Raw genomic sequence first — 66,202 nt, forward strand, 5'->3', positions numbered from 1 at the left:
CTTTCCCCTAACGTCCATTTGCTGTCCCGGGATCTCCCCCAGGATACCACGTTACATTTAGTAGTCAGGTCTAGACTTCTCTTGGCTGTAACAGTTTCTCCGGGTTTTCATGTGTTTGATGACTTTGACAGTTGTGAGGATTGCTGTTCAGGTAGTTTGTAGAATGTCCCTTAGTTGGGATTCCTCTGATGTTTCCCTTCATGATTAGATCCGGGTTATGGGTTTTAGGGAGGAAGACCTCAGACATGAAGTACCGTTGTCATCACTTTGTACCAAGGTTACCTACTATCACTATGACTTATCACTGCTGATACAACCTTGATCACTTGGTTGAGGGGTTGCAAGGTTTCTCCACTGGAAAATTACTCTTTTCTTCTCTCCCTTGCCATATTATCCTCCGTGGTGGAAAGTTGACTGAGCCAGTGTTTTAATGTCATCAACATTTCATCTTTACATTCTCCTGGTGGCCTGACTTCCCTTGATCATAACAACACCCATGTCTGTGTGTGCACGTGCACACACACATACACACACAGACACACACACACACACACTTTGTACGTTAGCTGCCACAGACACCTTTTCCAGATGGCTCTTTCCCTTCCTTGTGCATAGCTCGTTTTTGAGTCTTGCCAGTGAGTCTGAACTGTACTTTGTAGGGTTTTGTTTTGTTTTTATTTTTTTTTTAATTTAAACCTAAGTTAGTTAACATACGGTGTAACAATGAGTTCAGGAATAGAATTCAGTGATTCATCACTTACATATAACACCCAGTCCTCATCCCCAAAAGTGCCCTCCTTTATGCCCATCACCCAACACTCCTCTGGCAACTCTCAGTTGGTTGTCTGTACTTAAGAGTCTCTTATGGTTTGTCTCCCTCTCTTTTTATCTTATTTTTCCTTCCCTTCCCTTACATTAATCTGTTTTGTGTCTCAAATTCCACATAGGAGTGAAATCGTGTCTTTGTCTTTCCCTGACTTATTTTGCTTAGCAGAACACATTCTAGTCCCATCCGTGTTGTTGCAAATGGCGAGATTTCATTCTTTTTGATCATTAATATTCCATTGTATATATATACCACATCTTCTCTATCCATTCATCAATCACTGGACATTTCGGCTCTTTCCGTACTTCGGTGATTGTTGATAGCGCTGCTATAAACATTGGGGTTCATGTGCCCTTTTGAATCAGCATTTTTATATCCTTTGCATAAATGCCTAGTAGTGCAATTGCTGGGTCATAGGGTAGTTCTATCTTTAGTTCTTTGAGGAACCTCCATCCTGTTTTCCAGAGCGGCTGCACCAGTTTGCATTCCCACCAGCAGTGCAGAAGGGTTCCTCTTTCTCCGCATCCTCGCCAACATCTGTTGTTGCCTGAGTTGATTTTAGCTATTCTGACAGGTGTGAGGTGGTATTCCATTGTGGTTTTGATTTGAATTTTCCTGATAATGAGTGATATTGAGCATTTTTTCATGTGTCTGTTAGCCATCTGGATGTTTTCTTTGGAAAAGTGTCTGTTCATGTCATTGCCTTTTTCTTCACTGGATTATTTGACTTTTGGGTATCGAGCTTGATAAGTTCTTCATAGATTTTGGATACTAACCTTTTTCTGATATGTCATTTGCAAATAACTTTCCTCATTGCGTCAGTTTCCTTTTAGTTTTGCTGATTGCTTCCTTTGCTGTGCAGAAGATTTTCATCTTGAGGTCCCAATAGTTCATTTTCGCTTTTCTTTCCCTTGCCTCTGGAGACATGTCAGGTAAGAGGTTGCTGCGACCAAGGTCAAAGACGTCGTTGCCTGTTTTCTCCCCTAGGATTTTGATGGCTTCCTGTCTTACGTTTAGGTCTTTTAATCCATTTTAAGTTTATGTGTGTGTCTGGTGTGAGAAAGTGGTCCAGGTTCATTCTTCTGCATGTCGCTGTCCAGTTTTCCCAGCACCACTTGCTGAAGAGACTGTCTTTTTTCCATTGGATACTCCTTCCTGCTTTGTCAAAGATTAGTTGGCCATACATTTGTGGGTCCATTTCTGGGTTCTCTGTTCTGTTCCATTGATCTATGTGTTTGTTTTTGTGCCGGTACCATACTCTCTTGATGATTACAGCTTTGTAATACAGCTCAAGGTCCAGAATTGTGATACCTCCAGCTTTGGTTTTCTTTTTCAAGATTGCTCTATTTGGGGTCTTTTCTGGTTCCATACAAATTTTAGGGTTGTTTGCTCAAGCTCTGCGAAGAATGCTGGTGTTATTTTGATAGGGATTGCATTGATTATGTAGATTGCTTTGGGTAGTATTGGCATTTTAACAATATTTGTTCTTCCTATCCATGAGCATGGAATGTTTTTCCATTTTCTGGTGCCTTGTCCAATTTCCTTCACAAGCTTTCTATAGTTTTCAGTGTATAGATTTTTCACCTCTTTGGTTAGGTTTATTCCTAGGTATTTAATGGCTTTTGGTGCAGTTATAAAGACCAATTCCTTGATTTCTCTTTCTGCTGCTTCATTATTGCTGTATAGAAATGCAACCGATTTCTGTACATTGAGTTTATATCCTGTGACTTTGCTGAATTCGTGTATCAGTTCTAGCAGTTTTTTGGTGGAGTCTTTTGGGTTTTCCACATAGTATCGTGTCATCTGCAAAAAGCAGAAGTTTGAGTTCCTCCTTGCCAATTTGGATGCCTTTTGTTTCTTTGTGTTGTCTGATTGCTGAGGCTAGGACTTCCAACACTATGTTGAATAACAGTGGCGAGAGTGGACATCCCTGTCGTGTTCCTGACTTTAGGAGGAAAGCTTTCAGTTTTTCCCCATTGAGGATGATATTAGCAGTGGGTCTTTCATATGTGGTCTTTATGATATTGAGGTATGATCCTTCTATCCTTACTTTCTTGAGGGTTTTCATCAAGAAAGGATGCTGTATTTTGTCAATGTTTTTTCTGCATCTGTTGAGAGGATCATATGGGTCTTATCCTTTCTACTATTAATGTGATATTTCATGTTGATTGATTTGCAGATATTGAACCAACCCTGCATCCCAGGTATAAATCCCACTTGAACATGGTGAATAATTCTTTCAGTGTATTGTTGGATCCTGTTGGCTAGTATCTTATTGAGAATTTTTGCATCCATGTTCATCAGGGAAATTGGTCTGTAATTCTCCTTTTTAGTGGGATCTTTGTCTGGTTTTGGAATCAAGGTAATGCTAGGCTCATAGAATGAGTTTGAAAATTTTCCTTCCATTTCTATTTTTTGGAACAGCCTCAAGAGAATAGGTGTTAACTCTTCCTTAAATGTTTGGTAGAATTCCCCTGGAAAGCCATCAGGCCCTGGACTCTTGTTTGTTGGGAGATTTTTGATTACTGGTTCAATTTCTTTACTGGTATGGCTCTGTTCAAACTTTCTATTTCTTCCTGTTTCAGTCTTGGTAGTTTATATGTTTCTAGGAATTTGCCCATTTATTCCAGATGGCCTCATTTGTTGGCATAGAATTGTTCCTAATATTCTCTTATTATTGTTCGCATTTCTGCAGTGTTGGTTGTGATCTCTCCTCTTTCACTCTTGATTTGATTTATTTGGGTCCTTTCCTTCTTCCTTCTGATCAATCTAGCTAGGGGGTTATCAATTTTGTTCATTCTTTCAAAGAACCAGCTCCTGGTTTCATTGATCTATCCTACTGGGTTTCTCTTTTTTATTTCAATATCATTGACTTCGGCTCTGATCTTTATTACTTCCCTTCTTCTGCTGGTTTTGGGCTGAACTGTACTTTGAATATTCTCACGAAGCAAGAGCTTGGCAAGCGGGTGTCGTTAGAGCAAGGAGACAGTTTCTGTGACCTGCAGTGATGAGGCTGTTGGTTGTGGAGAAGCCTTGTTTGTTTGTTTAATGCTGTCAGCTGTGACACGTGTGACAGCTAATCACCACATCACTCATCTGCCATGTAATTAGCATCTCCGTTAAAACATCAGCGCCCGCTAGCAAGTATCATTAAGTTTAAATTGGATCCCTGGGCAATGTTCTAATTACAATATTGGAATTTTTAGAATGAACTCATAGCAAGATTAATTTCCTACTGTAATTAGTGATTTTCTCCAATTGGACAGAAATATGCACCGTGCATTTTTTTACAGTGGATTTTTAAAAATTTTTTTAATGTTTATTTATTTTTGAGAGACAGATAGACAGACAGACAGAGTGCAAGTACGGGAGGGGCAGAGAGGGAGACACAGAATTGGAAGCAGCCTCCAGGCTCTGAGGGGTCAGCACAGAACCGGATGTGGGGCTTGAACTCAAGAACTGTGAGATCATGACCTGAGCTGAAGTCGGATGGTTAACCGACTGAGCCACCCAGGCGCCCCTACAATGTATTTTTTGAAGTAAATGTTGATTTCATCCTTGTAACACTAAGGTGGGCTTATGTGTCTGATTCATTCAAGTAATTACATTTCACTTCTTATTAAAATACATTATGTATATAATATATATTATATATGTAACCTATACTATGTCCTATGTAAATATTATATGTTTATATATGTAGAAGTATGTTTGAATGTTTATATATGTATAGATAGATATACTATAGAGAATATGGAATGTAATAGTCTGTGTCACATCATATATATTCTATATTCTATTGTATGTTATATTGTATACAATCTATTGTTATATTCTATATTCTGTATTCTGTTGTTATTGTTGTTGTTTTTAGTGAGCTCTTTGCCCAACGTGGGGCTCAAACTCGTGACCCCATGATCAAGAGTCACATGCTCTACTGACTGAGCCAGCCAGGCACCCTCTATATTCTTATGAGAATATATATGCATGTTTATAAAATATCGTGGTTGAAAATGGGGAATGTCGTGAAAGTAGGGAATGGCAAGATACCATTTCAGAGCGAGGTTAATTACACCATGCAAAGTAACAAAGGCACATAGAGGACAAAAGCAGTTGGGATACAGGGACGTTGTGTTTTAACTAAATAGAAAATAGGGGCGCCTGGGTGGTTCAGTCAGTTAAACGACCGACCCTTGACTTTGGCTCGGAGCACGATCTCACAGCTTGTAAGGTCGAGCCCCACATCCGGCTTCGCGCTGACAGCATGGAGCCTGCTTGGGATTCTCTGTCTCCCTCCCCCTCTCTCTTCCTCTCTCTCAAAAATAAACAAACATTAAAAAGAAAAAGAAAGAAAATATCCTCCTCGGTATTGACCCTATGATTTTTCCGGCTCCTGCCGAGCAGCCACAGGACACACTAGCCCTGGCAAACAGGGACGGCCAAGTGACAATGTGAACTTTCAGCCCCTACCCCAAGGCACCTTGCCCACTGCCACTGTGTTTCCCCAGGCTGCACACTGCACAACTCCAGAGAGCACCATTCATTCAGGGGCTGTAGCATGGCCATCCTGAGAGGCTCCTGGAGTTCTACCACGTGACTCTGGGTCTCCCATAAATTATGTATGTGGCAGAGAGGTTTCCTGAACACTTGCCCTACTTTTCTCTTTCTTTTTTTAAAATCCATAGTGCTCCTCGGATGCTAGTCTTTAATGATTCACTCATCTTGTATCTAATCCATTTGGATCTACCCTCAACACCTGGGAAGGGCAGTCTGGCCCTTTTTCATGTTTCGATTCTTTCGCACCATGTCTTTGTTTTCAGTCGCTCGACAGATAGGTATCAGTATTTCAGTCTGTGCCTCCCGGCGGGCTTTCCTTCTCTTATTTTGAAGAGCAGGCATGGAGAATCTTTTATTTCTTGCAATCCCACGCCCCACAGTGGTAAAAAGCGTATCAAAACCGGCTGAAATAGAGAACCACTTAAACTCGTATTGGAAACTTGTATGTAGATGTTCATGGCAGACTTAGTCATAATATTCCAACTCACATATCCATCAGCTGCTGGGTGCACAAACAAAATGGGGTATATCCATACAGAAAAACCTTATCCTGCCATAAAAAGAATGGATTACTGCTACACCATGGCAGAACCTTGAACACATCATGCTAAGTGTAAGAAGGCAGACACAAAAGGCCACATGTTGTATGATTCCATGCGTACAAATGTTCAGAACAGGCAAGTCTATAGGGACGGGAGGTCAGTGGTTGCCAGTGGTTGCCTCCTACCCCCAGGTAGGAGGTTGGGAGTGACTGTCAGTGGATATGGGGTTTCTTTTCGGGGTAAAGAAAATGTTCTAAAATTAGATAGGAGTGATGCTTGTGAGTATACTAAAAACCACCGAAGTATACACTTTAAAAGGATGGGTTTTACGGTGTATATGTCAACAAAGCTATAAAAAGTTTTTTTAAATCGTATCAGAATCACAGAACTTTAGAGATGCATTTTAGCGGTCTTCAGACACATTCCTCCTTTTACATAGGAGGAAAAGAAGGCTCAAAGCAGTTGCTTGCTTGTCCGCAGTCACAACAGTCTGTTAATGGCACCACTATGATTCAATTGTGAGGGGGAAGGTGTTTTTGTGGGGGTACACATCCCATGTATGGAGTTGTTGATGTACCCGGGGGATGGTTCTTATACCTGGCTCCTTTCTGATCTTGTCTCCAGTGAGGAGCCCATCTCCCTGGTTAGGGATGAATGTAATGCCTTCAGCTCACGCATTTTATAAAGAATAAACAATGGGGCGCCTGGGTGGCTCAGTCGGTTCAGCCTCCGACTTCGGCTCAGGTCATGATCAAGCGGTTCGTGAGTTCGAGCCCCGCGTCGGGCTCTGTGCTGACAGCTCAGAGCCTGCAGCCTGTTTCAGATTCTGTGTCTCCCTCTCTCTGACCCTCCTCTGCTCACGCTCTGACTCTCTCTGTCTTTCAATAATAAATAAACGTTAAAAAAATTATAAACAATCAGAAGCACAAAACTGCATTGAATTAATCAATACAATGAACATTATAAGGATACTTTCAGGGGCACCTGAGTGACTGGCTCAGTCAGTTAAGCGTCCAATTTCATCTCAGGTCGTGATCTCATGGTTCATGAGTTCAAGCCCCATGGCTCAGAGCCTTCTTGGGACTCTTTCTCTCCCTCCCTCTGCCTCTCCCCTGCTCACTCTCTCTCTTTCTCTCAAAATAAATAAACGTTAAAAAAAATTTTTTTTTAATGAAGAATACTTTTAGCCCATTCCTAGGCCAGTGAGGACAAAATTACAGAAAAAGGAGAGACTGAAGAAGAGAAATGAGGACACAAGAAAGAACCCCAGAGACAAGGGCCGAGACCCGGGTCTCCTCCTCTCTACGCCACCCTCCCCTTCTGCTGGCACTGAAGGAACAACAGCTCAGAATCCCCTACGCAGACCCTCCAGTCTCCCCACCACCCCGGGAGGCCTGGCCCGAGACCACCTTGACCAAACGCCACTCCCAGGCCCCAGCGCCAGGACCTATACCTTTGGTGATATCTCTCCTGCTGCTGGGAACAGACACTGCTCAGCTGGAACACCAGGGAAGTCACCGGGCCATTAACACTGGAGAGTGAGATTTATTGAGGGGATTCTCTTCCGGACAAAATGGCACTGACTTTGTTAACCTTGGAGGAGACATTCCCCAAGGCCTCCCCAGTCCTAAAATTCCTTTCATCCAGTACCTTAAGACTAGGAAGAAGGAGTAGATCAACACCTCAGGGCAGAGCAGTTGCTATGGGGTCAGATAAAACTTGGAGGCTCCCTCAGGGCTGCTGGAGCCACGCGGGAAGACAGAACAGCCTCGTTCATGCGCCACCGTTGGTCCCGCTCAGGAATGCAAACCACTGTCTCCTCAGAATTGCAACTTATGGGCAATCGGATGGCTCATTGCTTAAGCTGCTGACTCTCGGTCTCAGCTCTGGCCCTGATCTCGTGGTTTGTGAGTTCAAGCCCCCTGTGGGGCTTTGTGCTGGCAGCATGGGGTCTACTTGGGATTCTCTCCCTCTCTCTCTCTGTCCCTCCCTACTTACTCTCTCTCTCCAAAAAATAAATAAACTTTAAAAATTAATAAAAAGGATTGCAATTTACTATGACAAAGTTATTAGGCAACCATTGTGGAGCCTTTTGAGTGAGTGGATTTTATTTTTTTTATTGTTTTTTAATTTTTTTTAAAGTTTGTTTATTTTTGAGACAGAGAGAGACAGAGCATGAATGGGGGAGGGGCAGAGAGAGAGGGAGACACAGAATCGGAAGCAGGCTCCAGGCTCTGAGCCATCAGCCCAGAGCCCGACGCAGGGCTCGAACTCACGGGCCACGAGATCGTGACCTGAGCCGAAGTCGGACGCTTAACCGACTGAGCCACCCAGGCGCCCCTCAAGTGAGTGGATTTTAATAAAACTCCGCTCTGCAGACCCTCCTGGGACCTGGGATCGCTTCCACCTGTCACCTGCAGCCACTATCCTGATTTGCCATTTGACGGACCTGGTCTCACAGAGAATGTGGCCTTAACCCTGTGGACTTGGGCTTGCACTTTGTCAGTGTTGACTGCGCTGATTTATGAAACAGAGTTTTTAAAAAGACTAAGACCTCATTTTTCTACAGTGGAGAGTTGGCAGTTCTCTATTGCAAACACATCAGCAACCAGACTGGATAAATTCTCCTAAATGTTATCCCCTCAAGGGCATGAAATTTGGGTCAAATAATCAAGGAGTCTGTATTGCGCACCTGTCGGGGGTCAAGTGTGGATTCGATTACTTATACTGGCTTCAAATACGCAATAAGCGAAAGGCTGGTGGAAGCCTGGGGGAGCCGAAGGGAGCACGTTGCCTTCGGGATTTCAATGAGGTTAGAAGCAGCTGGTTCTCACCCCCCACCCGGGACAGGATCCCTCACCCTGCCTTAGGGATGGCCTTGTTGAGACCACCCCATTACGGAAATTCCAACTCCCTCTGCAGGAATCGGTTCAGGATCTCAGCCCATCGGTGCATGCATGGCCTTGACCTGGGTCTGGTATTGATTGTGAGCCGGGCACATGATCCCATCCCAGCGACAGAAAAGACATTTTTCCGTAGCAGATCTGGACCTGAGCCGAAGTCGGACGCTTGACGGACTGAGCCACCCAGGCGCCCCTTGTTGTATTTTTTGAAATCGTGTAAAATATGTATTACTTAAAATTGACCGTCTTAACCATTTTTAAGCGTACAGCTGGGTCGCCTCAAGTATTCTCATCCTGTCGTGCTAGCCACCTTTGGAACTCTTCATCTGGCGAAACTGTAGCTCTGCTCCCATTATACAGCGCCTTCCCGATTCCCTCTCTCAGCCCTTTGCAGTCAACATTCTACTGTCCTTCTATCTGTCTGACCAGTCTAGGTGCCTCACATCAGTGGGATCATACAGTATTTGCCCTTTTGTGACTGGCTCATTTCACTCAGCATAATGTCCTCGGAGTTCAACCACGTTGTAACAGGCGTCAGAACGCCCTTCCTTCTTAAGGCTGAAGAAGATTCCATTGTATAGAGATGTGCCCCATTTTGTTGACCCGTGCATCTGCTGATGGACACATGGGCGTTTCCACCCTGGCTGCTGGGATTAATATCTATGTTCAGAGCAGCGTTATTCACAACAGCCAAAAGTGGAAATCCCTGAGCACCATCAACGGATGAATGGATAAACAAGATGTGGTCTATGGGAACAACGGAGTAGTATTCAGCTTCAAAAAGAAGAGGCGCCTGGGTGTCTCAGTCGACTGGTTGAGCGACTGACTCTCGGTTTCAGCTCAGGTCATGATCTCGAGGTTCGTGAGTTCGAGCCCCGTGCTGACAGTGCAGAGCCTGCTTGGGATTCTCTCTCTCCCTCTCTCTCTGCCCCTCCCCTGTGTGCGCTCTCTCTCTCTCTCTCTCTCTCTCAAAGTAAATACATAAACTTAAAGAAAAATAAATATTAGGAAGAGAAGGGAAATTCTGACAAATGCAAGAACATGGATGGACCTGGAGGATGTTAAGTTAAGCCAGGCACAAAAAGGACAGAGAGCGAAGGATTCCACTTACGTGAGACCCTTACAAATAGTCAGATTCACAGAGACAGAGAGGAGAGAGTTGCTAGGGGCGGGTAAGTGGGGAGTTGTTCAACGGATACAGAGTTCCAGTTTTACCGGATGAAAAAAGTTCTGGAGATAAATGGTGGTGATGGTCACACAACACTGTGCATGTATTTAATGCTACTGAGCTGCACAAAGACGGTTAAATGGTGAATGTTATGTCGCGTATATTTTCCTGCAATAGAAAACAAGGTGAAGGTGGGGAGCAAATGGCGAGGTTGCGCGTGCCTGTGGGAACTGCCCCAAAAGACAAAGATCCACTCGTGCAACAGGTTACAATTGCTGGGCCCATGGGACCAGCAGCAATTAGAAAGACAAGGGACAGGGGCGCCTGGGTGGCTCAGTCGGTTGAGCGTCCGACTTTGGCCCAGGTCATGATCTCGTGGTCCTTGGGTTCGAGCCCCACATCGGGCTCTGTGCTAACAGCTTGGAGCCCGGAGCCTGTTTTGGATTCTGTGTCTCCCTCTCTCTCTGACCCTCCCCTGTTCATGCTCTGTCTCTCTCTGTCTCAAAAATAAATAAACATTAAAAATGAAGAAAGAAAGAAAGAAAGAAAGAAAGAAAGACAGACAAGGGACCTGGGTGGAGTAGACTATTCCTTGCAAGCCACACTATTCCTACCATAGGCTTGGCTTGGAGTTGTAACAGTGTGAGTTGTAAAACACCTGTGCCTATCAGAGAAAAGTTAAAACACTCCTTTGAAACAATATATTCATTTCAACACCCATTGAGAAGGTTACCTGTTTTCTAAGGAGAATAAAATATCCCACATTAGAATACCAATGTAAGTACCACTGTGGAAGTGTCGGCTTAGCCCTGGTCTCCAGACACAGATTAGTTATTTATGCATATTTCCCTCGTCTCACTAGAGGGGCAGGCCCTGTTGGAATGTGTGTGCGCATGTACAGTTGTTCAGGGTGTACCCTGAGCAAGGGTACCACATATACATGGATACCACTCCCACTGCATATATCTTCACTGTTTTGCAATATATTAATTTTTTTTAAGAGAGAGAGTGATCAGGGAAGAGGGGCAGAGAGAGAGAGGGAGACAGAGAAAGAGAGAATCTCAAGCAGGCTCAGTGCTCAGCACAGAGCCCGATGCAGGGCTCTGAGATCATGACCCAAGTCAAAATCAAGTGTCAGATGCTTAACCGACCGAGCAACCCAGGCACCCCAAAATATTAAAATTTTTATTATAATTGCATTGACTCCAATGATGGAAAGATGGAAGGAGTCTTGTTCTAACAGGATTGATATCGATCATTCCACTTGGAATTCCACAGGAAAAAGCTTGACGAGAGAAAACTCTTGTTGATGTCTCCCTGAAGTAGTCTACGCTTCCAAAAAAGGAGCTCTTTTTCTGCCCTGATTGGCGATTGCTTTCAAATTAAACAAATCCTCTCTTGGCCCTAGCTAGTACGTGCCTGATTTGACACTTTGCATTGTGGTTCTTCTCTTCAGCTCTTTCTTGCCCGTGTCAGACCTGTATTGCTGAATTCCCAAATGATACCTACGAGTGCTTCCATTGTGTGATAACATGTATATATTTACCTCCATTATCCAAAGTCAAATATCATCTAGGCAGAAATTAGAAATTACTTCGTACTGGTTTACTATTTTATATTATAAACATTGTTTATTTGTTGTTGAGGGATTTCATCAGTACAAAAACTCAGTGCTCAAACGTAACGCAAGTAGGCATAAAAACTGCCATTTCCTTTTTACAAAAGTAGGGCCTGTATATAAGACTCCTGTGTAGCAAATTATTGTATCCTGGTGATTTTCAGCTTTTATAGTGATTTCAAATTGATATTTCTATTAGTTTGTCTTTACTATTTTGACATTTTTTTAATGTTGATTTATTTTAGAGAGAGAGAGACAGAGCGTGAGTTGGGGAGGGGCATGGAGAGAGGGGGACACAGAATCCGAAGCAGGCTCCAGGCTCTGTCTGAGATGTCAGCACAGAGCCCGATGCAAGGCTCGAACTCACAAACTGTGAGATCATGACCTGGGCCGAAGTCGGACGTTTAACTGACTGTGCCACCCAGGTGCCCCAATATTTTGACATTTATACATGGTTTATACATTACATGGAATGATTTTTTAAATTAATTTCTTAATTTATTTATTTATTTTGAGAGAGAGAGAGAGTGCAAGTGGGGGAGGGGCAGAGAGCAAGGCTGAGAGAGAATCCCAAGCAGGCTCCGTGCCATCGGCACAGAGGCCAAGTTGGGGTTCAGTCCCAAGAACTCCGAGAACATGACCTGAGCTGAAATCAGGAGTCCAACATCCAATGGACCCAGCCACCCAGGTGCTCCCACATGGAATGATTTTATATTTTTGCTGGTGTTATTATTGGCATATACATGACATTGATTAAAATCCACCTTTTACCACTTATAACGCTAGCCTTGCTTATGGCAAATCCACCTTCACTCCTGGAAAAGGTGAGGAGGGCACATAAAACATAGGTTATTGACGATGAATGTGGAAAGAAATGGCCAACCTTCTCCCCCACCCCCCACACACGTAAACTCTGGCCGATTCAGGAGCCATCTCCATGCAGCCAGCCCAGAGGAGGGAAATAAGTCCCCCAACGTGAGGAACAAGGATGGGCGTCTCTCTGGGAGATTTGGAGGAAAGTCAGGGGAGCAGCAGCCTGGGAAGAGGTAGAGATGTGAAGAGCTTTGTGGCTTTAGGGAAATGCTGGGGCCTGACAGCAGAGAGGGAACAAGATAAAGTGTCCCACGAGCAGCCACCTACAGACGGGAGTCAGCCTGTCAGGGCCCGGGAGGCTGTGAACAGAATCCTTTAGACCCAATGCCCAGATTGAAAAGCAACAGAGGCAGCAGCTTGTCCTTGGGCCTGAGGATCTAAGGAGAGCACGCACCGGGAGGGGGATGCGCCGGGGTGGGGGGCACACTGCAGACAGGCACGGGCAGCCAGACACTGTCCAAGGGGACCGAGAAACTAGAAGGTGGCCTGCTTTTATTTATTTATTTATTTATTTATTTATTTATTTAGAGAGGGGTGGGGAGAGACAGAGATAGAGGGAGAGAGAGAATCCCAAGCAGGCTCACAGCTGTCAGCACAGAGCCAGATGTGGGGCTCGATTCCATGAACCCCGAGATCCTGACCTGGGTGGAAATCAAGAGTTGGATGCTTAACCGACTGAGTCACCCAGGTGCCCCCGGCCTGCTTTTTATTATCACCACATGCTGGTAATTTTAAACAAGGCCAGAGACAAAGTGCTCCTTGCCCCAAATCTATTGCTAATCCAAGTTCTAAAACATTGCTGCAGTTACTTTTGAATTTAGTATCTATAAGATTGGAATTAGCACATGTTTAAATGTTTTTATTTATTTTTGAGAGAAAGAGAGAGACTGAGCACAAGCAGGGGAGGGGCAGAGAGAGAGGGGGAGGCAGAATTTGAAGCAGGCTCCAGACTCTGAGCTGTCAGTACAGAGCCCCACGCAGAGTTCGAACTCACAAACTGGGAGATCATGACCTCAGCTGAAATCAGAAGCTTAGTTGATTGAGCCACCCAGGCACCCCTGGAATGAGAACATTTTTAAATGTTTCCTTTAATACACATCATATTCCAGGGCACCTGGGTGGCTCATTCGGTTAAGCATCTGACTTCGGCTCAGGTCATGATCTCACAGTTTGTAAGTTCGAACCCCACTTTGGGTGAGCTTGAGCCCTCTTCGGGTGAGCAGGAGCCCTGCTTCGAGTAAAAACACAAACACAAGCCCTGCTTTGGGTGAGCCCCACTTCTCTTTCTCTCTCTGCCACTCGCTCACCTGTGCCCTGTCAATCTCTAAAAACAAAACAAAAACAAAAAACCACACTATGTTCTACATGGGAGTTAATTTGGAGACGTCTCAGGCATAGAGGCAACCAACACACGTGGACTCAGCTCAAGCATTTGTTTGAGGAAGGAGTTCCTCTGGTTCCCCACATTATTTAAGGTAAATCACTAGCTCACAGCTATGAACCACTTCATTCAACTGCAGGATTCACATTCTTCTCAAGCTCACATGGGACATTCACCAAGATAGACCACATTCTGGGTCATAAAATACACCCTAACAAATTTAAAAGACTAGAAATCATAAACTGTTTGCTCCAGACCACAATAGAATTAAACTACAAACCAGAAACAGAAAGATAGCTGGGAAATCCTAAAATGCTTAGTAATTAGCACACTTATAAGTAACCCATGAGTCAAAGAAGAAAGCTCAAGAAAAATTTTTAAATATTTGAACTAAATGAGGATGAAAATACAATTTGTCAAAATTTTTGAGATGCAGTGAAAGTAGAGAGATATTTATAGCATTGAATGAATGTATATTGCAAAGAAGAAAGATATAAAATCAATTATCTAAGCTTCCACCTTAAGAAACTAAAAAAAAAAAAAAAAGAGCAAATTAAATCCAAAGTCAGCAGAAGAAAAGAAATAATAAAAATTAAAGCAGAAATCAATGAAATTGTACACAATAAATCAATAGAGAAAAAACAAAAACAAAAACAAAACCTGGTTCTTTGAAAAGATCATTAAAATCACTAAACTTTAGCCAGGCTAAGAAAAAAGAATATCTAAGTTACTAATATCAGAAATAAAATAGGGACACAACTACAGATCCTATAGACATTCAAAGGATGAGAAGCAAATATTGTGAACAACTCTATTCCCACAAATTTGATAACCTAGATGAAACAGACCAATTCCTTCAAAGCCACATACATCTGCTAAAACTCATACAAGAAGTGGACAGTCTCGGCAAGCCTATGAAAAGACATGGAGAAAACTTAAAGGCATATTACAAAGTGAAAAAAGTCGATCTGAAAAGCTACATATTATATGATTCCAACTGTATGACATTCTGGAAAAGGCAAAACTATGGAGACAGTAAAGGGATCAGTGGTTGCCAAGAGTTGGGGCAAGAGAAGGATGAGAAGGCAGAGCACAGAGGATTTTTGTAAACCTACTCTGTATGATACTGTGATGGTAGATACCCATGCACACTTAGTGCACAACACTAAGAGTGAATCCTATTGTAAACTGTACACTTTGGGTGATCAGGATATATCAGTTTGTCCATTGTAACAAACATACCAACCAGGCTGGTTCAGGATACAGATAATGTGGGAGGCAGTGGGTGTGTTGGGGCAGGGAGTACATGGGAAATCTCTGTATAGTCTACTGGATTTTGTTGTAATCCTAAAACTGCCCTAAAAATGAACCCTATTACCAACAACAACATCAAAAAAATTGTAGGACAACGATTGTTCGGACAAGAAACCGAACTTGAGTTACTTGATTTCTATCACTGTCTATCACACTTGGGATTTTTATTTGTTAAAGTTTAATTTAAAATTAAATTAATTTAGAGGAATTTTAAAATTTAATTTTAAAATACGTAGATTTAAGTTGGTTTTTAAATTAAAATTAATTTTTTTTAATTTAAAATTTAAAACACTGTTTTCAACAAGGAAGCTCAGAGGGAATTGCAAGGTGTGATTTTTTTTTTTTTTTTGGTAGTAAGAGCAAATTTTAATTCATACATGAAATAATTTACTCAATGTAAAGAAAATCTTTAAACTGTAAATTTCTTCCTTTTCAAATTGTTGGTGGCTTGTTTTAAAACGAACGAAGGAAACAGAGATTACTCCTAATGATTGCGGGGAGTATGACTGAAAATAACTGGGGTACAGACGAAAGTTCCAAATGGCCCCCTCCGGGGTCAGGCAGTGGTCCCAGCGGCTCCACCTGAGGACGAAAACTGCCGCCGAGCAGCGCGGTGCCCGTGTCCGGCTGCGCGCCCGGGTTGGGAGGAAGGTGCTGCGTCCCCGCAGGACCCGGGACGGGGGGACGCGCGCTTGGGCAGGACCGCGCAGCCGGGGCGGGGCAGGGCAGGACGCTGGGGCAGGTCCTCAGGGAAACCCGGGAAGGTGCCCCCTCCCCGACTTCGGCCTGCGGTTACCGTGAGCCTCGTTTCTGCATCGCAGCTTCCTAAAACTGACTTCTACTGACACGTTGTCTCAGCCTCCTTGGGTGTCCCCTTCTGTTTCCACAGGGGACCCCCAGAGGGCTGACAGCACCCAGTTCTCCTAGAAACAAAACCTCTCGAGAGCACTGCCACGGAGACCGGCGGGTAGAGAGCAAGCGAGGCCCCCAGGACCAATGGTGGAGATCAGGTCCCGGCGGTTGGGCTCCTGGCTGGGGGCACACGGCCGCCGAGCATCCATACACCTGTGTCCGTCCTGGCAGCGGCCGTCCCCAAAGGTGGAAGCGACCCGCGCTCAGGTGCTGTCTCAACATGCGTCCTGCCTAGGAAGACGCCCTGATGAGACAGATTCGGGTTTAAAGAAAATCGGGTGATTTCAGCGCAGTGAACAGAACCGCCACACAGAAACCAGACGCACCTTTTGGATTCTGGTGGATGTGGCTGCCGCTCGTTTGCATGCACATCACCCACAATGCTCTGAGCAGCGTTGCCTGGAACTCCTTTAATTCCATCGAAAAGGGAAAGGCTTTTTTCATGACAAAGTTGCTTAATGTTTTGTCTTTAAAATATATGGTTTATATTCGAAGTGCATAGTTATGCGTTTAAAAGCAAACCTTACTACAATCACCATAACTGTAGAGAAGATGGAACTCTGGAGACTTATATAAGGGGCAGTGCAATACCATCTCCTGGCTGGTCCGAGTGCAGTGGTGTTTACAATTAATTGATCACAGCCAGTTACAGATTTCTTTGTTCCTTCTCCACTCCCACTGCTTCACTTGACTAGCCTTTTGCTGCAGGGGCGGGGAGAAAAGGAAAGATAAAAGTTTTTTCCCCTATAGGCCAGCCGGGTACTAGGTCCTGCTTGATGGTTTCTTAAACACACCAGAAAACGCATCGTGCATGCCAAGGACCTGCCAGCAGAGATGACTACTGGACAGCAGCATATTGAGCGATTATCGGTTTGCCTGGATCATGCTGAAAAGGAAGGTCCTCTTGTCTCCTGATTGTTTCTTGAGAACAGGGAGAACCAAAGGTTTAGGTGACCTGGGGAATAAACCGTGCCTCATGCACCTCCTTATCCCCAGTGTCAGGTGTGCAGGAGAGAGGGCAGGAAAGCAAGGGGCAGCATCGTGCCTTGGAAAGAACACAAGCAAGTTGCAAAGTAATGTGCATAGAATGCTTCTATGTCACTCTATAAAGCAAAACAATGAACATATCTGTGAGTGAGTTTGTCTGCGTTCACAGAAAACACGGAGAAAGAAGACAAAGGAAATCCCAAGGCTGTTATGCCATGGCAGAAATGAGGTTTTACTCTGTGCTGAATCCTGGATAAACTGTTTATGCACCCTTATGCATTCCTCAGTCTCTGTGGTTCACGGTATTAGCTCTAAGCGTTGGGTCCACCAAGCTTTGCTTTTCTAGTAAAGCAGAGAGGTTTTGGTATTGAAAAAAAAATCCCCTTTCTCTTTTCAAATGCCAGGTTTTTGCAAATCAAGATGATTTTGGCTTCAAACTACAGTGTATGCAATAATAGCAGGATATACCTTGCAATATTTGGGATATACTTACACTAAAAAATGATTTGTTATCTAAGTATCTTGTATTTTATCTGACAACCCTATCTTAGTCACATGAGTCTTAGGAAAGAAGTAACCCCAAACTCTTTTCTTTCTAGGGTTATTATATTACTCTGGGCTGGCCCCATTGCTGTATTGGCCATTCATTATTGCTTTGCAGGTATTATTATCTGGTTAGGAACCCTCTAGAAATGAGATACATATATCATCAAGACTGATGGGGGGGTGCCTGGGTGACCCAGTCAGTTGAGACTCTGACTCCGGATCGCGCTCATGATGTCACCGTCATGATCCTACAGTTCATGAGTTTGAGCCCCGCATGGGACTCTGAGATGGTCGTGAGGATTCTCTGTCTCCCTTTCTCTCTGCCCCTTCCCTGCTCACACTCTCTCTGTGTCTCAAAAATAAATAAACACCAAAGGGAAAAAAAAAAAAAAAAAAAACCTGACGGGATTGTGCAGTCCCCTAACCTGTGGAATGAGATTTTCCTAGGGTCAGAGAAATTGACTCTGTTCTCGAGTTTCTTAGTTTCCATGTTCACACTTATTCCACCACCAATTACTTACATCCCCTGAACTCGGTCTTATTTTATTATCTAACTATCTTTGAATTTTTTTTTTTTTAACGTTTATTCATCTTTGAGAGAGGATGATCTGGGAAGGGGCAGAGAGAGGGAGACACAGAATCTGAAGCACGCTCCAGGCTCTGAGCTGTCAGTACAGAGCCCGATGCGGGGCTCAAACCCACGAACCACAAGATCATGACCTGAGCCCCTGAGCTACCCAGGGGCACCTACCTATCTTTGTATTCTAATGCAATGTTTCCATTGATTGGGACACCACAGCAATTGGTTTCATGGTGTTGTTGCCATTGTTTCTTTGTCAGTTTTTCATTGTGGGGTAGCAGAGGGATTTCTTGGAAAAGAAAGGTAATTCTGGCCCTGCAAGTGGTGAGCTCTGTGGTTGGCCTTGAGCTACTCGCATGTTCTCTCAGAACCTCAGTTGCTTCATTTGTGAAATGGTAATGCCTGCCATACTAACCTAACTGGGTTGTAAAGAATATTGTGAAATAACGATATGAAATAAACGATACGAAATATTTTGCACCTTATAAAATACAATGCAAACATAGGGGTTTTCTTTAGCAAATATAGACCATTGGCTGTGGCCAATAGACAGTTGTTCTCTTGCAATACCACTTATTATCATTATTCTTCAGATATGACAGTCCTGTGTTCATTGCTGGTGTATGATCAGAGCATCATCAATTGGCTTGAACGATCCACTGTAAGTAAGGTGGTTCTCCTAAGTGTATATCCATTCCCGAAGAAACAATGAGGTGTACAGGAAAGGGCGTGGGATCTAGATTGAGAACACCCACTGGGAGCCCTTGGTCTCTCTAAGCCCTAGGGTGCTGCTCTTAACCTGGCCTTACCTCCCAGTGGAGTCACCTTGAGACTACACAAGACCGTACTCACGGAAGCGCTAGGGAAATCCAATGTCCTCTCAAGGTACCTTGGATTGCCTCTACCTATGAGGACAAACCAAATCGTTTCCTTTATAGGATACACATTTGTGGCCGTCACACGGTACTATGCCTGGTTTCTGTTGCTGTTAGGAATTACACTACCATCCGGTAAAGGTGAAAGGTGGACCGGTGTTATGACTCCTACTGTCAGATGAGGGGGCAGCTCAATGGCTTTCTGAAGGTCACACAAGAACGCAGGGGCAGAACCACGATGAGAAAGTGGCTCTGAGGCCCCACCTGGATGTCCCACAGTATACTCTGCCCTTCTCCACCTTCTTCTGTTTTCAGACTCTTGGGCTTGGTTTTCCTTCTTCCAAAATGTTTTCTCCTTGAAGATGTTCACATCTCTGTCTTCAAAACTTTGCAGGATTGTCAACTCTGAAATGTCTCCAATTCTCCAATGTTGTCTATTAAGTGTTGTTGTATCATCAAATATTAGTCTCACATTCTATTGATATTCAAAACATTTTATAATCCTTACATATCTTCAAAGATGTTTCCTTTGGGTTGGTTTTGTGGGGTTTTGTTTTTGTTTTTGTTTTTGTTTTTGCAAATGACATAAAGAATATAGAAATTAAATAAATAAGGGGCACTTGGGTGGCTCAGCTGGTTAAGTGTCTGCCTTTGACTCAAGTCATGGTTCACGAGTTCAAGCCCCACATCAGTCTTCTCAGCACAGAGGCCACTTCAGATCCTCCGTTCCTCTCTTTCTCCCCCTCCCCTGTTCTCTTTCAAAATCAATAATTAAACTTAAAAAAAAAAAAAGAAATTATATAAATTAAACAAAACTCCATTCCATTAAAAGGTGGGGGAGGGTCGCCTGGGTGGCTCAGCGGGTCAAGCCTCAGACTCTTGATTTTGGCTCCGGTCATGATCTCAAGGTTCCTGGAATCGAGCCCCATATTCCACTCTGCACTGACAGCACAGAGCCTGCTTGGGATTCTCTCTCTCCCACCCTCTCCCCCCACCTCTAAATAAATAAACATTTTTTTTTTTAAGTGGGAAAAATAAAAGCCTTATTCACCCCACCCCCATTTCCTTTCCTTGATCTCTTAGCATACATACTATATTTATCATCTCTCTTTTATTTTGGCGGGTAGGCAGGTGGTCCGTGTGTTGGCTTCCCTAAGTTCATCATTAGCTCCTGAAGGTTGAGGTAATGGAGTATATTTTAAAACGCGTGTGTTGCTGTTGTTATTTGGTTGGTTTTTTCTTTTCTTTTGTTTTTGTTTGGTTTTTTTTTTTTTTTTTTTTTGTATTCCCAGCTCTTATCCCAATGATACAAACATGGTAAGACTACTTGGTAGTGTTGATTTGAAAATTTTTTAAGTAGAAACAGACACCTTTAAAAAAAAAAAAAAAAAAAGACTAGTCAAGTGCAGTAGTGAGAAGGGGGGAAAGAGTAGAACAAGGAGTTCGATCTGTAACTGACTGTGAACAATCAATTGAGATAACTCACTACCTTCGGACCAGCCAACAAGCAAGGCTTCTGCTTCCAGTATTTAAAGCCCAAGTACGTATTCATTTTTAGCTTGTGGCGACACTTCAGTTACTGTTTATAAACAACTATATTCACAGGACACAACTGTACGCATCCTCTAAGAACTCCTCAGTGCATCCATTTACCAGGAGATACCGTAAATGTATTTAACAACCGGAATCAGAAGCACTGCTGAGCATCCTGGGAAAGAGAATGCAAAATTAGCATCTCGCCACTAGGGCGTCTCTTTTCAAGTCCTGTTTGTCTGGAGTGGATCCAGGCGCAGGGTCTGGGCGAGCTGCCCAATCAGCGCTGACCTCCTTTGTTTACCGCGTGTGACCAGGGGGACCTGTGAGGTCCGGAGGCGACTCCGAGGCGGAGCACACGAAGTCCTGTGCTTGCCTGCCTCTGTGACCCCAGCAGAGCTCCGCACCCTGGAAGAGGCCGCCCTTCCATGATGGCAGAGTCTGCCCCCTTCCGAAGGGCAGAGATGCCTCCCCCGTCTGCCCAAGATCGCCGTCCTCCTCCTTAAACCCCGACTGATGGAAAACAGAAACCACTACAGGAACGGGAGGAGGAGGAGGCATCTGAAACACCCCCAAACCTTGGATGCTGCTTAGGACTTCAGAATTCAAAAGGCAGAAGCCAAGATGACCAGGGGAAGCAAGCGGAACAGATTTCGGTAAAAGTGTCAGAGAGGCAAACCTCGGAAAGACCCAGAGTTCGCCCTCAGGGCAAAGAACAGCGAGAGGACAGTAGGGATGAACCTGGAGAGACAAGGATGGGAATATTCTGGAACAGGACGTAGAGGCCCCCAGAGCTCACAGCTCCGTTTTGCTCCCTAGGAAGGGCAGACCCAACTACAAGGGAGCAGACCGGAGGGGGTGGGGGGTGGGGGGAACAGGGCGGGCAGGAAGCTGCCCCTCCCCCCCTTGGCCAGAGAAGACGTGCCCCTGGGTACCCCAAGCTAATGTGAAAGGAGAATCGCCATCTGATTCCTTTTGGTGCCAAGCACAATGCCTGGCAGGTAGCAGGTGCTCAGTAAACGTGTTGAGTGAATACGTGAGATTAAGGAAAATGAACAACCTCGGAAAACTAGACATAGGGAAATGTCTCCCTTTTCGGGAGGAGAAAAGTGAGAGCAAGAGTTTCATAAATTACCTTCTCTAAATTGCTGTCGCTTTCTAGCAACATTCTGGTATGGATTATGAAGGAGGTGGATATGACAGCGGGAGCCAGCTTGAAATTAACAAGGGAAAAAAACCAAACACCGAACAGAATAGTTACTTTCTGTTTTTTCAGTGTCGCTGGTGTCTGCCCCGGTTGATTACATCCCTTCTTCTGCCTGTGTGTGGGTTGGGTCCAGTGGGCTGGAAGCCATTCAACAACCTGGAGCAGGGGCTGCTGAGGGGGGTTGATGCCATCCTGGGAGAGGCGCGCTGGTGTTACGTGCCATGGTGTTGTTCGTTGGCCAGACCCGGTCTGAGCTGAAGATGGCCCTAGATTGATGGCACAATAGGTGATGATATGTTGTGAGAATCCAGAAGGCACTAGAGATTTACAGCCTGGGCTCATCTCACCTCACCTCGGGTCCTAGATTTCACTATCCACTAGCTGTGCGTCTTTGGACAAGTTGTTTACCCAGCTTGAGCCTCAGTTTCTCACCTAAAGTGGGCATAATCAGAGTATCCATTTTTAGCAGGTTGGGGGGACTAAATGTGAGGCCATGTAGAGAGTTGTTCAGCCTGGCTCATTAAAGAGCCCTGTAAGGAAGTTAGCTCTTGGGGCACCTGGGTGGCTCAGTCTATTAAGTGCCCGGCTCTTGACTTCAGCTCAGTTCATGTTCCCATCCCTCACTGGACTCCGTGCTGACAGTGCACAGCCTGCTGGGGATTCTCCCTCTCCTCTTTCTCTGCCCTTGCCCCACTGGCTGCCCCAGGGGTGGCAGGCTGGGTCTAGAGCAGTAAGTGTAATACGATTCCAAGCCCAGCCTGGTCCCCAACACCCACCAACCTCCCTGCTCGCCCTCTCTCAAAATAAATAAATAAACTTAAAAAAAATATTTTTTTTTTCTTTAAAGTTAGCCCTCAAGGTTCAGAAACATTTTCCCTGGCTCAACAGACACAGACTAACAAGAAACTAACAGATACAAACTAACAATATAACTGATACAGATCAACAGAGCTGAAGTTCCCCTTTTCAGTTAAGAATTTTTTTTTTAATCTGAGCAGATGCCACATAAGAGACTCTCACAGAGTAAAAATACAAATACCAGCTTAGTTACACAGAAGTTGGCTGCCGTCGTCCCTCTGAGATGCGCTCAGGTCAGGTGGCGCCCAGAGCCCAGGGGACAGTTTTTAAAAAGACAGTGGCAAACCAGAGTGTCCTCAGGGGAAGGTGACTGACGTAATGGTAATTTCCACTTCCTCCCACTCTGACTTCACAAAAATGCTTTCAACTTAACGGCTCAAAGAGCCCCACGTGAGTTACCCACACCACCCAGCAATTCCACGCTTAGGTAGGGACCCCAAAGACTTGGCAAGCAGGCGCTCAAACAAATCCATGCACACGCGTGTTCACAGCAGCATTTCTCACCGTAGCCCAAACCCGGAAATGCTCTGGAGTGTCCCGCAAAGCGTGAACGGGTCACCCAAAGGTGCTCTGTGCCTACAATGGAAAATCATTTGGCCATGAGAAGGGATGAAATACTGCTACGTGCAGCCACATGGATGAACCTTGAACACGTCATTGCTACGTGGAAGGAGCCACACGCACAAGGTCACCCTAGTGGATGAGTCCAGCTGGGAGCTGTCCAGCATCAGTGACTCCACAGAGACAGAAGGCAGACCGGTGGTTGGTAGGGGTGATTGCCTAAAGGGCACCGGGTTCCCTTTGCAGGTGATTAACACCCGTTAGAACTAGATGGAGGTGGGCTGCACAGCGCTGCGATTGGACCAAATGCCACTGATATGTACAATTAAGATGGTGAATTTTATGTTCTGCGAATTCTTTTTAATATAATTTATTGTCCAATTGGCTTCCATGCAACCCCCAGTGCTCATCCCAACAAGTGCCCTCCTCAATGCCCATCACCCATTTTCCCTCTCCCCACCCCCTGAAGTCTTTTTTTGTTTGTTTGTTTTTTCTTTTCTTTTTTTTCAGTATATGAAATTTATTGTCAAATTGGTTTCCATGCAACCCCCAGTGCTCATCCCAACAAGTGCCCTCCTCGATGCCCATCACCCATTTTCCCTCTCCCCACCCCCTGAAGTCTTTGTTTGTTTTTTCTTTTCTTTTTTTTCAATATATGAAATTTATTGTCAAATTGGTTTCCATGCAACACCCAGTGCTCATCCCAACAAGTGCCCTCCTCGATGCCCATCACCCATTTTCCCTCTCCCCACCCCCTGAAGTCTTTTTTTGTTTGTTTTTTTTCTTTTTTTTCAATATATGAAATTTATTGTCCAATTGGTTTCCATACAACACCCAGTGCTCATCCCAAAAGGTGCCCTCTTCAATACCCATCACCCACCCTCCCCTCCCTCCCACCCCCCATCAACCCTCAGTTTGTTCTCAGTTGTTTGTTTGTTTTGAGCGTGAGCAAGAGGGGGAGGGGCAGAGAGAGAGGGAGAGAGACAGAATCCCCGAGCAGGCTCTGTGCTCACAGCGCAGAGCCTGACTCCGGGCTCGATCTCACCATGAGATCATGACCTGAGCCGAAACCAAGAGCCAGACGTTCCACCGGTCGAGCCACCCAGGAACGCTTGTCCTGTGAGTTCTACCTCAAGTTCTAAAAATATTTTCAACTAATCACACCCATTACATTTGGTCCTCATGACAATCCGTGAAGGCGTAGGATTGGTGATGTTTTTTCTAGTCGTATGGCTGAGACAAATGAGGCTGGGAGTAGTGTGGGGGTTCCCCATTAGTAACCAGCTGGGTGGTGGCAGGCTGGGTCCGAAGCAGTGAGTGTAATACGATTCCAGGCCCAGCCTGGTCCCCAGCACCCACCAACCTCCCTGCTTCTCTGTCGCAGGCGTGTGGAGATGTGCCTGCCTCCCACCCTGCCTGCTGGCCCAGAGCCCTCCCCTGGAGGGCCACACATCCTGGGTCCAGACAGCCCCGCAGAAGGCCGAGGGGACTGTGGGGCCGTCCGTCAGGTCTGTCCTCCCTTGACCCTTCACCTTGTGGCCTGGTCAGCCCCACAGGGTGAGAAACACTGTGCGGTCAGGGCAGGCCCCTCCTTCCTTCGCAGGAGGCCCCATCCGTGGGCTGGACCAGGGAGGGCCCCCGCCTGTAGGGGCAGGTCCGTGTGGGTGACACAGAGATGCATCTCAATGTTATCTTACTTTTTTAGATGGCCAGCTGCCCTTGGCCTCCTCCTATGTTACTTCCCTGGACTGCAAGGGAGTGAGGGAACAACAACAAAACTGGAAGGAATGACAGTTAAAATACTATATGAGAAACTGGTGTAGACAGAAGTCTTTTTCTTATGACCCACCGGCATCCACCGGGAGAGCTGGCTGGAAATCAAACGTCTCTCCTCTTAAGCCCTGTCCTGCCTTTGAATCGTGAAGATAAAGCCAACAGCAATAACAAAATGAAATAAAGAGACACCCCCCGCGGGGCTTCCCTGGCCCCATGGGGGTCCGTCTGACTTTGGCACCCAGTTGACAGACCCTTTCGGGCCCAGTGGAGTGGCCCCCTGGGACAGGGCCCTGCTTAGTCACACCAGGGATACTGGCTGTTTCCCTGGCTTGGGGGTTATAACAAAGCACCACAGGCTGGGCGAGGCTTAGACAACAAGGCACATACTTCTCACCGTTCTGGAAGCCAGAAGTCCAAGATCAAGGTGCCCATGGGTTCTGTTCTCCGAGAGGACTCCCTTCCTGGCTTGTCAACGGACCACCTTCCCCCTGGGTCCCCACACGAGGGAGACAGAAGGCTGTCTTTTCCTCTCCTTGTGAGGACACCGATCCCATCATGGGGGCCCCCCACCCTCGTGACCTCATCTCAACCTATGTGCCTTCCAGAGTCCCAACTGCCCAAATGCCATCCCGCTGGGGACTAGGGCTTCAACGTACAGATGTCAGGGGGACACAAATGTTGGGTCCACGGCCCCGGTTCCTGCTGGGCTTTGCTTTTTCTCAACGCATCACTGCATGGGCTGCAGTGGTCCCAGTAGTGAGGATGGACCCAACTGGCCGCTCCCCACCGAGGCTTCCAGGGTGCAGTTCACAGTAGGTCCTGGAGCCCCATGTCCCGGCAGTCGTGGCGTCATGGACGCAAACCTGGGGGCCCCTGTTCCCCAAGAATCTGTGTCCATGGCTTAGCAGGTTTCCTCTTAATCCTTCAAAGATAAAGGGCCTGCCTCCACCCCTCTCCCCACAGTCCCACGCAGGTGCTGCCGCCTGCCAATGCGGGGACACCGGTGGGCGTGGGGACAGGAACCTTCAGTAGCTCTGGGGGGCTTTCTGGTGTCCCCCAGGCCCCCATACACCCATTCCATCCGAGGCATCATTTCCTAACTCACAGGGGAGTTAAAAGCCTAAAAAAAAAAATCCCTCCTGACTCCTCTGGAATTTCAATGGACCGCCTCCTCCCTACGGCCCCCACTCCAGAATTTTCTCCTCGGGTTTCATCCTTCTTTCCATAAGGAGGCCCTCTCCTTGGTCCTCACATCCGTCTTCCTTAGAAACAGAGCCTCGGGGCGCCTGGGTGGCGCAGTCGGTTAAGCGTCCGACTTCAGCCAGGTCACGATCTCACGGCCCGTGAGTTTGAGCCCCGCGTCAGGCTCTGGGCTGATGGCTCAGAGCCTGGAGCCTGTTTCCGATTCTGTGTCTCCCTCTCTCTCTGTCCCTCCCCCGTTCATGCTCTGTCTCTCTCTGTCCCAAAAATCAATAAAACGTTGAAAAAAAAAAAAAAAAAAAAAAAAAAAAAGAAACAGAGCCTCAAAGGGCCGGAGAGAAGGGGCCACTGGCAGGTGCCAGTCTACATGACTGGATCCCCCCTCCTCCCCAGAGAGGCTCAGGGGACGCTGCCCTCACCCCAGCCCAGCCCAGCCTGTGCCACGTTGCCCTTCCTCGGGAACATTTTCTCAAAGCGCTTCTAGGGGCGCCTTGGTGGCTCAGTCGGTTATGATCTCACAGTTGATGAGTTCGAGCCACACACTGGGCCCTGTGCTGACAGCTCAGAGAGCCTGGAGGCTACTTTGGATTCCGTCTCCCTCTCTGCCCCTCCCCGCATCAAAAATAAATAAAACAAAAAATTCTAGGCGCTTCTGAAGAGCCAGGTCACCTCCCTCCGCCCCCCTCGGTGACCACTGTGTATTGTAAACAGACCCCTTCTAAAAACAACATGGCTCCCTCTCCACTCCTTTGGTTTTGAAACCCAGAAGAGGGGAGCTGGGAAGAAAGGGCCAAGGGGCACTTCAGTCTGTGACCTGAGTGACAAGGGCAGGGCCGTGTGAAGAGGCTGGGCGTCTGGCCGCCACAAGGTCATCGCCTCAGGAGCCTGGGCTGGTGGCAGCACAGGGGACAACAGAGTCCGCGCCCTGTGCCAATTCAGCAATGAGGGGAGAGTCTTGGAACCCCAGGACGTTGAAACAGAAAATACGGACGGTAGCTTCGTAGTTTGTAGTCTGGAGTATTTGGAAGGGCCCTGGGCCACCTCTGTGACTCGAGCAAGCCTATTTTTTCTCCAGGCCTCAGTTTCCTAAACAGGAGGGAGTTAGAAGCATCAAGGCTTCAGCAGGAACAGCAGATGCTGGTGGGCTTGGAGCCCGGCTGGCTCAGCCCCCAGGGAACTGCTGCTGCTTCCGAGGTCCAAACTAGCTTTGGGGTGAGCAAAGGGCAGTGGTAAGAAATGTGGCTTAGCAGGTGTCCCTGTCGGGGGTGCTCCCATGGGGTCAGAGAAATAACGGGAAGAGGCTGACCACGCGCTGCACCCAGGTGACCCTGGAAATGGGGCGCGTCTGCCTGGCCGGGCGGCCGTCCCGTGTTCCAGTGTGGTTCAAGCACAGGCCACGGCTGGTGCCATGTAGCCAGCAATCCAGCAGAACAACCCAAACCCAGCCCAAATTCCAGCACCAGACTGCAATCTCCAGCTTTTCCGAAGGAAACCAATTCTTAAGCCTTTTTGCACTCCGTGCATCCTCTGTGATTGTAAAAGTCAGGAAGAACAAAGAGGGGTTTTGGTGAGGTCTGCGGTTTCTAACAGAATCCAGCTCTCGGGAGCCTTTTCTTTGGCCCACATAGTACCGTTACGACAGTGAATTAGATGCAACATTTTAAAACTGGGCGATTTCACGTTAAAATCCTGGCTTTTCTTTTTAAAGCACCTGAACAGCCACAGCAGGCCCGGATTCCCCCAGGCCACGAGTACCCCCTCCAAGTGGGACACAATCTCAACTGTGCCCTGGTCCCCACCACTCCCTAGTGTCCACCTGCCCCTTTGTGCAGTTAACCTGCCTGTCCAGCCCTTGAACACTGGTTTTCGACCTCTGACCTTGAAGGTCCCTCAAGTCTCCAGCCAACGTGTTACCTGTGATTTCCAGGTAGGATACTCTCGTAGCAGGCAGGGAGAGGGAGAATTCAGGATTCCTACATACTCGTGACTGAGGCTTCAGTTTTTAATCCAACCTGAGCTGAGCTCACAGAAGAAAAGCCAGAAAGAATACAGAGCGTTCCCTTCCCACAAGATTCCTTCTGCAGGCAACAGCCATCACTTTCGAAAAGGCCCCCGTCTCCATTTTTACTAACAAGTGGTCCTTTGTCCTCCTCTCTGCCACAGGATCCCCATAATCTAAGGTGTGTTGGAACACACTGAACTGGAGAACTCTGGGGCTGGGCCAAGTGCACAGGGAGCCGTGGTAGCCAAGGGGAAGGAGGGGACAGTGGGGCCCTGCCCGGCCCTCGAGCCTGGTCAACCCAGGGATCTGGTTCTCCAGTAATTCATTCCAACAGCGTTCGTTACCGTGTGCTTAGCCCTGGCCCCCCCCACCAACCCCCCGCAGCTCGTGTGCTTGGCCCTGGGGGGGGGGGGCCCACTCCCCCCCCTCCCCCCCCAGCTCACATTAGCTTTCCCAAGCCCCGTGCTACTCCCAGCGAGCCACCCGCCACGTGGGAACTGGATGGCTTTAAAGGAAAGCCACCTTTCCTTTCCGAGGTGCCAGAGGGTGCACTTTAAATACCTGGGATTCGGGGCGCCTGGGTGAGTGTCTGACTTCGGCTCAGGTCACCATCTCACGGTTTGTGAGTTCGAGCCCCACGTCGGGCTCTGTGCTGACGGCTTAGAGCCTGGAGCCTGCTTCGGATTCTGTCTCCCTCTCTCTCTGCCCCTCCTCCCAGCTCACGTTCTGTCTCTCTCTCGCTCTCTCAAAAATAAACATTAGAAAAGCAATAATAAGTAAATACCTGAGATTCACGGTCCTAGGAATCAAGGAACTACAGTAATGTGCCCTCTCGGGTGAATCTCCCTTGGCCTCGGCCGATAGGTCTTGGGAACACCTGAGTGAGAACACCTGTATGTAACTAGCTGTTGTGTGCGCTGTGATGGGCTCAGGGGTGGGCTTGTCCCAGCCCACACCCTTCACCCCAGGGCCCGTCCACGGTGACACAGGAGGAGGGGAGGGAGGGAGAGACATCGGTGCTTCCTCAGGGCCGGGGACACTGGCACGGGGGGGGGGGGGGGGGGGGGTCACCGCGCAGCTCTGGGGACCTGTGTGGTTTGTGCTATAGAAGCCAGGTGAAGCCCATTCTTCTCTCGGAGTCCCTGGAACGCTCAGGCCTTACAGGCTCTGTGAGCTTCTTCAACAAGATCCCCATTTAAGCTTTTTATTTTTTTGTAAGTTCTGATATTGTCAAATTACTAACAGAATTCAACTTTGTTAATTTTTTTTTTTTAACATTTATTTTTGAGAGACAGAGCGTGAGTGGGGGAGGGACAGCGAGAGAGGGAGACACAGAATCCAAAGCAGGTTCTGGACTCAGAGCTGTCGGCACAGAGCCCAAGGCGGGGCTTGAAGTCTAGGACCACGAGATCATGACCTGAGCTGAAGTCGGACGCTCAACCGACTGAGCCACCCAGGCGCCCCTAACAGAATTCAACTTTAATGGAGCATTTATTAATCTTCTTTAGAAATGTTCTTTCAACACATCTGGGGAAATGCTGGGGCCTTAACTAGTTCTGAGTTCTAGTTCCAACTGGCCAATTTACTGGCCCCATGGCTTTGGGCAAATTACATTGTTTTTAAGTGTTTATTTTTGAGATAGAGCACGCATACACACACGCACAAGCAGGGGGAGAGGCAGAGAGAGGGAGACAAGAGAATCAGAAGCAGGCTCCGGGCTGTCAGCATAGAGCCTGACATGGGCCCGACTCTGGGCTCAATCCCACGAAGCAGATCACGACCTGAGCCGAAATCAAGAGTTGGATGTTTAACTGACTTGAGCCACCCCAGCGCCCCTGGCCAAATTATTTAATCTCTCTGACCTCCACTCCCTTCATTATGTGATGGAGGTCACAACACCTGTCCTGTCTTCATTTCAGGGGTGAAATGCGATTGTATTTCGGAACTTCTGAAAACTGATACTAGGCCCCAATCCTGCTGGATCTGATTCAGTAGGCCAGCACTGGGGTCCACAAAGAATCTGCATTTTATACATACAAACAGACCCAAACCCTCCATTTGTGGTCTATCTTATCCGCACAACGCACGGTCAGGGGCCCCATCCTGGCCCATCACAATGGGCTGGAGAGACAAAAAGACAAGCACTTCCCACATAGATGGGAAAGGCCTCAGATGTAGCATTTCAGAGCTCTGCAGAGCTTTGCTCCGGTGTCTGATGTTCTGTTCACCAACTTCCTCTTTTATGCACCGGCAATCCCATCCTTCGGTTGGCACACGCTGGGTTAGAGACAATCACTGACAAGAGGGGTGTGCCTTTGTCAACGAGAACTCCAAGCCTGGGACTCAGCGATGGACCTACCCGCGACGAACCCCTGCCAGGGACGAGCTGAGCCAGCACACGTCCTGCACGGGGTCCCTACAGGCACGCTGCAGAGGCTGGGGCTTCATGTTACGCAAGGAGTTAGGTAACTTGCCCACAGTCACACGGCAAAGGAGCAGTCAGCCTGGATTAAGGCTTTGGGAACAGCACATGCCGGACCCCGGATCCTAGCAGGCACACGGTCAACGGCTCGAATCTTCAGCCTTCCGGATTTGGTGCTGTTTTCTACACTCAGCTCCCTCCAGGTTTCTACGTACCTCCTGGAGAGGCCGAGACCGCGAACATCGAACATTCCTCAAACTTGTACACGCGACACAAACAACAGATTCAACTGATCCCTTGTCACTGCTTCCGCCGAGTGGAGGCTGCAGGGAAAAGCCAGCGGGTGACGGGCACAAGAGACAAGCCCAGAGCAGGCACTGTGCGGAGTCAAACAGACCAAACGTCACGAGCCATTTTTGAGACACGCGGGCACACGTGACCGTGCACTGGGTACGGGATGAAATCATTCGCTTTGGTGGCTGTGCTGAGGTGCGAAGAGCATCCTCAAGTCCGCAGCGGCGACAGAGAAAAGAAGGGGGACGGACAGATGAAGATGCGGCAAAATCCTGGTGACCTGTTTCACATGGGTGATAAGCAAATACACACGGCCTTGTGTGTACCGACCACACCGAAGCCCCAGGAAAAGAACCACTCAGTTCTCCCGGCAGTGCCGGAGGGGTTTGCCTCTTCAAGCCCCACACCCACCTCCACTCCGGAATCTTCTGGCATCCAGCCCAGGGGGAGGCCCGCTCCTTCTCCCAGTGGGAGAGGACACACAGGTGGACCTAGACCTACTGCACTGGCCACTCGGAGAACTTACCAGAGCAGCACCACCCTCCCGTGCTTGGGCCACTTGGCTGGAAAGAGGTCGTCTGGAAAGGCCCACCCAGGCGGCCCCACCCCAAGACCTAAGACCTGCTTCCTGGCCCCCAGCCGGCCCCCGCCACAATCACACGTCACTGCTGAAAGCTGCCGCTGGCTCCAGAACTGTCGTCCTCCTCACTTCTGTGTTAGTCACGTCAGGAGCAGGGGAGTGTCAGGGGAGGGGAGGTGGAGGCGAATGGAACCACTGGAACGAGGCTCCCGTCACGCACGAATCCCCCAGACCCCCATGTCGGGGCCGCACCATGCCCTCCTCCCGGGCTCCTGAAGTGCTGGGGACAGTCTCCTCAGCCTCCACCCTTGCCGTCCACACAACCGGGAGCTAGATCGCCGATGCCCCCCCCCCCACCTCTGCCAGGACACCCCACTCCCCGAATGCTCGGGGGGGTCTGTGGCAACAGGCACCTGCAGGACGGCCAGCCCTCCCCATCTTCAGCTCAACCCAGGCTCCAGGACGGAGCGGACATTCTCTGACACGGTGACGGGTAATTTCCAGTAATTGCTTTATTCCATCATGAGAGCCTAATCTATCTTTTCCATCACCCGTGCCCTAGGTCACCTCTCCTCCGGCAGTACTGACGCCAAGAGGTGGGGCCGGCCTAACCAGGTGGGCAGGCGGCCTCCGTCCCCCCGACCCCGAGGCGGAGCCCTGGAAGCTGACTCCCAGGGTCTAGGGGACCCGGAGACCTCCTCGCCCCACAGTCCTGGGTGTGAAAGCAGAAGGCACGATGACGCCCAGTCCCGCAGAGACGGGGGTGGCTGACATCTCGGCACGGGGCTTGGTGACAGTTCTTGGTGCCGTACGGGAAGAAATGAAAACGAAAGCACAGGGACCGTCAGATCTTCAACTAGTAATTCCTCAGACAACAGTAAAATAAAAGGCAAAAAAACCAAAAAACAAAACAAAAAAAAATTGTGATTTGGCAAACTGTTTTCTTAAATTTTAAATTAAAAGAAAAAAACATTCACACAGAAGAGATTCAACTTATCTGCTTTGAAGAAATATATTAAAGAAAATGGAAGGTTAAAAAAAAATCAAACCCCAAATAATGGTAAAAATAGACGTATCCTCTGTAAAAATCTGGGCTAATCTACTGAGTCATTCATATCTATTCAGTATTCAGAGCATGAGGTGAAACACCAGAGTATAAAAAAATTAAAAACCAAAAAGAGATACTGCCCTTGCGCTAACCCGCCAGCCTCACGGCTCGCTGGGCCTCTGGTCACCGGCCGCTGGTGGCTACAGTGTCTGGTCCCTCCCACCCGCCACAGACCTCACTCGAGGCCTTCAAAGCTCCTCCCTGGTCCTGCTCAGTTTTGTGGCATGTTCTTCTACAAACTTGCTCAAATGTTCCAGATCTCGGTTTCCATCCTCAAACTTTATCGGGTTCTTTTTGTCCCCGCTGGGGGCAAAGTAGATGGTCGGGAACCCCTCGACTTTGTAGCGGTTGTTGGGGATGTCGTTGGCGGTGGCGTCCATCTTGGCGATGACCAGATTCTTGTGGCCCTTGTACTTCTTGCCAAGGGCGGTATACTCGGGCTCCAGCTGCTTGCAGTGCCCGCACCAGGGCGCGTAGAATTCGATGAGGACGTCCTTCTTGGGGTCCATCACGATGGAGTCAAACGTCTTCCCCACCACGACCTTGACAGGTCCCTTGTTGTTCTTGGGCACTGGCTGGGACTTGACAACCGGCTTTAGTTTTCCTGCCCGGGAAAGCAAGCAGGGGAGCGTGTGAGTGCTGCAAAGGCCCTGGGCTCTGGCGGCCCTCACAGGACCAAGTGGCGAGGCCAGCCCGAGTGCAGGACGGGCGAATCCAATGTGCCAAGGCCAGGTGGAGCCCACCTCTACTAGCGGGCCCCTTAGCTCTCTAGCCTCCTCACCCCTTCTACTCTCCCAGTTCCTATAAAGGCCAGAGAGCCTGTTGATGGTCACACCCCAGGCCCGATGGGACGCTGGGCCCCGTCCGGCAAGGAGGTCACAGGAGGGGGGCCACCTGGTACGAAGGGGCTCTGGGAAGAGCCGGCAGCCGGGGCGGGGAAGGCCTGCAGGTACCAGCACAGGGAACGTTGGCAGACGGCGGAACGAGGTCCGCAGAGGACTCTGCCCCACGCCAAAAACTGGGCCGAGGTGCTCACCCAGATCAACAGAGATACCCTGATGCCTCAGAGCAAGTTTTCCACGTGTACAAAACTTACTTTTAGGTCCAAAAGCCTACTTTACACATTAAACATTTTAAAAATAGGGCTTCTCGAAATTTCTGAGATACCAGCCTTTTGTTACAAAAAAGAAAAGCAAGCGAGCATGGGGCCTGTCTGTGTCCGTTCTCCCACCCCCCAGGTACAGGAGAATACACGCAGGGCCAGGCTCACCAGAAGGGAGTCGGGGGATGCAGTGTTGGAGCACCAGGTAACCACCCCTCCCGCCCCCAGGCTCCATGTGGGGAAGCTCAAGACCAAGGCTCACCTTTTTTGAAAGCTCTGACAAACTCACGGAGGGTGTCAGAGTCAAACTCGTCGGGCTCCATGGCGAACTTCCTCCCGCCCTCGTCCAGGATGGCTGCGTTGACGTCCTCGCCGCTCTCGCTGAGCCCCAGGTCCTTCACCTCCGTGGCAAAGTCATCCTCATCAGCCACGGCGAAGGTGTACTCGGGGAAGTCCTTGGCCACCTCCAGGACCTTGTTCCGCCAAAACTGAGTGGCTGAAATGGGACGGAGCACTGTGAGCTGAGCCGTAGAGATCAAGTTTAAGATTCTGTGGCTCAGACTCTCTGACCAGGCTCAAGCCTCACTTGGAGAGATTAGCATTTCTGAAAAGCGTCCTCCCTGAGCAGGTGGACCTTGCTCAAAAGCCCAATGAGCCCAAGTGGCCTGTGTCCAGTGACATAAACCCCTGCCTGCCTGAGGATCAGGGGCTGGTCTAGTCCCAGCTCTGCCGCCCCATCTCTAAGAGATCTCTGGACTCCACACTAAGCTCCCCTCGTGCTAAAAAAGGAAGGAAGAAGGGCAGCTCTATGTAGCAAGGAAGGAAAATTGCCTTGGAACCACAAATACAAAATACACCCTTGCGAACCCGCAAGGTCTTAGGTGCAGGATTCCTAAGTGCGAGAGCCAAGAGCCCCCACCAAGAGCCCCCCTCCGCTGGACAGGCCCTGGGGTCTCACCAGCTCTGTAATCAAAGCTGAAGTCCACGCTGTAGTAGACGACCACCAGGGGGCGCCGCGTGTACCGCTTGGCGTCATTGGAGGTCTTGCGATGGCCCACCAGGGGCAAGGTGTGCTTCAACACGTGGTCCCTGATGGCTGACCCCTCGGTGGTGCTCTGCAAAAAAAAAACAAAAACAAAAACGGGGGGGGGGGGCAGGTGAGGAGCAGTTTCACGGAGGCGGGGCTCATCTCACCCCACCTTCCGCTGCCACTGTTAAGGAATAACAGCTCCGAAGGGACGGGCATGGGAGAGGAGCCGTCTGGAGGGGAGCTGCTGGGGGAGCACACCCAGTAAGACCCTGGTGTCTTTCAGGGCCCCTTTCCTCCACTGACCCCTAAGTGAGCTTCTCAGGCTACGGCAGACAGCATGTGACCTTTCCTCTGGGCCTGGGCTGGCCATCGGTGTCAGTTAGAAACAGCTGCAGGGGGCACCTGGGTGGCTCAGCCGGTGAAGCATCTGACTGCGGCTCAGGTCATGATCTCAGGGTTCGTGGGTTTGAGCCCTGCGTCAGGCTCAGTGCTGATCGTGTGTCTGCTAGGAATTCTCTCCCTCTCTCTGCCCCTCCCCAACTCACGTTTTCTCCCTCTCTCCCTCTCTCCCTCTCTCTCTCTGTGTGTCTCTCAAAATAAAAAAAAAAAATTTTTTTTAAAGAAAGGAAAAGAAACTGCTGCGGGAAGGCGGGCTTCCAGACAACCGCTGTTCCCACGGCTGAACAGAGTGGAACCATCTATCTTCCCCTCATGTGACCTTCACTACAGCCCCACCGGGGGCATTTTACAGAGGTGAAGGGAGGGAGGCCCAGGGGCACACACCTGCTGAGCAGCTATGCTGGGCTTCGAATCCTACCTTGAGAAACAACACCCATGACTACCGGTTACACCAGAGCCCGGCCAAGCTCTCGGGGAAACGCGGAGCCAGGCAGAGCTGCGTGGCTGGAGGCTGCTGCACCTGAGGCCACGCCTCCTGAGACAGGGCCAGGAGGCGGGGCGTGCGGGGCTCAGCTGTCTGGTACCAGGCACCCGTCCTTGGACAGGCTCAACAACAGTGGCTCTTAAAGCTGGTTCACGAGGCTTCCCAAGTGTTTTCCAGATGAGATGGACCCGACTGACAATTTATGCAGCACCTGTGACCAGCTGGGCACAGCGGCAGTGGCTTGGGGACACGGAACTCAGGCGACCGCCCCAAGGGACACGCAGGGCCCCCTGACTCATGGTAAGACAGTCTCTGAATCAGAACCTCCAGACACCAGCCTCACAAACACATTACAGAGGAAGAAACTGAGGCACGGCCAGGCTGAGTTGCTCACCCAGGTCACACAGCTGCAAGTGGTTGGGGAACACCACACTCTTGGCTCTGGGCCCCAGTCCTGTCAGGATGGGACAGTCAGGGAGGTGGCCCTGTGTAGCACTAAAGGATGGCAGGAATTGCCAGGTGGGAGGGGGAAGGCGCTCCAGGGGAGGAAACAGCAGGAACCCAGCAGGGTACAAAGTCCCAGGGGAGGGGAGGGAGCAGGGGGAAAGTGCTGGAAAAGCGCGCAAAGAGGACGGCAGGTCAGGACAGCCGCTGGACTGAACATCACCTGGAAGGTGACCTCAAGAGTAAAGCAGAGTGGCCCCAGGGCACACGTGCTCTACAGCTGGGCATGTGCCACCCACAGGCCTGCGCCGAACTCAAGGGCAGAGCCGGTCTCACATCCTGCAAGCAAACAGCTACTTTCTTCCGGCAACGCTTCTTGTGCTGACTTTGCACCTGGCTTCACCGTGCCTGTCCTGCCTTGGTCTCTCCTTCGCCCAGATTTCCAAATCCACCTTTTACAAAATCGCATTTCACTGTGTTGTGTAAATTTTTACAAAGCAGTCTTAAATAATTCCGGCAACAAAGGTGGCATGTAAGCAATGCCAATCTATTTATTTGTTTTAAAGTTTATTCATTTGTTTTGAGAGCCAGAGAGCAAGCAAGCAGGGGAGGAGCTAAAAGAGAAGGAGAGAGAGAATCCCAAGCAGGCTCCGCACTGTCAGCACGGAGCCCGATGCGGGGCTTGAACTCACGAACCGCGAGATCATGACCTGAGCCGAAATCAAGAATCGGGACACTTAACCGACTGAGCCACCTAGGTGCCCCATCACCGATCCATTTAAGGTAAAGAGTAAAAGGCAGCGATGTGTATAACAAACTAGACCAAGTGGCCCTTAACCTTTTGGGGGTTAAGGACCCCTTGAAGCTCTCTATGGAAAGCTGCAGACCCCTTTCCCGGGAACATGCACACCACCTGGAATGGTGCCTGGTTCCTGGGGTCGCCTGAAGAGGAGGCGGAAGGGACAGGAGAGGGAGCAGCCCCCGTATGTCCAGGGGAAGAGAGGGGCCCTGAGCCTGAGCAGATGAGCAGATGTGGCCATGAGTGAGACTCCAAGGAGGAGCCATGGTGTTCACGACCCAGGGAATCAGAAAGATTCAAGGTGGCCTCTCCAAGGCCCCACATGCCCCCTGTTCACAAAAATGGATCAGAAGGTACGAGGCTGCTCCCTACGGTGCTCACCCTGCCTGGGCCGCCACACCCTCCAGGTCCCAGGAGAGCCCTGGCGGGGGAATGGGGGCACTTGCAGCTTTCCCTCAGCCTGCCCCTAACCGGTGGTGGCAATCTGGGCCATAGCTCACTGCTCTGCAGCCCCGTCTATCCAAGGAGAGCTCTGGGACCCTTGGCGTCGACGGGTCTTCCAAATCTGAAGATCCGCTCACAGAAGCGCCGGGCACCCGTGAAGCACTCCGGACACGGAGCTGGATCCAGGCTCACCCCGGGCCAGGAACCCCTCACGCCCTTCTCAAGGGAGTGTGTCGCACGGTTTTGGAAGAGGGGGGCTGGGTAGGCCAGCGGAAAGAAAAGCAAGGCCAACCCCATGTGCCGCACTCCATGGCTCCATCCGGTGGAGAGAGGCCTGCATCACTCTGTACCCTCAGGGCCTCGCCTGCCCTTCGGCTAAGGGGGCCCAGGTCAGAGACAGGAGCACGTCCTGGCCCAGAGCAACGCTGGACGTGCAGGCCAGGCCCGCAGTGGCCGGGCACCCAGGGAAGCTGGTGCTGGGCTGCAGGAGCATGAAGAGAGGGAGCAATGCTGGTAGGGGTGTGAGGCCCCCAGACCCCCCAATAAACCACCGACCACCCTGCTGCCTGCGCTCACGTCTTCAGCCTCCCAGGAACCTGCACCTTTACCATGGGGTCGGGAAACGGGGGCCTGGAAAGGCTCCAGGCTCAGAACCCCAGCGTTGGCTCAACCAGCAGCCTGAGGCCGATCAGAAGCCTGGGTGTACAACACAGTGATCAGTTCCACACGCCTGAAACTAATATTATGTTGTAGGCTAACTGGAATTTAAATAAATATTAAAAAAAAAAACAAAAAGGCAGCCTGGGGCTGCGGTGGCCGCTGAGCCCTCACGCACCTGGATCTCCATCACGTAGCTCCTGGGCTCGAATTTGGACTGGAATTTCTCAGGCTGCATTACAACCAACTTCCCAGAGGAGACTTTCAAGAACTTTGCTATTTCAGTGCTGAAAGTGTGGTGGAATTTGTAATCTTCTCTTAGGTTGTTGGCTGAGGAAGTAACAGAATGGTAAGTACACAGTTTATTAAACTGCCTGACAGATCTAGGCTTAACTCATGACTCTTAAAGCTGTTGCCCTGCAAAGACCATGATTCCCACTGTGAATTCTGTGTGGACGATACCTAGAGTATGAACACTTGAGGTTTGGATTTTAAAACTTGGTACAGGCGTATTGCCTTAGAACCTCTATATCAGAATTGGCTTAAAAAAAAAAAAAAGATAACCGTTCACGAAACAGCTCAGAGTTAACTGGTCAAGAGCTACTGTCTCCAATGCTGAGAAACACATTAAACCCCCAGACAGTTCGTGTGAACAGGGGAGCGTCACACTCTGTTATACCCACAAGGCGGCTTTTCACACGCAGCCCCTGCGAGTGGGCTGGCCTCTCCCCCTCGGACTGGTGGCTGGCCCATTTGCAGGCTGCAGGCTTTTTGCTATACACACTTTCACTTAGATCTTGTCAGACTCTCAAGATGAAACCCCCCAGCCTGAGAATACTCTAGAACGGGGGTTGGCAAACCTTCCGGAAAGGACCAGACAAGATCTTTGGCTCTGTAGGCCATACTCTCCTAAGCACTCAACTTTGCATTGCAGTGTCAGAGCAGTTAGACAGCATGTAATAAAGCGTGGCTGCGGCCCTAAAAGACTAAGGAGACCAGGCAGGGGCTGGATCTGGCCCGCAGGCCAGTTTCTCCATCCATGCCCTGAACCCCCGGGGGGGGAAACGCACGTCAGTTCTCCACGCTGTCCTCACTGAGGCATCCAGACCCATCCTGAGCGGAGTCTGTGGTCCAAGCACTGGGTAAGACCTCCAATGGGTCCCCCCATCCTGCAGGGCGACTGGTTATAGGAAACATACGTTCTGGGGGAGGTGGGAGACGGCTTTCAAAATCAGCCAGACTTAGATTCAAATTCTAATTCTAAGACCTGCTCATTATGTGACTTTAGGCCTCCCTGGGCCTCAGCCCCTCCTCAACAGAAACATGGAAGTCTACCCTGTAACCCCTGGGTAGGCTGGGGCTTCCCTCGGCGTGTTTCTTCCTGGCTAGTTCCCAGCAGGTGACACGGTTACTTCATCAGTTAAGACTGATGAAGCACCTTGGCTCCCGCGTTGGACATGGAAATGGGATTTCCCTCTACTGTCGGTTTTACCACGTTCATCTGCACTTGATGGACACATGATCGTTCTCGTGCAGCACAGAAATTAGCACTAAGTGGCAACCGGTGCATTGAAAAGTTGCAGCCGCTACTCTAAAGCAGAAAACCAAGCCGTGTTTGGAGTGGGGTGTAGGGCATCGGAAAGGACGCAACAAGGCCGGAGGGCATCCTCAGGGCTGCTGAAAGAACACATCTTCCACTCCTGACCCAGAGTCATCCAGCAGGGCAAGTACGCCTGCCACCAGGCAGGAGCCTGACAGTGGGTCTCAGGATGGGGCGAGTGCGACGTGCCCCACAGAACGCCACCTCTGACCACTGTTCACCTCTCAACGCTAACACTGGACCTTAGCATTACCAGGCACATTTGCTAGGTGCTTTGTCCACATCAGCTCAATTAACGTAACAACCTCTGATGTAGAAAACACCAAGTCGCCACCTGTGGTCCTTATGCTAATAATGGCAGAGCCAGGATTCGAACCCAGGCCAGAGTCAGAAACCCTCACTTTCTGGTCAAGACCCTGCCCTTGCAGAGGAACTGGGAAGGGGTGCCTGGAGAGACAGGGAGACAACGAACGTGGATGAACGTGACCGTGGCCCTGCTCCTCCTCAGAGCCCAGGGAGACGGCACACTCAGTATACGATCCTATCACCCGTGTGTATTCAAGGCAACAGGGACTGACCTCTAACCCCAACCCCAGAAAGGCAAGTCTGTTCCCACAGATGCTATTGCAATCCTTCATCAAGCTGTCCCCTCGAGTGACGCCCCAGGAGCTTCACACAGGAGCAGCAGACTCCCCGACAACCTCAGACGGCCTGGGCACGTTCGCTTCATCCAGCCCAGAGTGCCACTACTTACCGGCTTCCTGGTACTGCTGGTAGGCCAGGTCACTCTCCGCCGTAAAGACCCCGATGATGATGACATCGTCCCCGTCCTTCAGGAACTCCTGGACCTGCTTCAGAGCCACGATCGCCTTGGAGGGCGGCCCCGACTGCTCGATCATGTAGTCCACGATCCCTGGGAGCCGAGCACACGCCTGAGGAGGGGCGAGGGGCTCCGAGGCGCTCCACCCACCGCTCTCCCCGGCCCCCTACGTCCCCCAGGACACCCCCCTCCCCGCTGAGGGAACACCAGGAGGCAAGCCTACCGTATTTTTCCCGTGGGCCGTTGTAATCAAAGGGTTTTCCCTTGCGGAAGATTTTCAGGGTGGGATAGCTAGAGACGTCGAACCTCTTGGCCAGGTCTGTTTCGGCAGTGGCGTCGACCTTGGCCAGGGGGATTGGGGGGGAACGCTGGCTCAGCTCCTTGGCCGCCTTCTCGTAATCGGGGGCCAGTTTCTTGCAGTGTCCACACCTGTAAGAAGCGACCGTTGTCAGGAGCCTGTTCCAGCACGAACACAGTCTCCCATCCGAGCGAGACACAGAGGCCCGGCCCTCGAGCAGCTCCGTTAGACCCTGCAAACCTCTGAACGTCTCCTCGGGGAGGGGGTGGAGCCGGGCCACTCCGGAGGCCAGCGTGACATCACAGGTGCCACTCACACAAGGTGCACACAACACACACACACAAACAGGAGGGAGTTGGGGGGGAGGGCGGGTAAGACATGGGAAAGGCGAAGAAAAACAACGATTTTTCTCCATTGCAGTCAGGACAGGGAAGGACACAGGTCAGGGATGGCTTCATACAGGAGGTGACAGTTGATCTGGGACGAGAGAGACAGGTAGGAAGCGGACGTGAGTTGGTGAAAGGTGGGTGAGGGGAGGACAGACCGAAATAACCACATTAACAAAAGCACAAGGACGAACAGTAACCAACCCTCGCGGACGCCGCCCAGCAGGGCAGCAGAGGGTGGGCCTGAGGACTCCGTACCAAGAACCGACGGCTCACACGGGGGCAAGGACCTCACAAGTCACGGGCTCCGCGTAGTGAGCTGAACAAAGCACTGCCTTGTCAGGGTCCCCGGGACGCCTCGGGGCTGCACCCTACGGCAAGTGAACTGTCTGCAGCTACAAGAACTGTTCTCCGCGGGGTCAGAAACCAGGTGAACCTGCTCTCTGAGCATTTACTGAGCCTGTGACGTCAACGGGCAGCTGAGCCCAGCCCCCGGCAACTAGAACTTAGGATCCGTAACCCGTCGTGAGACCTAACCTCACAGCCATCTCTCCTCCAGCACCGGCACCACCTCCCGGGTCCCCTTTGTGCCGGAAACCTCACAAGAGGGGCCATGGCGGCCCCGCTCTCCACGTGCCCCAGGCCTTCCTTCCTCCTCCCACCACCCCGTCTTCTCTCCGCACGTGCACACCCCGTGAGACCAAGTGGAGTGACTTCTGCTGCAGAATCCAGAGCCTGGGGTCACTGTCGTCTGCCCCGCGGTCACATTCCTGACTCGGGTCTACACCGCACACCCTGACGAAAAGCAAGCCTGCTCCAGAGTCAGAACCGCTAGCTGCCCCGTGATGAATGCGCCAAGGTGAACTGCGAAGGCTGACCATCCTCCTGGACCCCTGGCCTCGACGCTCACACCTCCCTTGAAGACAGTCCACTTTGCTTTGCTCTGTCTTCTCCGGCTGCCCACACCTCCGTGCTCTCCTCAGGAAGCACAAGAACCACATACAGCACCTCCACCAGCCACTCTCCGACTGCCTTTCTTTCTGGCATCTTCTTTCCCACGTCCGGGTCCCCTCCCCTGAATGATCCCTGCCCCCGCATTCTGATCCTTTCTGCTCTCCTCTTGAGTTCTGTCGTCACCTACAATCTGGGGGCCAGAACTGGCCACGTCACCTGCGTATGCTGGGGTCACACAGGCCACACCCCTCCTCAACTCTAAGGGACTGGCCCACTTCCTCCGCAGAGCTGGGGATTCCAGTTCTCTGACAGGGAGCGGGCTTCGATCCCAACCCACGTGCTAGGGCCACAGCCCCCAGACAAGAGCTCTTCAGGCGCCCCCGGCCAGGTTCTGCTGTTTCTCTCCTACAAAAGCTGAAGCCCTGAGGCCGGGGGGTTGGGCAGGGGGCCCAGTGGCATCGAGAGGCCAGGGTTGTGATGGACAAGAGGAAAGGAGGCAGGGCGAGTGGAGAAGGCAGAAGGCAGGAGGGCCGCGGGACCCTGGAGGCTCCGACTGAAGAAGGGGACACATCTGGAGCATGAAGCGAGGCTGAGGGTCATCTTCGAAGATCTGTTCCAGAACAAACAGCCACGAGTGGAGACGAAGACAGATAAAACCATGGTTCGAACCCCTCAGGAGGCAGCGAGGCGGGAAGAGGCGGCCCGAGGCCACCAGCTGCCACCACCCTACCCACCGCGGTGGCAGCTCCGCAAGGTCCTCCTCATCACAGCTGGACGAACTTCCATGAACAGCATTTCCACACCTGCTACGGCCGTGTCCCCTCACACTGCCCCCCAGAGCCACGGCCGTCCCAGCGCCTTCCTGCGTGTTTCCTCAGGGACACGCCCTCGGCACATCGCTGGGCAGGGCAGGCGCGTGATGACAGATGGACCCAGCAGGCACAGGCCTGGCGCATGAGGGAACATGGACCGCCTTGTGGCCCCACACACGGGCTCCACTCTCCTCTGTGCTACAGGCCTGTGTCTACCCCGTCCTGCCATCTGGGAAAAGACCACCGCTCTCTGGAGGACTCAGCAGTCGGTTCGGCCTTCACGCATGGCCGGGCGGAGGGGGGAGGGCCGTGGCAGGACCCCGTTCTGCTTCACACGCAGGCATCTGTCTCTGACGCCCTCTACCCAGGGGCTATGGGGGAACCGAACGCGGGACAGGGCTCATCGTACCCGAGTACATGGGACAGATGGCATCTTACCAGGGGGCATAGAACTCCACCAGAATGATGTCTGCATCGTTCACAACTTCATCGAAGTTATCCTTGGTCAGCACAAGCGTGACTTCTGGTGGGGGCGTCCAGCTGGGCTGGGAGATCTCTTTGACCTTGGCCACAATTTCTGAAAGAAACCACACAAGACTGAGCATGGGCAGACCTCACCGCAGAGGCAGGCGGGGAGGCGCCGACAGACAAGTGGCAGGGCCTCGAGGAGAACGGGAAACGTCTGATTTCCCCAAATCCACCGGCAGCTCTCGCCAGCGCCGCTCCGCAGTTTGAGGCCACAGTTCAGGGTCGAAGGTCCACGGTTTCCGCCAAACCCCCTCCTGCCCTTTTTCCATCCCCTGGTGACTTCTCCGACGGCCCAACGCCAGCTGGCGAGTGAGACCCTGTTCTTGCCCCGCTGCGGTGCTCACCGCAGGCCAACAGAGGGGGTCTCCCAACGTCTGACCACACGTGCCTCGGAGTAGCCTCGAGGGCGTCCCCTTCTCAGGTACAGAGCCACACGCGTTTCATCATGTTACATCCGGCACGCGTCCCGACACGTCCGCAAAAATCAAGGAAAACGAGGAGGAGCAGCCCCTCCCCCTGCTGCCCGGGCCGCGTCGGCGTCACCTGGGAAGGCATCACAAACGGGCCCGGTCGTGGCCCCGCTCCCCAGAGATGGAGTCAGCGACGCGAGTGGGACACGGAACAGACTCTCACGAGGCACCTTCCAAGTGGCTCTTAGGAGCAGTGCGGGCACACTTTACATTCTTCTTTTTTTCTTTTGCTCTGCACTCACCAAGGAGCTGGATCTGAGAGCCACTCCCGCAAAGCAGGAGCCTTCAGACGGAAGTAAACACAGCAGCAGACGCACGGCATGTCCACGGCGTGAACCCCCGCGCCACCATCGTCGGGGAGGCCCATGTACTAAAACGCACTTGGAGGCCACACTGCTCTCAAGATTCCAAACTGGCCACACCGCTAGGGGTCAAATGTTGGGACCAGATGTCCACATATATAAGCCTTTAAGGTTTTACTTTATTTATCTATTTTGAGAGAGTAAACGTGTGGGCGTGCGCATGGGGTGGGGCGGACAGCAGAGGGAGGGAGAGAAAATCCCAAGCAGGCCCCACACTGTCAGCACAGCCCAACTCGGGGCTCAAACTCACGAACCAGGAGATCATGACCTGAGCTGAAACCAAGAGTCAGACGCTTAACCAACTGAGCCACCCAGGCGCCCCAAGCCTGTTTACTTTTAAACGAGAAGTACACGGCTTTCAGCCTGTCCTTCCATGAAGTTCCTCTATGTGCTGACATGGGTAAGACATTATTTGTTAGGTAAAACACGAATGTGCACATGATATGCTGATATGCTGACAACTGTGTGAAAATCACACACACACACACACACACACACACACACACACACACACACGCTGCCACCTTCCTGGAAGGGAGCCAGATAGCCAGGCTCAGGGTGGAAAGGCTATCCCTTATCTACCTCCTTGAATTCTGAACCACGCAAACATATTTCTGGTAAGTTCTCAGACAGATACAATGTGAAAGTAAGTACTGATGGATGTGAGGTCTTCTTCGTGCACCTACAATGGGCTCCAGTGCTCAGAAGATCATAGGACTGACCCTCACACCAGCTCAAAGAGAATTCAGATCAGACCCAAGTGACCTCCTGTTCCTCGGACGAGGAACTTGAGGCCTGGCAAGGAGAAGACACTTGTCCGGGACCAGTGCTATGTCACGACTGTAAGACCCAAACCTTAGTCAGTGCCATACCACACCAGGAAAGGAAAACGTAACATAATTTTTTTTTTCCTAATGATTAAGAGATATGGTGAAGAGGGGCACCTGGGTGGCTCAGTTGGTTAGTTCTTCAACTTCCGCTCAGGTCATGATCTTGCAGTTTGTGAGTTCGAGCCCTGCATCAGGTTCTGTGCTGATAGCTTCGAGTCTGGAGCCTGGAGCCTGATTTGGATTCTGTGTCTCCCCCTCTATCTGCCCCTCTCCCCTGCTCACGCTCTGACTCTCTCCCTCAGAAATAAACGACCATTAAAAAAAAAAAAAAAAAAAGATATGGTGAAGATACCACAACTTGATTTGTTCATTCGTTAAAAAAAGAATTTAGCGGGGCGCCTGGGTGGCTCAGTCAGTTGGGCGTCTGACTTCGGCTCAGGTCATGATCTCACGGTCCGTGAGTTCGAGCCCCGCGTCAGGCTCTGTGCTGACAGCTCAGAGCCTGGAGCCTGTTTCAGATTCTGTGTCTCCCTCTCTCTCCGACCCTCCCCCATTCATGCTCTGTCTCTCTCTGTCTCAAAAATAAATAAACGTTAAAAAAATTAAAAAAAAAAAAAAAAAGAATTTAGCTTGTGCCTAATGTCAGTCAGGCAGGGATCCCTCGGGCTTGGTTTTGGAAGAACCACCTGGCTCCCAGTGCCTGTAGTTCCTAATATGGGGTTCTGGACCCACAGCCTCAGTAAGCCCGGGGAGCCTATAAGGAATGCACATCATCGCGCCTGACCTGAAGCGTAGTGAACTGGAAGGCTGGGATGGGGCTCAGCACGGGCTGCGGGAGCCCACCAGCTGAGTCTGACGGAAGCTCTACAGCGCCGCCGAGAACCTGGCCTCGGGCAGCATGTGACACACGGCCTCCAGATCTGGAGTTTCATGGTCTGAAACGGGAAGAGACCCCTGCCACCCTAGGACAAGTTTATTTTGATCTCAGTTACCTGGAACATTCCAGCAGGGACCACTCCCAGCCCACACAACTGGTCTTCCTCTCTATTTCCCAAACTCCCCCTCTCTCAGCTTTCCTGTGGGAAGACAGTCCCGGCCTCACCTCCCCCTGCAGCTCAGGCTCCACTCACCTTCCTGGGTCCGGGAGCCCTCGTAGTCCACAGCCTGCCCCTTCTTAAGGACCTTGATGGTGGGGTAGCCGCTCACGCCAAACCTGCTGGCCAGCGCCGACTCCGAGGTCGCGTCAATCTTGGCCACAGGAATGGGAGGGTCATTCTCCTTCAAGGCACTGGCGATTTTTTCATATTCTGGAGCAAACTGCTTGCAATGTCCACACCTGAGAAAGAGATTTAGGGAAGGAGAAGCAGGTTAGCTGTACCCATGGAGACTTATACCCAGCAATGCACACAAACGCCGGGGCACCGGGACCAGAATGATCGCAGTCGAGAGAGAGAGACACAAGGTAACACAACGAGGAAGCCACGGTGGCTGGAGTCAGACAGACGTAGGCCAGAGTTCCCGCTCCGGGCTGGACACACACTCCCAACACCTCCAAACCCCAGTGCTTTCACCTGTAAGCTTCTCAAAGTCCATCAAGGGACCCCTTGTGAGGGGTCTATGAGGTTAAAAACTCTTTACCAGGGGCGCCTGGGTGGCTCAGTCGGTTAAGCGTCCGACTTCAGCTCAGGTCATGATCTCACGGTCCGTGAGTTTGAGCCCCACATCAGGCTCTGTGCTGACAGCTCGGAGCCTGGAGCCTGCTTCCGATTCTGTGTCTCCCTCTCTCTCTGCCCCTCCCCCACTCATGCTCTGTCTCTGTCTCAAAAATACATAAAAACATTAAAAAAAAACCAAAAAACCTCTTTACCAAAGACCCTTCTGGTTGTCTTCGTGCATTCCCTCAGAGCACACGGTGGAGTTTTCCAGAGGCTACATGACAGATCACAACGTCCGCATAGTGATGATAACACGTAAGGGTTATCATTAAAGATGAATTAGTATTGAAATTTCTCCGTTTTAATGTTCAATATGGTACATACTGATTGCCATAATCTACACAGAAAGCTATCTGGAGGGCACCTGGCTGGCTCAGTCAGTGGAGCGTGTGACTCTTGATCTTGAGGTTAGGAGTTCAAGCCCCATGTTGGACACAGGGCCTTTAAAAAAATAAATTAGCTTTCTGTGCCGTTAGCATTCTTGTAGCCATGGTGAACGTTCCTAAAACCCGCCGGACTTTCCGCAAGATGTGTGGCAAGCGCCAACCCCACAAAGTGACACGGTACAAGAAGGCAAAGATTCTCCTTACACCCAGGGAAAGCGACATTATGACAGGAAGCAGAGTGGCTATGGTGGGCACACACAGCTGATTTTCCAGAAAAAAGGCTAAAACTACAAAGAGGACTGTGCTGAGGCCTGAATGTGTTGAGCCCAATTGCAGATCTAAGAGAATGCCAGCTATTAAGAGATGCAAGCATTTTGAACTGGGAGGAGATAAGAAGAGAAAGGGCCAAGTGACCCAGTTCTAAGCTTCTTTTTTTGTTACGTTATGAAGACAACACAGTCCTGAGGTTATGTTCACTTCAAAAAAATAATAACAATTAATTAACTCCTTAAAAAGCTATTTGGAGTCACAAGAGCAAAAAGCGAGAAGTGGTGATCTATTATTACTGTTAGTTAATAATATGACCTCACGAACCTGTTGTTAAGGACTACTTAGTTACCTTGTACGGAACACCTCTCACTTGAACATCAAACGCGGGACCAACCACGTGAGTATATCTTAACTATCTTGTCTCAAAAGTGAACCAAGGAGGGCAGAGGAAAGAGGACGACAAGAAGGAACAGAGGCCAGCAGGAGAGGGGAGGAGGAAGGGACACAGAGCTGTAACACTGCACACAGTGGTGGGGGGGGGGGATAGAACGAGCGGGGCCCGGGAACTGTGTGCCCTTCCACACCGGAAACCACCGTGGGCCAGGCTTGCACTCGGGCAGCATGTGGTGGGAGCAGGGAGGTGGGGTGGCCTTGACACAGGTCAGGGTAGAATCTCTAACAAGGGACGTGTCTGTCGCCAACGCGGGTCTCCGCGGCGGCACAGCTTGTTAAACGTGCCCACGCCCCGGCCGTGGCTATCAGAGGTCACGTTCACATTCTGAACTGCTAAGGACCGCGTTCCACGAGGGCCGGCTCCCTGGAGTTCCTGCACCCGGACACTCCCACCCCGCCGGGGTCTGGACGCCCGTGAGGCACCAAGCGTGACAGCCCAGAGGAACCCCTCGTCCAGGCTGGCGGAGCGAGGAGGATGAGGGTCCTTACCATGGAGCATAAAACTCCAGCAGCACCGTGTCTTTGTCTGCCACAAAGTTATCAAAGTTTGCGTCGTTCAGGATCAGGACCCCATTTTCTTCTTTCACTTCCAAGTCGTCTTCCTCCTCGTCGTCGTCGTCGTCCTCCTCCTCTTCATCCTCAATGGCATCTTCCTTATTAGAATCTGAGCAGAAAATACCCACAATGTTGGGAACCTGGGGACTCTCCTCCTTAATAACTTTCCTAGGACCCCAAGCCCTCAAAGAGTGGCATGAGTCCTGAGTGGCCCCTGAGGACCACCACGAGCCGGGGTGGTGACATCAGGCCTCCCCCACCCCAGAAATTCAGGGTAGAACCTGTAACAAGGGACGTGTCTGTCGCCAATGCGTTGTCTCCGCGGCGGCACGGCCTGTTACACGTGCCCACGCCCCGGCCGTGGCTATCAGAGGACACGTTCACATTCTGAACTGCTAAGGACCGCGTTCCACGGAATTCCGCTCCCAGTCTGTACACTGGGGAGCCACTTAGGATTTCACTTCAAGGGAGGTCCCGGTTAAAGGGTTTGAAAACCACAGGTCTAGAATTTAAAGTCTCAACGCCCCAGCGGGGCTTGAGGGCAGGACGAGGCGCCTGTGCAGACGCAGCCCCGCAGCCTAGCTCCACGTGCCCCCTGCCCAGCCTGGGGGAACCCTCACCGTCGGCGCCTCCCCCTGCACTGGGATCTGATCCGCTCCTCAGCACCACCCCTCTGCGGGCTTTCCAGGCCTCGCCCCTGTAGCAAAGCTCCTTTATCCACATCCCACGCTTTATTTTTTAGGGCACCTCATTCTCTGGTTACCCCATGTTTGTGCTCCAGGGCAAGGCCAACTTTCAACGACATCTTCTTCCTCACTGACTACGCTTCCCACAAGTAGGGCCTCACTCAATCTCCCGTAACAAACACGTGCCGGGCCCCCCAGACAGCACCACGCTTTTCGTTCTGGAGGATGGACTACTGACCAATTCCAGTTCTCTGACTAACCCCAGCGATCTCCAGGGTGGGAGCTCTCCCACGAAGAATTGTGAAGATTTACAGGGTCAACACGCGTCAAAAATACACAAACCACACCTTCATGGGATGCCTTGCCCGGAAGCAAAGCTCTCTTCCCAGAACACGAGAATCTGGGAGTTTAGCTCACTACCCAGGGATACAGGAATCTTCCACCAAACTACACGTACGGGGCACCATGAGCTGTTGTTAACCAGGATCCCCGGCTGCTGTCGCATCGGCAGACAGAGGTGCAGGAAGTACCAGAATGGCAGCAACCCCGGAGCCAGGTCATGGCCAGGGTCCCGTTCTTCCTTCCGGAGGGGCACCCTGGGAGACAGAGCAGCCCCGGTGGTTCTGTGTTTGGGGCTGAGGGTGAAGTCAGCCTCGGGATTCTGGAACCTCCGGGACTCGCCCTGGCTCAGCCCTGCCCCTGACTAGTCCAGGGCTGGCTCCGCGGCTGCCGGGACGAGCCAGGGAATGGGTCCGGGTGGCCTGGCAGCTTTGCCCGTTTCCGTGAAAATCTACCAATCGGCAAACTAATTATAAAAAACCCTCAACCCTCAACCGCGTCCCTTCACGCATCCTGCTGCTTTTTTCTGGCTTCCATGTCTCTCTCCAGCTTACGGAGTAAGATTTCTCCTTTGTGGGGGGAGGAAGAATGGCCTCTAAAATCCCAAAAGAAAAGCCACCGATTTGACAAGTATGAACCGAGCAGACTCTCCTTTCCTGGGACTGGTGCCCCCCAACCCTGCCCCCAGGGCCATCGCCCTCTGACGTGTGCTCTTTCCCTGGCCTCCCTCCTGCAGAGGCCCCGGGCCCCCAGCAATGTCACCAGGCTTCCTGGATGTGGAGGAAGGCAGGACCTGGAGGAAGACAAAGCAGGCTCGGGCTCCGTCTCCACCTCTTAGGCTGGCGGCCTAAACCGAATCCCCTCCCCTGGTCACTGGCAGGCAACACCATACACTCAGGTCTTCTGTCAATCTGAGAACCTAAGGCTCTTGGGAACCTGAGTTTAAAACTGGCTGGCGAGGGCTCCCCCAGGTTCTTCTGGAAATACTGCCCACCCCAAGCCCGCAAGGCAAGAACTCAGTACTGAGCTTTCCTGTTACGGCCTGTGGGACAGCAGCTCCGTTGGCTCTCCAGAAGGCCAATCTGCCCACCCTTCGCTTTAAAGTCCTACCCACGATGACCTGTGTAACGGCTGCGCACTTGAGGGCTTGACGCGGGAATGTTCTGCAGGTTCTCTGCTCCAAGTCGGGGCTACGAGGCACCCCACGCCCTGCCTCCAGAGGCTCGCGCGGGCCGGACAGCCTGTTGACAGCAGTGAGGCAGGGCCTGTGGGCCATGCGGACCCACGCTCACTGCCTGACTGCCCTGCCCATTCAAGAATCAGATTAACTTGCAAGCAAATGGAAAGACTGGAGGCCGGCTGGAAAGAAAGCACCGGGAAACTTAATCTGCGCTTTAAGCTAGGAAATACAGCGGGGGAGGAGTAAGCACTTGGCGATCCGCTCGGAGAATGGGGATAAGGTGAATTTTACAAAAAGAAAAAACAAAGATGCCTTCTCACCTACGCTCAGCCTGATCGGGTCTGTGAGCACAACTAGTGAGTGCTCTTAAGTGGGTGTCCCTGAGCTACCACAGGACAGAGTTCCTTAAGAGTGAACTCATTTCGGGGTGCCTGGTAGCTCAATTAAGCATCTGACTTTTGGTTTCGGCTCAGGTCACGATCTCACTGTTCATGAGTTCGAACCCCGAACTGGAATCCTTGCGGAATCCACGCTGACAGTGTGTAGCCTGCTTGGGATTCTCTCTCTCTCTCTCTCTCTCTCTCTCTCTCTCTGCCCCTCCCCTGCTCATGCTCACTCACATGCTCTCTCTCAAAATAAATAAACTTAAAAAAAAAAAAATCTTAAAAAAAGCGAACTCATTTCTTGATACTTGAAAAAAAAAGTTTTTTTTGGTTTAAATGACAACAAACAAAACGACAGGGCATTCCCTACATAATTAAAGACTCTCAAATGCATTAAGTCATGCCTCTACCTTTCCATCCCTTCCCAGCTTGCAGATAACCCCAGGACTGGACCCACTACAATCTGAGTAGGCAATGTCTCTATATTCCTACGTACTAGGAACCCACCCACTCCTGCAAGGAAAACACCCCACATTAAAAAAATTTTTTTTTTAATATTTATATTTGAGAGAGAGAGAGAGAGAGGGAGACACATACACACACACAGAGCGTGAGGAGGGGAGGGGTAGAGAGAGAGGGAGACACCAAATCCGAAGCAGGCTCCAGGCTCTGAGCTGTCAGCACAGAGCACTATGTGGGGCTTAAACCCACGAACCGTGAGATCATGACCTGAGCTGAAGTTGGATGCTTAACTGACTGAGCCACCCAGGCGCCCCAAAAATATCCCATATTTTAATGGGCAGGCCGTTTTTTCACTGGGCTTCACTTTGAAGATTGGGACATTCTAGGATAGAAAATACATCCACCTCTTTGTGTAAGTGGCCTGAGATGATCTCTGAAATGCTTCACTACTCACTTGACCCGGAAAACCCGACAAAGTCATGCAAATCAAGAGGTTCAAATCTTCGTGTTCACTTTAAGAATACACGGGAAACTGCCCAGGCCATCAAGGGCATGCATATCCGAAAAGCCACCAAGCATCTGAAACATGTCACTTTGCAGAAGCAATGTGTGCCATTCCCACACTACAATGGTGGGGTTGGTAGGTGTGCCCAGGCCAAACAGTGGGGCTGGACACAGGGTCGGTGGCCCAAGAAGAGTGCTGAATTTCTACTGCACATGTTTAAAAAGGCAGAGACTAATGCTGAACTTAAGGGTTTAGATGTAAATTCTCTGGTCATTGAGCACATCCAGGTGAACAGAGCCCCCAAGATGTGGCATAGAACTTACAGGGCTCATGGTCAGACTGACCCATACCTGAGCTCTCCCTGCCACATTGAGATGAGCCCCACAGAAAAAGAGCAGACTGTTCCTACACGAGGAGAGGAAGTTGCACAGAAGAAAAAGATATCCCAGAAGAAACTGAAGAAACAAAAACTTATGGCCAGGGAGTAAATTCTGCACAAAGCACAGGGAAATAAAAATAAAATCAGAAAAAAAAAAAAAAAAATCCAAAGCCTTCCAGCATCTTCTGGATGGATGCCATTCTCTTTAGCATGAGGCCAATGAAGCCCCTCACACCACCTCCACAATGCTCAGCCTACATGGTAAGACCACTCCAGAAGTGGGGGCCCCTCCTCCAGCCAGGCCTCTGCCATCCCTGTCCACTCTCCACTGTTTATCTGACGACAGCACCGGAGCCTTGCCCAGCCTGGACACAGGCAACTCCTTTCAAGATGTCCTCATTCTACCTCCTCAGCTGCTCACTCTTCAATCCCCACCAGAGAAGTGCCTAGAACAGGTGGATAAACTACCATCAGGTAAAAACCATGAAGCTTGCATTAAACAAGGAAAAAAAGAAATTTGTTATCAGACAGATCATTAGAGGTGATATTTATTAGGTGCCAAGCACTGTGCTGAGCTTTTTAAACACACTCTCTCACCCCTGGAGGGAAACATTACATGCACTTTACAAATACAGAAACGAAGGCACACAGAGTATTAGTCACGTGCCCAAGGATCACAAAACTACTCAGTGGATGGAGAATCCTGACCACTCAACTGCTCTGGTATACTGTCACAGCAGATTTTCTTTGCAATATGCCGAAAGTTTTAGGCGGAATCAGGTGGTAATTACTTCTCAGGAATTAAGAGAGAGGGGCTGAGCAGTTCTTTAGCACTGCACCCAAGTGACTTTCCGCTTCACTTTTAAATCTAAACCAATCCCAGATAAAAAACAGACAACCACCTGCATCAAAGTATTTTCCTTCACTATTTTTAGCTGGATGTAAAGATGTGAAAAGTACCACTGATTTCTAATCTGAGACACAGAAAGTCCCACAACCTAAGGCTTATACCACCGGAGCTTAAGTTCTATTTGGCAGCCATATTCTCGGGATGGGGGAGGGGGAGGAGTGTCTTTTAGATCCCAGACACCACTGTGCTGTCTGAATCTAACATGTAAGAGGCAAAACAAAATCAAAACCTAAAGACTGGGAACATCTAGGGTGGAGGGAAATGTGGCGCCAAAATAAATCCGCAGGACAAGTTACCTATGAAAGTGAAGGGGCAGGGAACCCCTCCCTCAGGGATGGGAAAGGGTCAAGGCAGGGACTAGAAGCCCCTCCCCAACACGCCCCCACCTCAAAAGCACATGCCCTGCAAGACCCACCATGACCATGACAACTCCAGAGATTCCTGGGATCACCCCAGGGGCAACTGCTTCCCAGGGCCTTCATGGGATTAGTGACCTGTCACCCAAATGATACACTTGCTGGTCCTAATAACCCTTGGGGTCCACCCAAGTCTGCCACTCTCTCAGGCCTCTTGAGAACTGCCCCCCAAAGAGTCACTGGATCAAAATCAAGACAAAATTATTTTGCTTTTTAGCTGCGTTCCAAAAACTACTCTCCAGCCTCACTAGTCCTGAAACTTTGAGGTGCCTCCCAAAGTTTAATGTGCATATGAAATCAATGAAGAAGTTTAAAATACAGATTCCAGGACACACCCCTGCAATCTGCTTTGGTATATTTTGGGCCTCTGTATTTAAATAAGCATCAGATGATTTGGATAAAGGTCCCAAGACACACCGTTATCTGGTTCCTTTCGGCAGGTGCTTTTTCCACCACGTGCCGAATTTTACTTCCTTTTCTGTTTTGGCGAAGGCTTGAATCAGTGACCCACACAGAAGTTACTCAATCTGTCTGAAAGGGTATAAAGTTCACACACTTCCCCCTACGCACTACTATTAGAAAAGGGGGGTTATTTATACTGGAACAAACTGGCTAGGGGAAAAAAAAAAAAAAAAAAAAAAACAGGTCATCCGGAGAAAGGCCAGAGAGGAAGAAAGTTAAGACCAGGAATGGGATGCCTGTTCTCTAGGAACAGTATTCTTTTCTTGACTACTACTGCTTTCTAATTATGGACGTTTTCTCATACCATTTGTTTGCAGCGAGCTGGTTTCAAAGAAAAATGTGGCAACGATGGCTAGTAGCTGTCTAATGTTCGTACTAGAGCGGGAGCTCTATCGGCCATGGCCACGCTCATCCTATACTCCCAGAAGCCTGCTCGGTGACTGGCACATAGTAGGTGTTGAATAAACAGGCGCAGAGGAAATGGAACCTCTGGTTTCTAACAAATGCAAACCAAGCCGTCCCTTTCTCCCTCAAACCAAAACCCAGGTGCTATTTCTTCCCAAATCTACAAACCGCATTTTTAAAAAGTAAGATGCCTGCGGCCCGCCGCTGCCCGGGAGAGCTCCCACTCTCACCCCTTCACCAAGACCTGTTTTGCAAACAGTGGCCCCCTCTGCCTTCCCGCTCCCTGGGCGTGCTCGCCTGGAAATTTTAACCAGCACCCTTGCCAAGAGCGAGCAGTCAATCTGAACACGAGTAAAAACTGATTAGAATCTGGGTGAAGGAGCCAGTTGCAGAAAAGGCACCTGACACCCTCTCCGCGTCCCAAACCTGGTAGGCAAGGGCTTGCTAAGAGGCCTCCGCCGCCGTCCTCTCCCGGGATCTCCTAAGCGATCCCGCCCACCGCTACTGCCCTCAAACTCCAGCAAGTTGCCGCCAGTAGCGGAGGGGCTCCGCACGGAACCCACCGGTCCAGGGTCGCACCCACCCCGGATCTCACCCGTGGGCCCCTGCGGCCCATCAGGCGCGGCCCACCGCTGGCCGCTCACCTTCGTCCGGCCCCCCGGCGCTCGCCACCGCCAGCAGCTGCGCCAGCGCCAGGAGCAGCACCAGCAGGCAGGCTTTCCGGGGCCTCATCGTGGCAGTGCGCAGCGCGGCCTCCCCACGCCGTCGGCCCCTGGGCACTCCCGGACCTCGGGCCCTCGCCTCGCGAGCGAAACCGGAGGGAAAGCGAGAAACCCCCCCAGGAAGTCCTCGCCGGCGCTCGGCTGGGGGCGGGGAACCCACCGCCCGGCCAATCCCAAGCGGACTGGAGGCACGGGCCGCGTGCGCCTCGCTGCGCGTCGGTGCTCCGCGGCGCCGCCCTCCTCCCCGGCCCTCCTCCCCGTCCTCCTCCGCGCGCCCCGCGGCTCGCGCGTTTAAAGCTCCGAGCCCTAACGTGAGGTGCCCCCTTCTGATTGGCTGCGCTGCAGCCACCAATCAGCGGCTGCCACTCGGTTTGCCGGGAGCGCACAGGCTGAGAGAGGGAGTGAGGGAGAACAAAGGCGGCGGGCCAGGGCCAGAGGGGCGGGGCCGGGCTGCGCATTGGGGCGCGATTGGCCGTCGGCGCGCTGGGCGGGGTGGAACCTGGGAATGTGGGGCGGGGCGGGGCTCCGGGTCCCTCAGCGGAGCTTGGCAGGAAGAACACGTGTCCTTAGAGGAGCTCCAGGGAGAAGGGCAGTTGGTAAAACCAGCCCGATAAGAGGAGGGTTGAGGTCGAAGCAGCAGAGGGGACTGAGCCAGTTCTGTTAATGGGAAAAGAAGGGAAAGTGGCTCTTGAGTCTGCTCTTTGTTCGTGGGCTTCTCAGTTTTTTTGTGTGTGTATGAGCAAATAAAAGTGTGCATTTTTCCCCCCTGGGTTAAAACGTATATTGAGCTGGGGAGCGGGGATGAATATGCAGTAAAGGTAATCCAGACCTAAGAGTTCTGGAAGCTGCTCTCTATGGTTTCATCTGCGAACAGACCATCAGTTGCTTGTCCAAATTTTGTCTCATGTTGTTTATTGCTCTTGTAATTTTCAGCAAAGGTGCAATACCAGGTAGGCAATCTAGTGGCTTACATATATCTAAATATGGTCCAAGTTTTCCCTCTTGACAACTGAAAAGAAAATTAGGTTAAAATAATTTTTGTAAAAAAAAATAATAATTTTTGTATGCCAAACCTGTGGTTTGAGATTTCTTCCACATGTGAGGATTAGTATGCCTAAAGAATTAAAGAAGACAAATTGGGGAGGGGAGGGGACTGTGGTCCAGGAGAATTTTTCTGTGTATACAGATTATGTTAGGAAGAAAGAAAGCTGGCTACTTACAGGCTTTATCATTTAGACCATTTTAATTTAAAAATTTTTATTGAATTCCTATCAATCTGATGGTTCTCTCAATTTTGTAGGGCGGAAAGACATTCTGCAACTAAGTATACACTGAGTGACTTACTAGAATGCTATTAGTGTAGAATATCGAATAATTCAATATCATTTTATTTTTATGTATTTTTTAATTCCAGTATATTTAACAGTGTTGTATTAGGTGTATAATATAGTAAATCAACAATTCTATACACTACATGATTCTCATCAACTAGAGCCCACCCAGAATTTTTGTCTTTCACGGCAATTTTCTACAGATCTATATTTTATTTTTTTTTTTAATGTCTATTTATTATTGAGAGACAGAGACACAGAGCGTGAGCTGGGGAGGGGTAGAGAGAGGGGGAGACACAGAATCCAAAGCAGGATCCAGGCTCTGAGCTCTCAGCACAGAGCCGGATGCAGGGCTCGAACTCATGAACCGTGAGATCATGACCTGAGCTGAAGTGGGACACTTAACTGACTGAGCCACCCAGGTGCCCCTACAGATCTATATTTTAAAGAAGTTATTTCAATGTTTATTTTGAGAGAGAGAGAGAGACAGAACATGAGTGGGGGCGGGGGGAGAGAGAGAGAGAGAGAGATGGAGACACAGAATCCAAAGCAGGCTCCAGGCCCTGAGCTGTCAGCACAGAGCCCAGTGCAGGGCTCGAACTCACAAACTGCGAGATCATGACCTGAGCTGAAGTCCGATGCTCAACCAACTGAGCTACCCAGGCACCCCTCTATAGATCCATATTAAACTGAGAGGAAAGAGAGCCCCATGTGCCTGGATGTGGGACAAATACAACTAATTTCACTAAGAATCTCTATTGACACAAGGTATGAAGGGAAACGTTTCAAAATGCAGTATGAATGTGTGTTTGTGTGCGTGTGTGTGCGTGTGTGTGTGTTTGTGTAGTCAGTATCGCATTACTTGTGAAATTAAACACATTCCTTTTTTAAATGTTTACTTATTTTTGAGACAGAGAGAGACAGAGCACGAGTGGAGGAGAAGAAGAGAGAGAGAGAGGGAGACACAGAATCTGAACCAGGCCAGACTCTGAGCAAGCCAGACTCTGAGCTGTCAGCACAGAACGAGATGCAGGGCTCAAACTCACAAACAGAGATATCATGACCTGAGCCAAAGTCCAATGCTTAACTGACTGAGACACACAAGGGCCCCTAAATACATTCTGTTTTAAAGCATTTGTAGTATAGGGGTGCCTGGGTGGCTCAGTGGGTTAAGCTTCCATGTCTTAATCTCAGTGTTGGGAGTTCAAGCCCCACACTGGGGAATTCATTTCCACAAATACCTGCTTATTCAGCCAGATATCGTAACCAGAGATACACCTGTGTGTAATTTCCTATCCTACATTTTAAACTTAATATTACATTATAATCATTTTTCCCATACTGTTATCTTGTCTTCCTAGAGAACTGTGCTTTCTCTTGAAGGGTCTGCCTTTAACTAAGATTAGAGATGGAGAAGAGGTCCTGGGCCCACACTCAGGACGCTGTTAGTTGCCTGAGAATACCCACCATACTCCTTCAATTCATTCTGTGCATTGTTAGGACACTGTACTTAGATTCTATCATTACATTTTAGGGTATAACGATATTTCAGCAGCTGCAGAAGAGACTGCTTTTGATATGTTTCAAAATAGGGAAACATTCACACATACAGGTGTGGCCAACCATTGAAAGTAAGGCCAAGTTGACATTTTCTGGCAGGAGGTTGTCTGTGACAAGACATTCTTTCCAAGTTTACAGAAAGAGGTAACTGGCACAGTTATTTCTTGATTAAGCCAATGGTCTTGGCCACTATTTCTCATTGTTCTAAGGTGAAGAAATTCTTAAGATGGTTTAAGAGTCAAACTAAGATTATTCCCTTAGTATTTAAATTTTGCTGTCACCAAATGCTAGAAGGTTCCAGGCATTTGGTAGCTGTTACTAAAAAGACATTACTGGTATTTGTGGAAATTAAACAGTAAGAGTTAGGGGCGCCTGGGTGGCTCAGTCAGCTGGGCGTCTGACTTTGTCTCAGGTCATGATCTTGCAGTCAGTCTGTGAGTTCAAGCCCTGTGTCGGGCTCTGTGCTGACAGCTTGGAGCCTGGAACCTGCTTCGGATTCTGTCTCCATCTCTCTCTGCCCCTCCCCCACTCTCACTGTGTGTCTCTTTCTCTCAAAAATAAAATAAAAACATAATAAACAAATAAACAAACAGGAAGAGTTAAATTAAAGACATAATAAGTTTATATTACAGACAAAAACTACTGTATTTGTTGTGAAAGGGTAGGAGTAGAGGCTCTGGAGTTATATTACATGGTCTTGAGGTTAGACCCGACCACTTTATTCACTCATTCAATATTTATTAAGTACCTACTATGTGCCAAGTAGTTATCAGTGTGCAATCTTCCATGTGCTTTGTAATATTTTATGCTATTTTAAAGTACATTTTATTTTTTTATTTTTTTTAATGCTTATTTATTTTTGTGAGAGAGAGACAGAGCATGAGTAGGGGAGGGGCAGAGAGAGGAGACACAGAATCTGAAGCAGGCTCCAGGCTCCGAGCTGTCAGAACAGAGCCTGATGCCGGGCTCAAACCCACTAACCGTGAGATCATAACCTGAGCTGAAGTTGGACGCTTAACTGACTGAGCCTCTCAGGTGCCCCCAAAGTACATTTTACAAATTTCAAATTCCTACTGTCCATTGCAAATATATGGGAGTACAATTGATTTTTTGTATTGACCTTGAATAATGCAGCCTTACTAAACTCACAATAGTTTTGGTAGCTTTGTTGTAGATTCCATTGGATTTTCTACATAAATCATATCCTCTGCGAATAAAGACAGTTTACTTCTTTTTCATTATAGATGCCTCTCATTTCTTTGCCTTTCCTTATTCCACTGGCCAGAACCTCCAGTACAATGTTGGAAAGAAGTAGTAAGAGTGAATATCCTTGTCTTGTTCCCTATTTTAGGGAAATAATTCAGCGTTTCCCATTATATAGGATGTTAGCTATAGATTTTTAGTAGATGCCCTTTATCAGGTTGAGTAAGTTCCCTTCTGATTCCCAGTTTTCTGGAAGTTTTTTGTTTTTTAATTAGGAATGGTTTTTCTTCTTTAGTCTTTTCATGTAGATTATTATATTGATTTTCTTTTTTTATGTTTATTTTTGAGAGAGAGAGAGAGAAAGTGCAAATGGGGAGGGGCAGAGAGAGGGGGACACAGAGGATCCAAAATGGGCTCTGCACTGACAGCAGAGAGCCCGATGCTGGGCTCGAATTCATGAACCACAAGATCATGACCTGAGCCGAAGTCTGATGCTTAACCAACTGAGCCACCCGGGTGCCCCAATATAGTGATGGATTTTCAAAAATTAAGCCAATCTTGCATTCCTGAGACAAACTGCACTTGGTCATGATGTATTATTTTTTTTACATATTGTTGGATTTCATTTACTAAAATTTTATTGAATTTATACATCTATGTAAAAGGGATATTTTTGATGTCACATAATGTTGGCCTCATAGAATGAATTGGGAAGTGTTTGATCTCAGTTTTTTGGAAGAGTTTTGATATATTTTTCTTTCTTAAATGTTTGATAAAATTCTCTAGTGAAGTTTTCTTTGTGGGAAAGATTGTAAGCATAAATTCAATTCCTTAATTGACATAGGGCTATTCAGGTTTTCTATTTCTTCTTGGGTGAGCTTTGATAGTTAATGGGAATTTCCCCATTTCACATAACTTATCAAATTTATTGGCATAAAGTACATAATATTCTTTTCTTATATATTAAGTAACTATAGAATCTGTAGTGAGGTCATCTCTCAGTGCTATGTTGATAATTTTTGTCTTCTCTCTTTTTATTAGTCTGGCTAGAGATTTATAAATTTTATTGGGCTTCTCAAAGAATCAGTTTTTGGTTGCATCGATTTTTCTTTTCTGTTCCACTGATTTCAGCTCTAATATTTATTTCTTTTCTTCAGCTTACTTCAGGTTTCATTTACCTTTTTTTTTTTTCCCCTCCAGTTTCTTAAGGTGGAAGCTAAGGTCATGGCTTGGTGGCCTTTCTTCTTTTCTAATATAGGCATTTTGTGCTACAAACTTCCCTCTAATTATAGCTTTAGACCATGAATCAGGCAGGTGGTGATGGTGGATATAGGAGAGTCTACACAAGGAATTAGAACACAAAGGATGGGAAACATAACACAACTTGGATGCATAGTGAGAGGCATTCCATGTAAGGGGAGCCCATGCAAAGAACTGGAACATGGGGAATTTGGAGAAAAGCAGGTTATTTAGTATAGCTGAGATATAGCGACAGGAGGTACAGCAAGGGATGAAGCTGAAGAAGACAGAGTCAGATAATAAAAGGCTTTGGGGGCACCTGGGTGGCTCAGTCAGTTAGGCACCTGACTAGTTTTGGCTCAGGTCACGATCTCACAGTTTCGTGGGTTAGAGCCCCATGTCTGGCTCTGCACTGACAGTGCAGAGCCTGCTTGGGATTCTGTGTCTCTCATTCTCTCTCTGCCCTTCCCTATTCGTGCTGTCTCTGATTCTCTCAAAATAAATAAAGAAACTGTAAAAAAAAAAAAAAAAAAAAAAGGCCCTGGCCTGATGGCAATGAAGAGTGAGTGAAGAATTTTAAGCAGGGGAGTAGCATGATAATGTTTGCATTTTATAAAGATACTCCGGTGATCATGTGGAAGTAGAGAAGCACCCAGAGTCAGAAACACCAGATAGAAGGTGGTCTTGGGGCGCCTGGGTGGCTCAGTTGGTTAAGCATCCGACTCTTGTATCAGCTTCGTTGATGATCTCACAGTTCATGATTTCAAGCCCCATGTCAGGCTCTGAGGTGCCAGTGCTGAGCCTGCTTGGGATTCTCTCTCCCTCTCTCTCTGCCCTTCACGCATGCGTTCTCTCTCTCTCTCTCCTCTCTCAAAATAAATAAACTTCCTTTGGGAATGAGATTAGTGTCCTTATAAAAGAGATCCCAGACCCTAACCTCGAGGCCCCAGTGACAGACTGACATCTAGGGATCAGGAAGCGGTCCTCACCAGATGTGGAATCTGCTGATGCCTTGGTCTGGGACTTGTAGCCTCTGAACTGTGAGAAATAAGCTTCTGTTTTTCATAATCCACCCAGTCTGTGGAATCCTGTGATGGTAGCCCGAATGGACCAAGACAGGACACGATTCACATTGTATTCCCTGTCGGTTGTGGTCCAGCATTTACATTCACTTAGATTCCAATGTTAACAGTACTTCCTCAGTTGTGTGCAGCGTGGCCCTGAGGTTTCTTTATGATGTCTTTACAAATGTTCAAGAAGAGTAGATGATAAGCCATGACCTAATCACCTCTCAAAGGCTCCGCTTCCTAATACCATCACATTGGGCATTAGGATTTAACATATGAAATGGTGGGAGAGGGTGGATGGGGACACAGACATTCAGTCAATAACATACTCCCTTGAGTTGGGCAGTCCATGGCCCTGTCTTTGCTGAAGCACCGTAGAAAAAGCAAAGCTCCCTGTGAAGGGAACTGATTTTGCAGTCTTGCCATCTAGTGCTCAAACCTAATACACACTCTGTAGATGGTATTTTGACATAATCTCTAAGGAATTCTGTTGAAAAAAATAAGTCGATGGCAGTAGACTTGATACATTAAATTGACCCACTCAGGGATTTTGTCCATCACCTTGTTCTCACTGCTCTGGTGAGATGTCCAGTTGAGCTAACAAGCTACTGATAGGCAATAAAGAAAAGCCACTGCGGGGGGTGGGGGGGGGTGCCCAGCTTTGGCTCAGGTCATGATCTCACGGTCTGTGGGTTCCAGCCCCACATCGGGCTCTGTGCTGATGGCTCAGAGCCTGAAGCCTGCTTCAGATTCTGTGTGTGTCTCTCTCTCTCTGCCCCTCCCCTATTTACACTCTGTCCCTCTTTCTCTCTCTCTCTCTCAAAAATAAATAAACATTTAAAACATTAAAAAAAAAAAAAAAAAAAGAAAACCCATTGGAACATACAATCATTTCCAATGAGGGAAGTCTTTGGCCACTGGTGAATGAGAAAGTTAATTTCACAAGTCTTATGTTCACTGATATTTTAATATGGAATGATTTACTGTGGCTTTTTTTTTTAAAAACCACAGAAGCTTATACATCTGAAACTAATGTAACATTGTGTGTCAACTATACTTTAATGAAAGAAAAGGAGAACCTGGGTGGCTCGTTTGGTTAAGCGGCCAACTCTTGGTTTAGCCTCAGGTCATGATCTCATGGTTTGTTGATTCAAGCCCCACACTGGGCTCTGTGCTGACAGCACACAGCCCTGAGTGGGATTCTCTCTCTCCTTCTGTCTCTGTCCCTCCCCTGCTCATGCACTCTCTCAAAATAAATACACTTTATAAATAAATAAATAAAATAAAACTTTCACACAAAAACATTATGGTGACTTAAGTCCTATAGATAGTTCACTTACATGATTTTAAGCAGCATAGAATAGCTGGTAATATGTAAAAATCAGCATCATGTTTTGATCTTCTAAAAAAAGCTGCAGTTGCATTTAGGTGAATTACATTAAATTGCTATAAATGCTGATCTCATTGCCATTGTACGAAAAGCTCTAAAGAGAAACATTCTGTAGACTTTAATTTCATGAATGAGCTATGGCTTCTCCATTTGGTTAATCAAAATATTCTTAAATTGCTTGGAGGCATTTGGATAAGCCATATTATGTCTGTTGTATAACTATGTAGGGATCATAAAACAATAAGCTCTCTTCCATTTTCACAGCACTTGGATGTATCCATGAAAGTAACTTTGTTTGTAAACAAAATGAGATTTAAATTCTAAGTTGGACATCTATGTCTTGTACATAAGGAAATTATTATCAGCCAATGTAAAGCTGAAACATTTCAATGAACAGATTAAGGTTATCGAACATCTGTTATTAAATTAATAACGTTTTAAAGGAGTATCTGGGTGACTCAGTCAGCTGAGCGTCCTACTTCTGCTCAGGTCATTATCTTGCAGTCCGTGAGTTCGAGCCCAGTATCAGGCTCTGCGCTGACAGCTCAGAGCCTGGAGCCTGCTTTGGATTCTGTGTCTCCCTCTCTCTCTCTGCCCCTCCCCGCTTGCACTCTGTCTCTGTCTCTCTTAAAAATAAATAAACACTAAAAAAAAATAATAATGTCTCATAAAGCATAACACAATGGGACAACCTACCTACTTCAAAAAGCTTTGTGGGGTACCTGGGTGGCTCAGTCGTTTCAGCATCCGATTTCGGCTCAGGTCATGATCTCATGGTTTGTGAGTTCAAGGCCCACGTCCAGCTCTGTGCTGACAGCTCAGAGCCGTAGCCTGCTTTGGATTCGGTGTCTCCTCTCTTCTTGCCCCTCCCCTACTCACACTCTGTCTCTCTCTCTCAAAAATAAATAAGACATAAAAAAAATGTTAAAAAGCTTTACTATAACTTGAGAGAGAAAAGTTTGGTTTTTGTTTTGTACAGTTTTGTATTTTTCAATGATTTTTTGCCAATGGCCCTGAAACACCAGCAAGACACAGTATTTTAAGCTGCTACCTTTTGATCCAGGTTGCTGTAGGTTTTGTGCGCAGGGTCTCTGGGTAGAATCCCTGCGCGTGCAACTCTGGAGATGAATCTATGCGTATCCTCATAGGCTTAAGTAACCTGAGTGGTTGCTCCGCCAGTCTTTGCACAGAACTCTTCCCTTGCCTTTGAATTCCGACTTTGAAAATCTGTGTCCTACGGACTATGGCTATCTGACCTTCTCCAAAGCATCTTGTGGAGGAGAAAGTGACTTCTTGAACTTCAGGGAGGTTGTTAATTTCGTCCCCAGATTATTATTGGCATTGACCCTGAATACATGATATATATACCAAGGTATAAGGCAATCAAAATAAGGATGCCAGGACTTGGGCAGATTCCCCATAAAGAACAGAGAGGAAGTGGAACCAGATGCCTCGGATCCTCTCAACTATGTTACAGTCACATTTTCAGCTTATGACTGGTGTCAAAGGGAGACTTTGGGATAAGGCTCATTCTATAAAAGCAGAAACTTATATTTATTTTTTTTTAAAGAATGGCTTCCCAGGCCTTTATCCCCCCCCCCCAAGTTTATTTATTTATCTGGGGGACAGAGATGACATGTTGGTCACCTCTTAGGGTTTTTGTCCTGTTTTTTTATATCAGCTTTATAAATCAAACAGTGAATAAACCAACATCTCTTATTCCTTTCTAGAAGAGCAATGAGCCCTTTTCTAGTTCAGTCACTTCCATTCCCCGACCCCCCCATACCAAGGAGACTAAGAGAAGAGATTTGTATAATCTCAGTACAGCGTCTCAAAAGCCAGTGCGATTGCCCCAAAACAGCCACGCTCTGATCTCATCAAATCCACAAGCTCACCAGCATGGGAGTTAACTGTCTTTTCTGTCTCCTTTCCCCTGGATCCCCAAAGAGCAAGTGGCTCTTGCCCATTTCAGTCTGGGGTATCGCGACTGGTTTGGGACTATCACCGTCTGAAGAGAGGTCACCGAGAGGTGGATTAGTTTCCTCCAACTTTACGTCCAAAAGCACATTCAGTGGTGCTAGAATTCCCATGTTTCACGAAAGGCACAAGATACCGGGCGAGAGGAAATACAAACAAAAACCTAACCCCCTGACGACCCTGTGGTGCCGGGAAGGGAAAATAAAACGGTCAGCACTCCAAGGATGTAACCTTTACTTGGATTTGAGGCGCCTGTTTTGGTACACCTGTCACGTGACGAAAAAGCCCGGGGTGGTAACATTTTGTGGTAGTAGGGGAGATACTACCCCAGGAGAAACGCTGGCAGGCATGCGCAGATGGTAGCCTCTAACCCAAGTATTAGGACTGTTGTGTTCAGAACAGGCCGTTCCAACCGTTCTCTAAGAAGCTGGACAACACGGTGCCAGGAAGGAGCGGAGGAAATGACTGGCTGCAGCTTAGGCAGCAGATGCCAGGAAACAGCGCGGTCGGGGCGGGGTCGGAGGAGGGGCGGGGGCGGGGCCGGGGCCGGCGGGGGCGGGGCCGGCGGGGGGCGGGGCCGGCGGGGCCGGCGAGGGAGCGCCGCGGTCTGAGGTTGAGTCTACACTGCCTCCTTCCAGGGACCGGAATCTGCCTTCTTTCATAGACCACACGTGGACCGCTTTGTCGAAAATGCGCATTCCTTTCCTCCCTGGCTCTGTTAGCCTGTCCAGTCTGCGCTTCTATCAGCTTCTAATCTACTCGGGCAGCAGCCACCCACTCGTCGTGTGTCGGGACTCAGCTGAGATGACTGTTTCTCCAGGACCGCTTCCCCGGTCCCTCCAGGTTGGGTCAAGTGACCTTCCTGTGTGTTACCCTCACACTGCCGGTTTCCCTCTAGCCTGGCGCTTTTTCCACTTCACTATATCTGCCCGTTTACTCCTCTTTCTGCCCACTAGACTGTGAGTCTCCCGAGGGCAGGACAGTACCTGGCCATCTCAGTGCTGGGCAAACGCACAGGACTGCTTTTCTTTCTGGTGCTGCCCTTTGGGTGTGATTTCCAAACCTCAGCCATGGCTGTCACACTTTGCCGTTGATGTTTATGATCTCAGTGAGCTACTCCTAATACTATAGCATTAGATCACATTTATTTAAACGATTCCCAAAT

The 66,202-nt window shown here is 49.2% G+C and overlaps 2 protein-coding genes and 1 pseudogene across 2 annotated transcripts; 2 read left to right on the forward strand and 1 right to left on the reverse strand.

Annotated features, from left to right (window-relative positions):
- Positions 1 to 32,009: 32,009 nt before the first annotated feature.
- Positions 32,010 to 55,541, reverse strand: PDIA4 (protein disulfide isomerase family A member 4). Its single transcript, XM_042974710.1, has 10 exons — positions 55,193 to 55,541; positions 48,356 to 48,530; positions 46,173 to 46,378; positions 43,291 to 43,429; positions 40,626 to 40,831; positions 40,337 to 40,495; positions 38,161 to 38,312; positions 34,684 to 34,840; positions 33,988 to 34,221; positions 32,010 to 33,227 (listed from the first exon to the last, which is right to left on the reverse strand). The coding sequence occupies exons 1-10, from the start codon at positions 55,278 to 55,280 to the stop codon at positions 32,812 to 32,814; spliced, it is 1,932 nt and encodes a 643-aa protein (XP_042830644.1). The 5' UTR covers positions 55,281 to 55,541; the 3' UTR covers positions 32,010 to 32,811.
- On the forward strand, positions 47,230 to 47,567 carry LOC122235407 (annotated as a pseudogene).
- LOC107180445 (60S ribosomal protein L17-like) lies at positions 51,859 to 52,464 on the forward strand. The gene has a single exon (XM_042974717.1). It carries the CDS (start codon positions 51,898 to 51,900, stop codon positions 52,462 to 52,464), a length of 567 nt encoding a protein of 188 aa, XP_042830651.1. The 5' UTR covers positions 51,859 to 51,897.
- Positions 55,542 to 66,202: the final 10,661 nt, after the last annotated feature.

Source organism: Panthera tigris, chromosome A2, assembly GCF_018350195.1.
Source record: "Panthera tigris isolate Pti1 chromosome A2, P.tigris_Pti1_mat1.1, whole genome shotgun sequence".
NCBI lineage: Eukaryota > Metazoa > Chordata > Mammalia > Carnivora > Felidae > Panthera > Panthera tigris.

Coding starts and splice junctions, on each gene's coding strand:
- LOC107180445 (XM_042974717.1), top strand. CDS start 51,898: ATGATCTCTGAAATGCTTCACTACTCACTTGACCCGGAAAACCCGACA.
- PDIA4 (XM_042974710.1), bottom strand. CDS start 55,280: ATGAGGCCCCGGAAAGCCTGCCTGCTGGTGCTGCTCCTGGCGCTGGCG. Junction 40,496..40,625: donor CGGCCCACGGGAAAAATACG/GTAGGCTTGCCT, acceptor CTCGGCTCCCAG/GGATCGTGGACTACATGATC. Junction 38,313..40,336: donor CCAGCAGTACCAGGAAGCCG/GTAAGTAGTGGC, acceptor TTACTTCCTCAG/CCAACAACCTAAGAGAAGAT.